This window comes from Miscanthus floridulus, chromosome 8 (genome assembly GCF_019320115.1).
Source record: "Miscanthus floridulus cultivar M001 chromosome 8, ASM1932011v1, whole genome shotgun sequence".
In the NCBI taxonomy this organism is placed as follows: domain Eukaryota; kingdom Viridiplantae; phylum Streptophyta; class Magnoliopsida; order Poales; family Poaceae; genus Miscanthus; species Miscanthus floridulus.
In genome coordinates, this window is record NC_089587.1 from 38,201,493 (window position 1) to 38,271,207 (window position 69,715).

At 48.0% G+C, this 69,715-nt stretch overlaps 6 protein-coding genes across 7 annotated transcripts; 2 read left to right on the forward strand and 4 right to left on the reverse strand.

Moving 5' to 3' along the window:
* The first annotated feature begins 6,515 nt into the window (after positions 1-6,515).
* LOC136476196 (polyadenylate-binding protein-interacting protein 8-like) lies at positions 6,516-11,059 on the forward strand. The gene is made up of 10 exons (XM_066473942.1): positions 6,516-7,234; positions 7,916-8,026; positions 8,107-8,151; positions 8,346-8,418; positions 8,502-8,614; positions 8,730-8,789; positions 9,153-9,200; positions 9,287-9,355; positions 10,441-10,502; positions 10,600-11,059. The coding sequence occupies exons 1-10, from the start codon at positions 6,797-6,799 to the stop codon at positions 10,655-10,657; spliced, it is 1,077 nt and encodes a 358-aa protein (XP_066330039.1). The 5' UTR covers positions 6,516-6,796; the 3' UTR covers positions 10,658-11,059.
* A 1,328-nt stretch (positions 11,060-12,387) lies between these two features.
* Positions 12,388-16,612, forward strand: LOC136471673 (meiotic recombination protein DMC1 homolog B-like). Its single transcript, XM_066469416.1, is given in 16 exon segments — positions 12,388-12,496; positions 12,594-12,712; positions 13,432-13,523; positions 13,690-13,726; positions 13,729-13,760; positions 13,859-13,897; positions 14,104-14,161; positions 14,240-14,285; positions 14,859-14,904; positions 15,063-15,124; positions 15,225-15,291; positions 15,390-15,482; positions 15,563-15,631; positions 15,685-15,763; positions 15,855-16,021; positions 16,238-16,612. Coding segments are annotated over 15 exon segments (1,032 nt in total). The 5' UTR covers positions 12,388-12,496; positions 12,594-12,612; the 3' UTR covers positions 16,283-16,612.
* Positions 16,613-18,281: 1,669 nt separating this feature from the next.
* LOC136468893 (uncharacterized) lies at positions 18,282-18,710 on the reverse strand. The gene has a single exon (XM_066467298.1). The coding sequence runs from the start codon at positions 18,708-18,710 to the stop codon at positions 18,282-18,284; it is 429 nt and encodes a 142-aa protein (XP_066323395.1).
* Positions 18,711-19,811: 1,101 nt separating this feature from the next.
* Positions 19,812-26,920, reverse strand: LOC136476197 (phosphoenolpyruvate carboxylase 1). Its single transcript, XM_066473943.1, has 10 exons — positions 26,633-26,920; positions 26,156-26,547; positions 25,937-26,021; positions 24,213-24,435; positions 23,832-23,935; positions 23,655-23,742; positions 22,486-22,640; positions 21,402-22,400; positions 20,527-20,913; positions 19,812-20,347 (listed from the first exon to the last, which is right to left on the reverse strand). The coding sequence occupies exons 1-10, from the start codon at positions 26,786-26,788 to the stop codon at positions 20,054-20,056; spliced, it is 2,883 nt and encodes a 960-aa protein (XP_066330040.1). The 5' UTR covers positions 26,789-26,920; the 3' UTR covers positions 19,812-20,053.
* A 24,856-nt stretch (positions 26,921-51,776) lies between these two features.
* LOC136471674 (peroxisome biogenesis protein 7-like) lies at positions 51,777-55,227 on the reverse strand. Of its 2 annotated transcripts, none has more exons than XM_066469418.1 (2): positions 54,117-55,227; positions 51,777-52,197 (listed from the first exon to the last, which is right to left on the reverse strand). In XM_066469418.1, exon 1 carries the CDS (start codon positions 55,095-55,097, stop codon positions 54,138-54,140), a length of 960 nt encoding a protein of 319 aa, XP_066325515.1. In that variant the 5' UTR covers positions 55,098-55,227; the 3' UTR covers positions 51,777-52,197; positions 54,117-54,137. The 2 variants fall into 2 exon arrangements, with proteins under 2 accessions (XP_066325515.1, XP_066325514.1); XM_066469417.1 differs by lacking the exon at positions 51,777-52,197 and adding an exon at positions 52,340-52,795.
* A 5,902-nt stretch (positions 55,228-61,129) lies between these two features.
* On the reverse strand, positions 61,130-62,587 carry LOC136468894 (uncharacterized). The gene has a single exon (XM_066467299.1). It carries the CDS (start codon positions 62,585-62,587, stop codon positions 61,130-61,132), a length of 1,458 nt encoding a protein of 485 aa, XP_066323396.1.
* Between the last annotated feature and the right edge of the window lie 7,128 nt (positions 62,588-69,715).

Sequence of the window (69,715 nt, forward strand, 5' to 3'; positions counted from 1 at the left end):
TGCCCTGCGTGACACGTTTGCCTTCACAGTGGAGTACCGAGCTTTTCACTTGTGTCATGTCTTTTCGTCATTGCACAGATTGAGCTATGAAGTTACCGTCCCCGAAAAAGTACAGTATGACAGTATATATATTGTGTCCAACGTCTTCCCCAAAGTAGAAGTCGTTGTTGCTTCTTGAGAAGTCAACATTTTTTAACTTGAATCAATTATATATAAAAAATATTAATATTTATAATATATAATTAGTATAATTAGATATATCGTTGAATATATTTTCATAATAAACTTATTTGAAGATCTAAATGTTGTATGCATTTTCTATAAAGCTAATTACAGTTGAGAAAGTTTGACCTGCACACATTCCATAACGACCTTCTTTCTGGGACAGAGTGAGTATTAATCTTTTTGCGACCGACTATTTAGGGGCTGTTTGCTCCATACCCTAGGCCAGGCAAGTTTATGTGGTATTTAAATTCAGGGAGTAAAGTTTAGGATGTCACATGGGAGTATTCGGATAATAATAATAAAATAAATTACATAAGTCATCAGTAATTCACGAGACAAATTTATTAAGCCTAATTAATCTATCATTAGCATATGTTTACGGTAGCATCACATTATCAAATCATGAACTAATTAGGCTTAAAAAATTCGTCTCGCAAATTAGTCACAATCTGTGCAATTAGTTATTTTTAATCTATATTTAATACTCTATACATGTGTCAAACATCCGATGTGATAGGAAGTAAACTTTAAAAGATGAATTAAACAAGGCCTAGCCAGTCATGCATACAGACCCAGGTATGAAATCCAACGCCTGGGCCTGATGCAAGTGCCGTGCAACCTTCCCCAGTCATAAAGCAAACAGGTCCATCATCCGGAAACGTTAGTTGCTGCCAAGGAATCGTTAACGCATATACACTTAGAGCTTACCTTCTAGTACCATTTTTTTTAAACAAACCAAACAGTAAAGCCACCGATTATATTAAAAAGAGAAAAAAGAATTTAGACCAGACAATACAACAAAATAACAATAACAAGTGTGACAACCCTAAAGGGACAAACAACAAACAACACCTCCTAGTATCATTGGACATGTTTTCTCTAGTGTTAACATTCAAAATTGTCGAAAGAAGGTGATCCGTTCCTAGCCGGTTTTCAAACTGGCCTCTATGTGTGTTAAAATGCGCAACAAATAAAATATAATTTTTGGAAAGATTTTGCTTCAGCTAGCAGAAATTGGCATGAGCCGGTTTTACAAACCAGTCTAGGATGGTGTTTCAACTTGTTCAAATTGCAAATTAGACTTCTGTCATTGTGTCTCTCTCGTCAAGACGATCGAAATGCATATAGAACATCAAATTTGGAGTGATGGGAAACCCCACTCCTGAAAAAGTTTCGCTCTACAGAAACCGGCACGAGCCGGTTTTGGTACTGGTCCTGGCTGGTTTTTGTTGTCAATATCGGCCCAGACTGGTTTTTGCTGTCCTTTTCAGATTTGAGTTGTTTTATGTGATTTGCACGGGATTTGGACCTCGCACGGGATAAGATCACCCTCTCATTATAAATATAAGGGAATCATTGCTGATTAAGGCATTCAACACACAATCAAACAAAAAACCAATCTACTCTCTATCTCCCTTTCTCATAATCTCTTCTAACCTTCTTGTCGCTCTTCATAGCTTGATCCAATGACCAAGGACGGCGCTCTATACTTGCTGGCCAATCTAGGGCAACCCGCTGACGTTCTTGCTCCGACAAGGTCCCTCTCGGGCGTTCCACGTCTCCTTTGCTAGCCTGCATTAAAACTGGCCATTCTTCGTCATGTAAGCACGATAACTATCCTTTGCTGGTTTGCTCGTAAATCTTGCCACTCTTCACCACAAAAGCTTGTTAGTTATCCGTTGCATTCTTCGATCCATTTACGTCCTGAACATTCTAGATACTTGTGGTGTGTGATCCATCATTTGCGACTTGAACAATTTGTGTCAACATCTAGCTAGGTGATCGTTGGATAGTTACCCAGAAGACTTAGCAGAATCATACGGCAGGGAAGCAAGCAAGTGTGATAGGAGTGAACGAATCGTTTCCACGCGTATGGAACCGTACCATTGGGTTGAATAAAGGTGCTGGGTGTTTGGAAGAATATAATATATTCCAGGCCCAAGTGCTAATCCTCTTTTCCCATTACACTCCTCCTACTTGAGCACGTAGTTCAGCATCGATCTTTCTGCCGCAGATTCTCCACTGGCTGTTGTGTGCTGTGTGCTTGGGTCAGCTCAGTTCAGCTAGCTCCGTCGTGATCGTGGCATTGCTGAGTCAACTGGGGAATAAGCATGCCTCTGCGGCTCTGCCCAACATAACGGCCGGATCCATTCCATATCATCACATAAAGAGCATCGCGTCTTCATGGTTTGTTGCGTCAGTTAGCAGCTTACCGTTCGTGGCTTACCGTCGATCACGCTGCGCTAACTAAGCAGCTGCTGTCCACGTGTAACTCATGACAGCTTTACACCTTATTCCTCTTCTCATGAATACAAATGGAGCTATATTATTCTTGATGCTGCTCCTGCCTGCTACTCGTTTTGTTTCCCCGATCATCAGTCAACTCTGAAATTTTATTTCCACTTTTTGATGCGGCACTTTTCATAATTAATTCTTTTATTAGAAGCTCCCTAATCGTCTGTTGGATCAAGAATAGCTAACTGATTCCGCTGTTTAATTAGATTGTTGACCACGCCTGTTCTACAGACTACGTACAGCAAGCAGTAAAATACGCAGGCCCGTAGGGCAGTGAGATGCAAACCGTTGATAGCTGAAGATCGGGTTTCCAGTATGTTCCTGCCGTGTTCACGTTTTCGTGTCCCACAACAGGCCACAGTCTGCTGAAGATGAAAGCCCTGTCCTTTATACTCCTTAAAATAAAAATAACAGAAAAGACCCTAAGCTTTTGTTGAACGTCTCTGGTTACCCTGCTGTTCCCTTCACTCACGTGCTCAATTGACAACCACGGATTGGCTGCATCCATAAATAAACTTTGTAACATCTCATAGCACAACTCTCTCATGAGTGATTGTCATGTTTAGACGCCAAAGCTAATGGTTTCCATATTAAAGGTCTATTTGTTTGAGCTGTAGAGCCTTTTGTTTTTTAACTTAAAATCTGGCTTTTGGCTTCTAATTGTTGACTTTTTGTTATTGACTTTTGTAATAAACTGTTAGCCTCTTAGCACAACACTTTTTTTTTGAAAAAAAGCAGCTCAGTAGCTAGGCTCCCCCCCCCCCCCCCCCCCCCCCCCCCCAGGTTTTAGCTTGTGGCAGAAGCCAGCAAAAAAATTAACACAAATAGGCCCTAAAGTTGTATATTGGTATCAACATTCAAATTATTGTCAGCTCAATATATGTATACACACACTTTCCAAATTTAACTAGCTTAGGGAGGCCAGATACATAGAACTAGATGGTAGAAATGAAAAGAGCGGTCTCTATTCAGGTGCAACAACACTAGCTCCGACCTTCATAAGTCCATTCAAAATGGCTTTGTTTGTAAGATGATAAACTATACTAGCTTCTATGGGTGTATATTGTATCTTTCTTTTGCCATATTGATATCGCCTCCATTCCCACTCTCATATGGCTGCCACATATGGTGCAATAACCATATGAAAAGAAAAATGAGGTAAGTTAGCCTCACCATGTACTCTATTTATATTGCCGATTGCAAGTGCTTTTCAGCACCAGGAGCTTCTTTTCTTCTTGTCCCCGTTGTTAGTTTTGAATTCTTCAAGTCTAAATGTTGCCACTAAAAACAACTAGGTTTATCGCTACTGTCGTGCCATTGATTGGCATCATTCTTGTTATCGTCGATTACAATTATAATCTTACTAAACAAGAGGTTTATGGATCAGATAAAAAAGAGTAAATTGCACCACGATCCAAATATGGCTCTCGACTCATTTTGTGAGATGTCTCATTCCAATCCACTGTCTGACTTGTTCAGTCATATGGTTCCAAAGTCCCTCTATGATGCGCTCACCGAGTTGCAATGGGGTGGGGGGGGGGGGGGGGGGGGGGGGGGGTTCTCAAGCTCTACAATGCTGCTAGCAACCACGATTGAAGATGCTACAACACACTGGCCGCAGTGGTGTTCTCCTTTACTTTTGGAGTTTGTTGTCGCTAGGTGTTGATTTGGGTAAAGAATGGATTGAGGTGAGTATTTTCTTTATTATATTTTGGATGCAAGGTATTGATTAAGCATTTGGTTGCTAAATTGAACTATTGTTTGCTACCAATGCAAGAGAAGTGGCTATACTTTCTTCTTATTTTAGAGTTTTTAGAGTAAAAGGTAATTATAAGGCTTAAATATTAATATATTTATATTTTAATGTTAATCTGACAACAAGCTATCTCACCGATGTTGAGTAAAATGGTGTTAGTTTAAATGACCATTATGCTATCATGGTACTTAAGAGTGCAATCTGACTTAAAATCCTTATTTTCAACAAAAGTACAAAAGAAGAATTGATAAGATACAATAAACACAAGAGTTTAAGCTTAAGAGTAATAAAATCTGTAGCAGCTAACAAGATCAGAAATTTAAAATCAAAATATGAATTCACGATTTTATAAGATTATATCTCCTAAGATTGTAGCGTGTACGGGAGTATCAATTGATATACTAGATTGCTAGATTACTGGTTTACTCAAATACAAACAAATTGATATTTGCACAGAAGAGTTGAAATAATTTCACCCAAAAGGTGCAAAAATTGTACCAAATATTAGTGCTCCCAAATGAGTGCAAGTCTTGTTTGGCTCACGGCGCATGAGGAAATGTGAAATTTCATTGAAGGTTAATTTAATTTGTTGCACGGTGTTCTGGGATCGGTTGTATGGGCTATGCTCATGTTTGAACCTGTTGTTTGTAGTTTTTAATATGACACCGTTAGCTATTGAAGTTAATTATATGGGGCTTGCTAAAATTAGGTGCCTGAATTTTAGTTTCCTTTCAGACGATAGTTATTGCATATATTTTATAATAAAATTATAGTTTTAGTTCGTTGCAATTTATGTAGCCATTTGGGTCTGTGGATAAAAAATCCGTTAGACAAAACTACAAACCGGATAAAATTTGATCTATGTTGGTACAAAGATAATTAACAATAAACAATTATTTTTATCGTCAGACAAGGACAAAATTTTGATATGCTATGATACGAATACAAATAACAAATCATAAAATTAACAATTTACTTGTACTAATTTGTTATAGAAGAGTGTTGTCTAAAATCATTTTAAAATTCACGCACATGAAATATAGGAGAAGTAATTATATATATATATATATATATATATATATATATATATATATATATATATATATATATATATATATATATATATATATATATATATATATATATATATGTGTGTGTGTGTGTGTGTGTGTGTGTGTGTGTGTGTGTGTGTGTGTGTGTGTGTGTGTGTAAAAAGTAAGCCTACTTCAACTAGTGGATGGAAGGTATCATCGTGTATCCAATCTCTCACGTATTTTGAGTTGTCTTCGACTCAAATTTAGATGCCTATTTCTTCTATGAAAAAACGTTTGGTTCGTCTTAGGTCAGTGTCTTTTCTTATTATATATTTTTTTCATTAACACACGGTTTCATATATAATTTGCAATCTACGGTTGAGTGGACTAAAAATTAAAACTTGTATCTTACTTATGTGGCTTTTGATATTTTTCTAGGATTAATCAAATAAAATAAATCCAATTTGTCAAAATCGTAAGAATAAAGTGTCAACACACCTAGACACGAAAAAATCTCTATAATTAATTCATCAAATTCTTCTCCTAATAATTAGGTCCAGTAGGATGGGTAGACGGAAACAAAATTAAAACAAAATTAATACAAAATTCAAGATCCCACTCTTCAGGGAGCATGTGCAACAAATGATATTGACGTATACATTTTGTTTTTCGATAAGTTGTGGAACATAGAAAATAGTATCAACATTTATATCTCTAAATAGAATTATGGTATATTAAATAGTCAATCTAATGATACTTATTTTACATCATAAATATTAGTATACTTTTGTATATATACGATTAAATTTTAAAACATTTAACTTCTCGAAAAATGAGATGTATATGGTTTATTTTGAGACAGAGTAAGTATTTTCCATGAACAAACAAATATCCAGAATAATTATAAGACCTGGTTTTTTCTATACAAAATGCAACGAAGAAGGATGTAGATTCTGAGAAGATGCAGGAGGCATGCAGCCGCAGGCAGGCAGGCAGGCAGTCAAAGACTGTTACCGCTGTAATGCAAATGCCGCCGCAGAATTTCTGAGATCAATCAAATGGATATCGCCGGCTAAATTTAGACACAGGAGATCCGGGAGAGGCGTGGACAGTGGACTGCTGCGTGCGCCAAGAGACCAAGCGGTGGCCATGGGGGGATGGGGATGGGAACAAAAGGCAGGGCCCCGTGACGTGCCTCTCCTCACTCCACGCCTCTGACCGAGCTCCTGCCCTTCCGATTCTCTCTCGCCAACTACCCTCTCAAAACGGCTTCACTCTCCAGTTTTAATTTCCCATCGTTTCTCTTGTCCCGTATCTGCACTTCTCCTTCCTCCTCTTCACTCCACCCTCCCCTCTTGAAGTATCACTATCACCAACAACACCAACAAGGCTAACGCACACCAACCCAAGAACAAGAAAGAAAAAGAAAACAATTGATTCTGTTTTGATCTCTCTTCGATCGAGGTAAGTGCGCGAGGAGGCAATAATGGTGGCGGTGCAGGCTGCGGCGGCGACGGCGGAGGCGCCGATCCGTGTCGAGGCCAAGGTCGCGGCGGCGCCGGAGGCGGAGGCCGAGGTGGAGGTGGAGGTGAAGGGCGATGCTGCCGCCGCGGCGGGAGAGACGGAGGACTACAAGAGCGACCTGAGGAAGCTGGAGGAGCTCATGTCCAAGCTCAACCCTCGCGCGCAGGAGTTCGTGCCGTCGTCGCGCCGCACGGCTCCGGTCGCCGTGCCGGCAGCGGCAGCCAAGCCGGCGGTGGGAGGAGGGGTGCTCTCCGCCGACGCGCCTGTGTTCGTGTCCGCCGCCGAGTACTACGGCGCTGCCGGCGGGCGCCTGGAGATAGGCCGCGGCGGCGGGGGCAGGGGCTCTAGCAGCGACGGATCCAGCAACGGCGGCGGTGGCGGACACCCACTGAATCGCCGGGTCGGTGAGCTGTGAATTCTGCGTTTTTTTTTATTTACGGTTCTGTTCTACGCGTCTCGATTTGGGAGGTTTTGGTGTTTCTTTGACCTTTCCTTTCCTGTGATCTCTGGAGGATTTGGTGATTTGCGTATCCCGATCGTCTGAATTGATGGGGGTGTCGGGACACGTTGATCACTGTCTTCTTCGTAGGATTTCGTTTTTGTCGCCTTTCCCTTCTTGTTTTATCTTTTGAAAATCAAGTCTTAAACCCTGAGGCAGGGTTTATAATTTTGTTCTGTTATTAAAGAAGATTTTCTTCTGAATCATTTGCAGAATCATCATATTGCAGTATTATGATATAAAAAGAACCTCCCCCACCTAAAGATGACAACTTGATCTTGTTCTTTTTTTAAGAAATGATTTGATGGGTGCTAAACTGCTAACCAGATAGTATTGATGAATGATCGGTGCTAGTGGTACGACAATTGCCAAGAACTTGATACGTGGATCGATGTGATAGTGATGGGCTACTGTGCTTGATGTCAACAATTCATTTTCGCGGGCCTCCCTTTACCCTTTGAGAATTTCAGAACAAAATGGTGTGATTCTGTGTTCATTTATTGATTCTGGTTTTTGTCTAAAAAAATTATTGATTCTGGTGGTAGGACGACAAATTGACTTTGCCCTCCTGATTGATATCAGAGAAGGAACAGCTTCAACCAGGGGAGGCGGAGGGTGGGAGGCCGGCCCAGACGGGCTGATAGAGAGGACAGTGTGCGGCGGACAGTCTACGTCTCTGACATTGATCAGCATGTGAGCTAACTAAACGCAGTGTCTTTTTGCATTGCCATTTCTGTGTCAATGCTGTTATATTTCTTCTTGTTGCTTTACAGGTGACTGAGCAGAAGCTCGCTGAAGTGTTTTCTAACTGCGGGCAAGTAAGTTCTGTGATTCTTTTGTGGAAAAAAACATGGTGGTAGAATTTCCTCTTAATTATGTGATGGCGGATGACAGCATTTGGGTGACCTTTGTCACCTTTCATTTCTTTGAGAAGTGAAATAGATGATTTAGCTGCTCTGTCTTGGTAATAATATAGCGTATGTGTAACATTATGTCTACTATTAACCTGTAGGTGGTAGATTGTCGTATCTGTGGTGACCCCCATTCTATCCTGCGCTTTGCGTTCATTGAGTTTGCTGATGATGGTAGCATCCTTGAGACATTATCTTTTCATTTACTGTATTGGTAACAATAAAACAGTGATGGTGAAGTTTTCCTTTCTCTGCAGCTGGTGCAAGAGCAGCACTAACACTTGGGGGAACCATGCTTGGCTACTATCCTGTTAGAGTTTTGCCTTCTAAAACAGCAATTTTACCCGTCAATCCTAAATTTCTTCCTCGAGTAAGTCAATGATGATGGCAATGCTTTGACATCCGTAGCATTTATAGAAAGAGAAGTATGGAAGCAATTCTCATAAAAGTTTTGCTAACATTATTATAATGATTTATTTTTACAGACTGAAGACGAAAAAGAAATGGTATCGAGGACTGTATATTGTACTAACATAGACAAGAAGGTATATAAGTCTTTTTTTGGTTAGTTGTGTGATTGCAAACTTAGATTCGGATTACACATAAGATGTTTGTTATTACATTCAGAGTTCAACATTGTATTTAACAGTGGTTCTGTAATCTTTTAAAACTGAATTGCGCAACTTCTAGCTGTTGTTTTAGATTGTAATGGGTGATTCCAAATCAAGGCCTGATTTGCTTTAGATTAGTTGCTTCATTAACAAGCTTTCCCTCGTGGGATTTGTGTACTATTCTGAAATGATTGGTAAATGCTTAAATTTGATACATATGATTAATAGTGAAGATAAAAATGTCTTGAAAAGTTAAAATTTTGCAGCTTATGCGTTCTGAACTCTACTTATGTGCAGGTTACAGAGGATGATGTAAAGGGTTTCTTCCAGCAAGCGTGCGGAAAGGTATGCTATAAAATTGTGTATAAGGTGTCTTTTCTAGAATATTTATATTATTTTTTTAAATGGTTGCCATTTAACACTTTGTTTAGGTTTCTCGGCTGAGGCTCCTTGGTGACTATGTACACTCCACATGCATTGCTTTTGTTGAGTTTGCTGAAGTAAGTAAAACAAAGTCTTTTACTGATATATTCTGATTGAATTAAGATTTTAGCTAATCTTCGAGTGCGTACATAATAAGGGGCCTAGGAGTGAGAGTTATGTGAATCAAGGGAAACAAGGTCTTTAGTGATGTATTCTGATGCAATTAAGATTTTAGTTAATCTTCAAGTACTACTGGTACAGTACAGCTTGGTTTCTAATAGCAGAACACCTCTCACCCCTTGGGTTGGGTTGGGTGGCTTTCATATATATATATATATATATATATATATATATATATATATATATATATAGTCACAAAGGACTTAGAAAGACACCCTATACCAACAGTTTTATAGCATACGTATCTAACAGTCAATTAGAATTAGACCCCTAGATATATTCGTATCTAACATTCACAAACATTACCAATTGAAAAGGTGCGCTCAAAGGACGAGTTTTCGTAATGGACATATTTGATTATACCAAAGTCGAACAGTAGTTGTATGCATTGTTTGAAATTTTGTTATTTTGTGTTCAGTCCAGGTTGGTGTTCCTTTTAGTTATTATTCATTATATTTCTCTTTGCCTCAATGTTGATCAAGACTTAGTTTATGTTGATTGGAAAAATCCATTCACCGAGACGTGTTAATGTTCCTGAATTAGAACCTTGTTATTGTTGCTCTATCTTAGTTGGAGGGGAACTTGTAATAATTCCAGATGTTGTGACAATACACACCAATTATATTGTTAACTGCTCGAAACAGGACGGTCCTTGGTCCATTTTCTTAAAAAAAAATGCTACTCTATAGAGTAAAATTTTCACTGGCAAAGACTTAAAAATCAGAGTTTTCTGTAGTCCACTAGAACCTTTTTTTATAGGTGAAAGAACTACATTTGTTTCAAGTTACTATCCTTCTTAAAGCATTTAGGTAAAGACATTGATTAGAGAGGTTTCCAGTCCATCCTTTTGTGCTTTTTTCTTTTTTAATTCAGTAAGTATGCCCAAGCAATCCTATTGGTACATAGTCTAAGCCATTTGTAGCCATGATTGGTCTGACTTATGCATCATTTGTACTCTCGTTTTGCATGTTTTTTTTTTCAGGCTGAAAGTGCAATTATGGCCTTAAACTTCAGTGGTATGGTCCTTGGTTTACTCCCTATCAGGTAAAACATTCTGTTAGCAACCCATATTTGTGAATTCATGAAAGAGTATCATGAAATACCGTGATACCTACCGTAAGGAATGTCCTTGATTGCGCAGGGTGAGCCCTTCCAAGACACCAGTCCGTCCGCGGCCTCCCCGCGTGATGTCCAACTGAGCCCGTTCCAAGCCGTCGTCACCCTTGAGGCTGCCACCAATGGCAAATCATCCCAGGCAGAGCTTCTTCTAGCTATGAGCGCCTTAGAACCCTTGCTTCGCGGATCAGTGACGTCGTCGTCGTCCCGAGAGTGTCCCAGTACCTAAGTCAGTCATAGGAAACCAACTTGCTGCTGCTAATGTTCTTGGTCTGTCAGAGACCCATGCACCATTTCCCTTCTTTTTTTCTCATTCCCGCTTATGTTAATTATGTATGGATTCGTCTATAACCGCCTTTCTCGGGCATCGTAGGAAGAATGAAAAACTCTGGCATTTTTTTCTAGCTGTGTGGGAGATTGTACATTTCTTGCTTGTGTTTTTTTTCCACATTTTGGCTGATAGGCATATACGCAGTTTATTTCCCATGACTCCTGTTCGTTGGTCTGCACTCTACGTGGATGTATAAGGCATGTGTTTCTGGTGTTAAACGTGCTGCCGTTGCTTTGGCTCAAAAGATGGTGGGTTTCGGCATGTGTTCCCATGATTGAGCCCAAAGTGTCATTGCCTACGAACTCCTTCAGCGTGACCCTTCCTGGATTTGTTTCCGTTGTCAATCGTGCACTGGAGGTTGACTGCACGGTGGCCGGTGGCAGCGACGGATCCAGAAATGACGACGGCAACCCACTGAGTCAACGGGGCGGTGTTTGTTTCGTCTTCTATTCATTTTTGGGGCAGAGTTTCATCTTTTGCTTATGCCTACCAGTCTAGTAATTCTTTTCTTCAAACACAAAGAATACATGTATCATTATATTAAAGAAAAACAAATAAAATGACTCATACAATACCTGAAAAGAATATGACCAGTACAACAAAAATCATCAAAAGTGAGAAATGAGCAAAGACCAACAAACCAGTAATAGCCATAAGACACTTTCATTCACCCTTTTTCGTTTTGCTCTTTCATCTCTCAGTCTGTCGTCTCTCACCGGCACCCTTCTCGTTATGAGCTTACAAAACCTTTGTCGCCACCACACCACTCGTATCTTGGTCTAGCCACTCAAGCCCATTCACGTATACTCACCTTTCATATTTTTCAAACTCACAATAGGTGCACGTAGTAGTCACCTATTTAAGTTGACTCAATCTGCTGTCAATTTTCTCATATGGGACAAATCCTTTATTGCACTAACAATTAAAATTTATTTGATTTAATAAGGTTAAGCTAAATCCAATTAAATAAATCCAACAAAAATGTCTATTTCATTATTATTGGCACGAACACCACACGAGCATAATAAATTGTACATTTTGTTGTAAGATCTGTGCTATCAATTTTAAATTGAATAAAAACTGTGCAAGACTAAGGAACGTGAGACGAAAAACAAAGCAAAACCAAGCGAGATTTTTTGTTTTTTTTTAATAGAGGGGGTAAAGATACGTGTGTCAACATATGGTATTGCATCATGGCTGGTCGTGTGCGAACGGGCGAAGCAGAAGAAACCACTTGCAAAGTAAAAGCGCAAAGCTCAATGCTCAATGGACTGCTGGCGTGTTGTATCCTCTGGGCCGCAAAGTCGGACCATCCCATGGATGACGGCCACGGCGACGGCGACTTCTCTGGGTGAACTCGGACCCATCAACCCATTCGTAGCCCAGCCCAACAATAAACCGAGCCTGATCCGTTCGAGAGCGAGAAGGTCCAGTTAGCCAGCCTTCAAGTACCCCACAGCGGCACACGAGACACCCACTGGCCACTTCTCTCTCCCCACCAGTCTCTCCTCTCGCCTCCGCTTGCCCCCTCCTCCAAGCCCCACCCCACGAGCGAGCTCGCGGCCACCGCCTCCTCCTCCTCCTGCCGCAGGTACGCGACGACGCTCCTCCCCCTTCCTCTCGCCGCCGCTCGCGTATCCCGCACTCGCTCTTAACTCCTCCTCCGTCTCCCGATCGCGCTACCGCAGGCAGTCGCAGCAGCGACACATGGCGCCGTCCAGGCACGCGGACGAGGGCGGGCAGCTCCAGCTCATGGACGCCGACAGGGTCGAGGACGAGGAGGAGTGCTTCGAGTCCATCGACAAGCGTACGTCGCGCCCTCTCCCCTCCCGTCTCTTCGCCTCCCGCATTACTTGTTGCGCTTCCGCGCGCGCGCCTTACTACCACCCTGATCGATGCTGCATGCAGTCGCCTTCCATGGCGGGGCGGATCACTTCCGCCTTCTGCCGTTTCGCTTTTGGGTTCGGAAATCCCTGTCGGAGTTGGGGCGATTTGTGCTTGGTGTCGGCATTTGTTTGTTTTTGTTGGGTGCCCGGAGTTGGGGTTTTGCGTTCCTTCTAGCTCCCCCTCGAGTGTTTTGGGAATCAACTAGTGTTGCATCGTGGCGTGAGTTCGTGAGGTTCTATTATTCCCCACGTTTGATCGAAATCCTGCTACTAGTTCGTTTTAATCAGTGTGTGCTACCGTTGCTTCTGCGTAGATTAATCTAAATTTGGCTTTAATCTGAGTTCACGAGCTCATTCCGCCAAAACGATGAACATAATCCAGTGGGATTCGAAATTAGCTCGTTCTATCCTTGGACTTTTGTGCGAATACTCTTAGCTTTTTTTCTAGCAAATTATTACGAAGGCCATTTTGGTGCACTCAGGGTTTTAGGCTTGGGCTCAGATAGTCAGATTTTGTTGCGGAACAAGATTCATGTTGTGTTGTATTCCCATTTGTGTCGTCCAACGCTATTAATTTGACTTCTCAGCATATATAATAAATGCGTTCAATAATCTGTGTGTATGCATCTGTTTGGCACAGTGATTTCTCAGGGGATAAATGCAGGAGACGTGAAGAAGCTGCAGGATGCAGGGATTTACACTTGCAATGGCCTAATGATGCATACTAAGAAGGTTCTGAACTTTGCATCCCAATACCCAAATCTTTGTTCTGTCTGTCTGAATATTTGTTGCACAGTGCTTAAATTGATATCTTGTTTGTGGCACTTGCATGCTTGCTTTCATTTGTTCAATATTCTGCACATATTGCTGTTGTTCTAATTTATGGATTGTCTTGCAGAACCTTACAGGAATCAAAGGTTTATCCGAAGCAAAAGTTATAAGATCTGCAAGGCAGCTGAAAAACTTCTGGTCTGATCCTTTAAGTTGGTTTTGCTTACTAAACTTACATGCAATCAGTTATGTACGATATGGTATCTTTAAATTCTATTCTTGTTTGTTTGTCACAGAACCAGGGCTTCATGACAGGAACTGATCTCCTTCTTAAGGTAAGAAAATTACATTTAAGCTACTAATTGGTGTATGGTTTCCCAGTTTGGTGTGTTTGATGAGTGATAACCAATGCTCGACTGCTTGTAATATGTAAACTAACTGACAAAGGTTGATTAGTTATTGGTATGGTTGCGCACTTTTAATTACTTCTCATATGTGTTGTCCTTTAAGGCTGTTTGGTTTATTTTGGCTTATTCTGAAGCGGAAGTCTGTTGTTCAGATTACAACTGGGAGCCAGGCACTTGATGAGCTGCTTGGCGGTAATATATCTGAAATCTGTTGTGTGATCAGTCATGCCATTACATTAGTCTAATATGTGGACATGTTTAAATTTGAAGGAGGGATTGAAACACTTTGCATCACAGAGGCATTCGGGGAGTTCCGGTATGTTGATGTTCTTGTTCCTGTTGTTTCTTTTTCTCTGAAGTTCTGCTGCAGGAGCCATATTATGTGTATAGTTGATATTTATGATATGGGGCCACACTTGTACTAAATGTATTTAGGCCTAGCTCAGTTATGTATTAGTGTATATAGGTTGATGGTACAACCTTTCCAACCCTCTTGTAACACCTTTTTCTGTTGTCTCATCTTCCAGAGTTTCCAATCATGCTTTTGCTTTGCTAACTTAACCACATGAATACAGTTTCTCACCATTTTCTTGATGTGAAGTGATTCGTTAATGACAATGAAATTGAGTTGGGTCTCTTTTTTCCTAAAGGGAACAGTATATGAAACAATTCTTTGTTGTATTCTATTGCTGGGACTGGGAGCAATTTGTCATTGAATGGAACACACAATCACGCATAAACCTCTTACATGCAAATGAAAGAAACCTCTTAAGTATTTACTGAGAATAGTCGCAGTGAATGTTGACTTATGATGCGCTTTTGTAACTATATTTCTGAGTTCAGTTCTAGTTTTTAAGTTTGAAATATATGTCATCTGGTTGTCTTGCAGGTCAGGGAAGACCCAGTTGGCTCATACTCTCTGTGTCTCCACTCAGGTTCATCCCCTGTATCAAATTTTGTAGATAGCACGTAGACCATGGAACTATAGAAGCAATAGAATTTGAGGAAACATAGAAACAACAGAACTAATAGAATTTGAGGAAACATAGAAGCAACAGAACTACTCTCTTATTTCTGATTGATGAAAATGCAGCTTCCAATCCACATGCATGGGGGGAATGGGAAGGTTGCCTACATTGACACTGAGGGAACATTGTATCTTTGGAATTTCATGAGTAATTTGTCAAGCTTATTCTCTCAAGAGTTTATATTTATTCCTATCATCTCCAAATTGATTCCTTAATGAAGTTTTCAGCCGACCTGAACGCATTGTGCCAATTGCTGAGAGATTTGGGATGGATGCCAATGCTGTTCTTGACAATGTATGAATTCCATGCATTTAACATTTCTCGTTTCTTATCCCATTCCATGTCTAAATAGACCAAATTGGTTGTTTACTTTTACGCATGTTCCTGGTTAGATCATATATGCTCGTGCATACACCTATGAGCACCAGTACAACTTGCTCCTGGGCCTTGCTGCCATGATGGCTGAAGAACCTTTCAGGCTTCTGGTAGGCATGAAACTGTAAATTGCATTAGTTTTGATACTCACAGTTGTGCTCATGTGGTATTTCGATCGTCCTGGAAACAGATTGTGGATTCTGTGATTGCACTATTTCGTGTTGATTTCAGTGGAAGGGGTGAACTTGCAGAGCGTCAGGTATTCTCGTCAATTCATTTCGATGGCAGTTGGCACCTCGTAAAAAATTGCAGCAAAAGCTAGCACAGATGCTGTCCCGACTTACCAAGATTGCTGAGGAGTTCAATGTTGCAGTGTACATCACCAACCAAGGTGGGATTTGCTATTTAGCCCTATATATCTATTCCAAGAGTTTACAGATGAATGAATTTCAATTTCTAAGCTTTTCCTTTTTGTGCTCCAGTGATTGCTGATCCAGGTGGTGGTATGTTCATAACTGATCCAAAGAAACCAGCAGGCGGCCATGTGTTGGCGCATGCTGCCACCATCAGATTGATGCTGAGGAAAGGCAAAGGCGAGCAACGTGTCTGCAAGATCTTCGATGCCCCTAACCTTCCTGAAGGAGAAGCTATATACTTTTGCTTCGATGGTCCATGTTTACTGCTTGTGCTAATGATCACCTTACTTTCACAGCTCGCTAAAATTTAGCTAAATTGCCTTGCTTACATAGCAAACTCTAGTGATAGCGAACCTTACCTGCTAATTGCCATGACTGAATGTTTCAGATGATACTCCTACAAATTATCAGTGTGATACATGTAACTTGTTTCCCTTGACCAACAGCACGTTTTCCAGGTTACATCAGGTGGAATCATGGACGCAAAAGACTGATTCGGTTTCCAGCCAGAGTGCTCCTGTCCAAATATCGTTCATGTTTCTTCAGTAAAGTTCATAGCATACATGGGTATACATACCTCGAGAAAAGTTACAGCAGTATAACTCTGTTTTATCTTTGACATAGAAAAAGTAGGCACGACTCTATGTTGCTTAGGCCTTCCATTAGGTTCTTTTTGCCACGGAATTTGAGATGGAACCAGTTGTACATGTTTTCTTGGCTTCCCAAAAGACTTCTAGGCAGACCAGAGACCATCTATTGTTAGTTGTTCATGCATGCCAATCTACATGCTTAATACTCCATGCTTGCCTGAATGGCACCGTGTTTCTTTCTTGTTAGTGGTTCATGCATGCCCATCTACATGCTTAATACTCCATACTTGCCTAAATTGCGCTGTGCTTCTTTCTTGTTAGTTTTGGTTTTACATTGAAGGATAAGTAAAGATATTCTCTCAGATCAACTCTTGGAACAGATGACAAATCTACTGCTGCTAATCTGTGTCTAGGTCGATCCGATTCCGAGCAGAGCAAGTCCAAATACTTCAGCCGGTTTCTCTTTCGTTTGAGAGGGGTTCCTGTCTTGTTGCTCCGGTTCTTCTTTAGCTGAAGCGCTTTCTTTTCTCTTTTGAGTAGTGCTTGTATCAACGTTGTTTTATTTTCTCTCGTCTAATAAAAATCGCTAATAAAAATCGTGGCAAATCTCTTACCGTCCTTTCAAAAAAATATTGCTTTCCAGTTCTGGACTCGCTGCTCCCTCTGACACGGGCATGCTTCCAGCTCCTGCTACCTCTTCTCAAATAAAACTGGGGAAATGACAGGGAAGGAAAAAGTGTGAGCGAGGAAAAAAAAAACATGAGAAAAAGGGAAAATTCAGAGAAAAATACAGAAAAGAAGAAAAATAAAGGGAAATGGCCGGAAAAAAAGGACTGGATGTCCCGACTTTGGTAGGTGGGTTTTCCTTTTTGTTTTTTCCGTCAGTTCTGCCCGTTTTTTTTTTACGTCAGATCGGGCGTTTTTTTTGTCCGTTTTTCCTTTTTTATCCGTGCTACCATTTTTCTGCTTTTTCGTCCTTTTTTCCCAGTTTTTTTTCGATTTTCCTGTTCCCCCTCACGCACCCCATCCTCCGTTTTTTTTTTGTCAGAGGTGGAGAAAATCGTATCGAAGAAGAGAATAATAAAGACAAAATAGAAACAGGAAATTCTAATGTAAAGATAGGGAACTAAACTCATTGCCTTAGCTTTATGATGAAGATTTTATTGTGTTCGTGAGTTTAGTGTAGAAATCATTCTATTCGAGTGTTTGTCGGCGGTTGGGCATACCTAAAAACCAAACAAATTAAACTACTAAAAGATAATCAAGCATTTTTTTTGCCTATATACATGTGTCATACCATCTCCAATAACGATTAAAGTGTGGAGAACAGGGAGAGTTAGGTTTAGGCCCTTTTGGTAGGGCTTCTTTTAGCTCTGGCTCATCTGGAGCAGCTAGAGCTGGTGAAGCCAAAATATTGGCTTTACTGGCTCTTAGTTCATTTAAAGAGGAGAGAAAAATAGCTCCTTGCTACAATGCAAAATATTCTTATAAGCTGGAGTTATTTTGTAGAGAGAATTCCTTATTTGACACCAAACAAATGATCCGTTCCTTTCTTGACCCTCAAAAAATTTTTGTTCCCTATTTGACACCGAGTTCAACTTTCGTTCCTTATACGACACTCCGTTGAGTTTGCCATCTGTGAACCGTTAACTGACATGTGAAAAGACGATTTTGCCCCTGTGGGCCCCACCACCCTTCTCCCTCCTCTCCTCCCTTTCTCCACGGCCCGGCTCCCGGGTGCACTTCTCAATGTACCACGGCACTTCTCAATGGCATTTCATCGAGCAGGTGATGGCACGTGCCAGTCCAGCGCCCAGGTGCAGTGGCGATCTTGGCGCGGCGGCGGAGGCACCACGCACGCGCGAGGCCGGCGTAGCGCGACTCGGCACGGCGGTGGCAGCAGTCACGCGCGCGCAGCCGTCTCTGTGCGGCGGCAGTGACGGCACGCACGTGCTCTACTAGGTGCGGCGGCGGCCACCAGGTCGACCACGATCCACTCGGCGGACGCCATGACGTGCAGCGGCCACATGCTCTGCTGCACCGCCACGCTCACCATAACCTTGCTCGGCGTCCTCCTCGGACTCCTCCCCGTGTCACCACCGTCCGGGGGCGGGGACCCGGAACGGAAGCTCGCTGCGCTGACACTGGAGAGCAGGTCAGGCAGCGTCTTGGGCCTCTGCTTCTGCGGCTGGTGGTGCCGCTGCTCGGTCCCGCGCCCGTGGAACGACGTCGACCGCTGCTGAGCCGCAGCCACCGTCATCGCCTGCCGCTGATGCTTGCCGCCGGAGCTGCTGCTCTTATTCTCGCCGTGCGGCGGCGCCAGAGGAGGCATCGCGCGTGCCGTGACTGCGAGCGCCGGCCGGCTGCAGAGCGGGGCTCTAGACGTCGATTGAGGCGATCGATCCGCTAGTGACGACTACGGACGAGTCACGTTCGGTGGTGGTGGCAAGGCTCGCGGCGGCTGGACGACGAGGCAGTCAATGCTGCACAGGTGAGCTCCGCACTGGAGGACGCCGGATCTCGCACGGAAGCGGGTGCACCAGCAACTTCTTCGGAGGCCATGGTGGTGGTGTGAGCCGCACGTGCGCGGACGCGTGAGCGCTTCGCCGAGCCGGGCTGTGGAGAAGGGGAGGAGAGGAGGGAGAAGGGTGGTGGGGCCCACAGGGGCAAAATCGTCTTTTCACATGGCAGTTAACGGTTCACAGATGCCAAATCCAACGGAGTGTCGTATAAGGAACGAAAGTTGAACTCGGTGTCAAATAGGGAACGGAATTTTTTTAGGGCCAAGAAAGGAACGTGTCATTTGTCTGGTGTCAAATAAGAAATCCTCTCTATTTTGTAAGGAGAAGCCCTCCCAAACAGGGTTTTAGTCATTTCATGCAAGGTAAGCAGAAGAGATGCAAACATAAAAACAATTTGAGTTTTGTTTGTCTGGTCTCCACTTATGAGTACGAAAACAAATGCTTTATATACATCTCAAAATATGAACTATATTTTTCAAAATAAAGTATTATTTTAAATAAAGTACACAAAGAAACGTGTATAAACTTGTCGATATCGAGAATTAGGAGTAATAAAGTTTAGAGACAAGGTTGGTTCACATGAATTTTCTTTTTGCCAAGTTTATTTATATATACTGTAATATTAAAGTGTTTGTTTTTCTGGTTATTCGCTTTCTCCTATGTCCGTATGAATTCTACGCGGTGGAGTCTGAAAGACTGAATTAAACGAATTAAAGTGCATAACGTAATTACTTGTATATATAAATCTCCGAACCACCCGTGCCCGTATGAGTTTGAGCAACGGGCGTCCAAGCACGTTGTGGAGCCTAAAAGTACAGTCATATAGAGACCCATTCCACAATTAATTGAAATATCATAAAATAAAACTCGGAACCGCAAGTCATCCAGATGACTACGCAACAAGCTGTTCGTTTCAATGCAACGGAAGCATATTTGCTAGTTATTAAATAAACAAAAAACATAGTTCCATAATTTATTTTGCATCAGGCTTCAACAGCCAATAAGCTCCCCTTGGCATCTACATCAAGCACGCAAGAGAAAGGCTCTGACATAAAAATTCCTCCAGAACACACTGGCGCCGGCGAACTAGCTTACAGGCTACACATATCGTCCACCATCTCATCTCATGGGAGACGGGTAGGAGGATCTTGGCCTAGCCGGTGTTCTGCATGCCGGCAGCGATGCCCTTCATGGTCAGGATCAGTGTGTCCTCCAGGCCTGGCGCATACTCGCTCTGCTGGTTCAGCTGCACCAGCTCCGCTGGCTGACTCTCGTCGGTGAACTCCTTGGACAGGGGCGGCTGCGGGCTCACCTGGAAGCTCGGGTCACGTATCCGCTTCAGGGTGTAGGCCTGGCACACGTTCAGAGTGGTGATGTAGGACTCACGCAGCCGCAGACGCTGCTTCAGGTAAGGATCGCCTTCAAGGACGTCCTTGTGACCAGCAACCTGCAGCGAAATCGCAACAGTTAAAATCATAATGCAATTAGACTCGTGAAATTTCAGAATTTTAGACAGCCACATAAAACTTGGCACTTTGAGTGCCGCTAATTGGCAACAAAATACAAAAATAGCTGAAATGCAAGCAAAACCAAATCTGTGGAGTGTGAGCTATTAGAGCACTTTACCTGAAGGAGTAGCTCTTTTGTCTCCTCATAGTTCTTCCTCAGTTGCTCACCGAAGGATTGCAAATCATCAGCCACTAGCAATTTGTCATATACAGCTGCAATTCCCGGGTCTCCCTTGGCGAAAACCATCTCAAGCAAATCAAGGGTGACCCTGAAGAATGGCCACTCATTGTACATTTCTTTCAGTACATGGATGTTCCTGATGTCCTTCTGCATGATGTGCTTGATCGCTGCGCCAAATCCAAGCCAAACAGGCAGATGGAACCTTGTTTGTGTCCAAGCAAAGATCCATGGAATTGCACGGAGCGATTCTATTCCCCCACTAGGCTTCCTCTTCGACGGACGGCTGCCAATATTCATCCTACCATATTCAGTCTCAGGCGTAGCCTGAAAGAATATAAGATCGAGTTAGTTCGCATACTCACCCACCGACTTCTAGAACCAGTTTAATAGCAGCCCACTGAATCATCATGCAGTGAGACAGGATGTTTAATAAGTATAAAAAATGTTTAAAGTCCTTATTGGTCAATGCATACAGTTCAGTGCATTCAATTGTATGACACCAATGCCTTGGTAAAAATGATATCCTACCTAGAAACGAGAGCATTTGTCTTAGTTTTTTTTCTCAAATTGGTCTGAGTCCACTTAAGAGTGTTCTAGCAAGTTTCAGTTAAAAAGGATTTGCAGAAAACTACATATGTTCAGATTTTCTAAAGAACCAAATAAGAGGTTTACAAAAGGCAGTATTGCTTTAAGTGCACTCTTTTGAGGGTACAGATTAGGGTCTTTTAGCAGCTTTGAAACAAGTCAACATCATGCTTGAGCAAGTGCAAAGTGTTATGCTTGTAAGAATACTGGATACAGTTAAAACCTACCGATCTGAAGTATTCAACGAAGCGTGGTTCTTGGAAGACAATTGATCGATATTCTTTAGTTGCTACAACAGCCATTTCATCCATCAGAGCACGCCATTCTGGCTTGGGGGAAATTGGAGGATGCATGCCATGCTCAAGAGTAGCTGCAGTGTAGCGTTGCAAAGTTCTAAAACACAAGAGCTCCTCTCCAAAGGAGTGCTCAATAACTTCGCCTTGAACTGTTACACGAAGCGATCCATGTATCGTGTCTGGTGGCTGAGATAATATGGCAAGATGAGTGGGACCACCTCCTCTGCCAACTGTTCCACCTCTTCCATGAAACATTGTCAACTTCACTCCATAATGCTTTGCCACCTTGATGAGCTCTTCTTGTGCTTTATACATTTGCCATGCTGCAGAGAGACGCCCGGCATCTTTGCCAGAGTCTGAATATCCAATCATGACCTCCTGCTTGCCATTAATCCTATTCATGTACCAGTCAATTGAAAAGAGTCGTGCTACAGCTGCTGGAGCTGCTTCAAGGTCTGCAAGTTTCTCAAAGAGAGGAACAACTCTCAGTGGCTGTTTTACATGGCACTCACGCTGCAAAAGCTCCACCGCAAGCACATCAGATGGGGCAGTTGCCATCGAGATGATATACGCGCCAAAGCAATCTGCTGGAAGCTCTGCAAGGACATGAAATGTGCCTAAAACATCAGCAGTCTCTTCAGTCTGAGGAAGATCAGAACCAAACAATGGACGTTTGCCCCTCAGTTCAGACAACAGCCAATCCTGGCGTTTCTCCTCAGACCATTCAGCATAGGAGCCAATTCCAAGATGTTTCGTTATTGAATCAAGGACATCGGTGTGCCGATCAGATTCCTGCCTGATGTCAAGCTTCACAAGGGCAAGCCCAAAAGTTGATACTTGACGCAAGAAATCAAGAAGACTTCCGTCAGCTATAGGTTTGTCACCACAAGCACATAATGATCTATAACAGAGCTCAAGAGGTTCCAGAAACTGCAACATAGAAGGTGGAAATTAGATTACTATAAGTATGATGGCTGCAGTCACTAATATGTATATCACAGAAAAAAGAGCAAACCTGTTCAACGTTAGTAAAAGTTGCCTCCTCTGGAATCTCAGAAATTCCAGATGACAATAGGTGACGAGAACGTTCACGTGTGTAGTACAATTTATCCCTGACATCACCAAGTATGACACGATATGGTTCATTTGGAGGAACTTGCTTCCAGAATTCTGCGAGCAACAAAGCAACAACGCTCAATTAGTAATATAAACCTTTGAACAAATGGAGTAAGCCTCTTTGCAGGGAAAAATGTAATAAATCATCCACTCTACAAGAGAATGTAGGGTGTAGCATCCAAGTAGCTGATTAGGGCTCTGTTTGGTATTGTGGTGGTGGCTCTAATAAGACACTTAGTTCTAATTTTGGATGTTGCTAGTTTGAAAATCTATTTGAATCTGTAACAGTAAAAATCCTGCAGATTAGACTCCAAGCACAGAGCCTCATAACACAACCACCACAAGCACACCCTAAAAGGAGTAACCAAACTGAGGGCACAAATATTGAGATTATACTAGTCAACATAGTGATGCATCCATGTTAGGAGTAGGACATAAAAAATATATTCAAGTCTATTGAAGAACTATAGTACAATAGATTAATGATTCAAATGAAAGAGGTTTGCAGCCTCCAGAACATATTTCGAAGCTTCTCTCACCTAGCTTTGCTACGTAGGATGTATTAAATTGAAATTATTTTCTACAGTCTCAATTTTAGCTGCTTTGACCTAACATATGCAGTCTCTAAAATATCTGATGAGTTCAAGCTTGACTGTGTCCAAACCATATATAAATTATAAATGGCAATTAGCATGCACACTTTTCTCGAATTAGTATGCATACTTTTTGTAGTGCATATGCACTAATGCATATTAAGTGCAAGTAGAGTGTTCGGGGATTCAAAAGGTATACAGAACCAAGATGTGGTTAGCCATTATACATAATCCTACGGTGAACCATAGACAATAAGAATAAAGATACAAAAATGGCATACTTAAAAAGGTTATTATCCGCACAGGCACAGTAATGGCATCCTTCAGAGTTAATTGTTTGTACAGTTTTCAGATCAGAACTCTCATTTAAGTGAATAACTTCACATGGCCAAAGCAGAAAAAAGCAAGAATAATAAGCAAATCAACAGATATGCAGTTTAATCCAAATTCCCTTGTTAGATTACAGCTCTGTTACCTATATAGTGCTTTGCAGCTTTTCTTGAAGAGCGATGTAGTTCATCTGCACGGATCCGAAGTTCATCACTGCATCGCCACATAGAGAGCTAGAATAGAATATTGTGTTTTAGCACCAGGGAACAAACAATGTCGCAGCTCTTAACATGTAAGGGAAGAACTTTTTATATTGCAGTACCTCAAACATTAGATCTTCGATCTGAGAGAAGTACAAGTTAGCAGCCATCATTCTTGCCAACAAGCATACATCCCGTGTAACCTCTGGTGTTACTCTTGGATTTCCTACAAAAACAATACATCATGGAAGTTTTAGCTTTTCTTTCTACAGTTGGTCAGCAAAACAACAAAAAGGTTCTACCCAAAATATTTCGAACTGTAATGTTTTGAGTGCAAAAAGGAATCTTAATAGCCAATATCAACAACTTTCTGTTACACATGCGACCAGAGTCTGGAGCATTTTAGAACTACTCAGACTGTTTCTTTTGTACAAAAACTCTTCAACGGAGTATTGTATTTTTCAGACAAATATATACAGTGGCATATGAAAACAAGAAGTTACCATCACGATCACCACCCATCCAGGAAGAGAATTGAATGAGAGGAGCATTGTAAGGGAGACGTTCATTGATCCCAATATTTTTTAGAGCAGTGTCAATACGGCGCAAGAATTTTGGTACACCCTTCCATATCGTTTCATGGAAGTAACTCATTCCAGCACGCATTTCATCTTGGGGAGTGGGAGGGGTTCTGCGGATTTCATCAGTTCTGAAAGCGGCCTGAATCTGTGAAGGGTGTCAAACAACAAATCAGCAAAACATATGTTTCACCGCAATTGACTGAAAATGAATGCATGACTATAACTTTTTATGTCATCAAACTGCACTGTCGAAAGCATTTTATTCAGCTATTCTGTGAAGAAAGACTATAACATCAGATAATCGAACTGCAGTGTCAACAAAAAAAATCTGCAGTAATATAGAATCAACTGTAGCATAGTAACTACCTTTTTTGTGCACATTTGACAGTTTTTTGTCCTCTCACCTTGTCTGCTTGTCATGCGCAAGCATACAAGAGTTCAACAGAATAACATTTTTAAAGAGAAAAATGATGGTACAACCAAGGTGGAGTTTCATTGGAAGCATCTAATAGGGTCCACAATATAACCTCAAAAACAAGTTACAATAAAAACTAAAAAATAATGTGCTCTTCACCAGATTAATTTCAAAAAGTTTGGTGCCCACTTCTGATAACAGTAATTTGTGTGTGCTTAAGAGTTAGTTTAGTTGAAGGTTAGTTATTTCCAAAAGTTTGACAGCTACTTCTGATAACAATAACCTTGAGGTAACAACAATGACTAGTATAATTTCACACACAGGAAACCTTTGTTGTGCCACAGCACACCCAGAGAACCTTCCAACTTTCTCAGATAATTAGCCTTCTGTCAGTGCTATTATCAACTAATCTCCATTGGCCCATTGGGTATATTTTCTTGGTTCTTTCTCAAGGAAGAAATTGCCCCTATTGTACATACTTTACTGCTTTCTTCCTATCACCTTGTCCTATTCAAGTTATTAGATATCCAATAAACTACTATTAAAAGAATGGTGTATAGACAATAGAGATAGCATTCTAGACAAATGATTTGCTAGGGTCTCTTAGAGCATCTCCAACAGTTCCCCAATAATCTTTACCCAATATACATGTATTGGGGTAGCCCACCCCAATACATCTTTTGTCAATATTAGGGGAGTTGCTGCAGCAGTATCCCAATATATCTCCCCAATACCCATATGGAAGGTGGGTCCCACAGGAGTGTAAGAAAAAATATAGCTGAAAAGTGGTAGTTGGGATGGTCCCCGTGGTATTGGGAGAGTTGTATCTTCCCAGGGAGATGAGGGAAATATTGGTGGCCACCAAAAAAAAAAAAAAAAGGAGAGGTATTGGGGAACTGCTGGAGCCAGAAAAAAACATAGCTGTCCCCAATATAACAGTTTTATGGAGATATGGGGAGCTAACTTGTCTTTCAGGAGTGGGGCAAAGTTCTAATAACAGTAATGTGGAGGTGCCTATGCTCTGGATCCACCGTTGAAAAAACGTGAGCCCCTGGCACCCTCAAGGAAAAAAGGGCCTAGAGATGATAAGCTAAATAATGAGCACCTGTTTTTCAACTAAAAAAGTTAACCGCAAGGTTGTGGTGGACACTTAATCTGCACTAAAACCTCACGAGTGACTTTTTTTATCATAACTTTTTTCAGCTCAAGTGGTGAAGTCGAGATATTTTACCTCCCTCTGAAGTGCCTCATCAAGCTCCTGCTTGTCGTCAGCAGTGATGTCCTTGGCATAGAGCTGCCTCAGGCAGTTACGGATCCTAAATAACAAAATCAAATCAACACCAGGGGAGCATTCAGCATTTGCTTCGACACGCATGAGCCATGAGGAGAACCAAAGGACTTCAATCAAAGCAACCACAGTAACGCTACGACTACGATCGTCCTCACCCACCTGCCGTGCTTCTGGAGAAGAGACCTCCTCACGGACTGCGTGGGGTGGGCGGTGAAGACGAGGTCGACGGTCTGGTTCTTGAGCGCGTCGAAGACCTCCTCCCGCGACTTGCCGAGCTGCGAGACGAGGCGCTTGAGCGTCTCCTCGATGTCCGACTCGGTGGGCGCGGAGGCCTCGTCGGCGAAGTCCCCACGCTTGAGCTTGATCCGGCGGCGCTGCGCGACCTGCACTTCCTCGGCGAGGTTGGCGAGGTTGAGCATGTGCGAGAAGGAACTGGCGACGACGATGGAGTCCCCCGGCGGTAGGCTGGTGAGCTTGCTCCCGAGCTCGCCGAGCCTCGCCTCATCCCGGTCGTTCTCGTACTCAGCCGAGAGCTCGTAGCACTCCTGAACCTGCGCACGCGAAGAGACGCCACCTGATCAGCACAGATCTGGGGGATGAGGAGAAGGAGTGGGTATTGATGCGATCGGGGCGTACGAATTCGCGCAGGTGGGGGCCGTGCAGGTCCTGGAGGATGTCAAGGAAGCGGTCGACGAGGAGGGCGTCGTACTCGACGAGCTTGTCGTCCTCGGAGACCTTCCCGGGGGCCAGCAGCCGCAGCTGCGCGTCGATCGACTGGTGCCTCTCCGGCATCGCGGCGGCAGCGAATCCGAACGGATCAAAATTCCCGCCCGGCGGGACAGACGATTTCCTCCCGCCCGCGAGCCCGCAGCGGGCGGGCGTGAGAAGTGGAGAGTGGTGGCGGCCGCGGCGGCGGCGGAGATTTGGGGGGAGGGGGGGTGCGCGGCGGGGGCGATGGGGGTGGGGAGTTTGGAGTGTGCGTGCCTATTTGTACAGGGGGGACGGGAGCCCGGGGGCGATGGTGATCGTGTGTGGTGGGACCCGTTTGGAGAATTTTATGTTCCTCAACTGTGCGTCTCCCTCATGGTCATGAACTCATGACTCATCATGCCAAGTACAAGTACTTTTGCAGATTGGTCCCTGTGGACTTGGGGATTATTTGTAGTTATATAGGTTTCTAAGACAATAAAAATTTGCGTGTCTATTTTTGGAATTCTCCGTAGTCCATGAACTTTTTTCCTTTGGAATGAGAACTCCTTCAACTTAAACAGAACTTGTGCGACCCTTTTAAAGTAGGGAATATATCTAGCGTAAACCAACCTCTCCGTGCAAACCGTGCAAACCAACTGCAGGGGAGAGGTGGGAGGGGGATTTGCAAAAGTGTAATTACGCCCGCTCCTAATCACACTTTTGCAAAATCCCCCTCCCACCTCTCCCCCACAGTTGGTTTGCACAGTTTGCACGGAGAGGTTAGTTTGCACTTGATACGTTGCCTTTAAAGTAATAAGGGATTTAAAATCTATGAATACATTAGGTTCAAAAAAATCTATGAATATATCTCTATATTGTATTATATTAGACACCATTTAGTCTTGTTTGAAGGTAGTCGGATTCAAATTAATCCACATGTGTTAAGGTGGATTGAAATAAAATTTAATTTAAGTTACACTCTAATTCACTCCGACACAATTAGGTGAATCTGACGACATCCAATCAAGCTAGTTTTTCGGTGTACTTTCCATCCATTGCATCACCCGAATACTTTAATTAGGAATGCTAGAAAATCAGTGCCCATGTGAGGCGTGATGTGTGCATATTGTCTCATGTCAAATCAAAAAAAAAGTCAGCATTGTGACGCAATATACTTGCGGCCCGTTTGGCTGTGAGAATCGGGTTCATTTCTCACATGAATCACTAGGAAAACAGCTCCAAACGGTGTTATGTCTGGATCCAAAACGTTTTAGTACCGTGTTTTCTTCAGCAAAATTAGAAATCGGAACACGGTTGTTTTCACATAGAGTTGTTTCGAATTTCTTGATGCACTTATAAGCTACCGATTTTATTTTTTCAGTTGTAATCTTTTTTATTGCAACAAATTAAAATGGGTTATAATTAAATCATTCTTCGTCCACAAAAGGTTTAGATTTTTTTTGAACCATATTTTTATTTATATGATTTTAAAATATATATATTCTTCATATGAATATGAATCAAAATCCAGCCTACTAACCAAATGATATCACAAAGTAGTTCTGATTCATCACATGAGAAGATAGTCTAGATCCGAAATGTTTCGAAGAGAACCTAGATCCATACTAAATGCACCCTTAATCAATCAGGACATAGGTAAGATCTCCAATATGCCACTTTGATGAATCATATCTATAAAAACATTCTGTTCAAAAAAATATTTATCAAAATATGCTATCTTAAACAATAGTCGCTCCATTCTACATCATACTTGTACATAGTCTTGGAAGAAAACGCTCTGTGTGATACTTGTCGATCGTGACTCCCAAGAATGTAGTTATTGTAATATTCTCACTCCCACCCATAATTAAATGCTCCAATATAAGAGATATGGCTATATAGCTACATTCAATAGGGCTTTGGATGGTCATTTACTCATTTTTCATTTTCTTGAAAATCAGTACTTGCTTCTTTTTGTACATAGTGTGTTATGGATGATTATTATAGACCAGAGGTAATAGAAAAGGGATTATATCTATTATTGATGGTCAAAGCAAAGTGTCGGTGTTTTGGAACCGGGGGTCCCTCAACCAACGAGTGAATTTGTGCTGCGTGCCCCTAATCCCGGATGGTGATGCAAAGAGACACAAGGTTTATACTGGTTCAGGCAATCGAGGCCATATGTCCAGTCTGAGAGATCGATCTTGTATTCCTTGCACCGGAGTGCTCGTAGTAGGGGGTTACAAGCTAGGTGAGAGAGGGAGCTAGCCCCAGGTCTCGGCGAGGGTGGCGCGGGCTGCTTGAGACGTTGTTCCCAAGCAGCGTAGAAGTGTATAGCTCTATCGGTGTGTTCGTCTTTCTGCTTCTTCTTTTTTTAGAAATGGTACCGGCTACCTCCTTTTATAGCCACAAGGAGGAAGCCAGAAGTACATGAGAAGTTTACTATTCGCTGACATGTTCTGCTCCCCGGAGCAGCGCGGCGTCGTGGGAGTTCCCGTCGGTGTCTAGTCGGTATGGTCTCCAGGCCGACGACATGCTGCGCTCCTGTACTTTTGTTGACTTGGTGAAGTGCCGAGGCCTGGTGGCTGCTGTAGTCGGTTGTGCCGAGACCTGCTGCGCTGAGGCCGAGACCCGCTGCGCTGAGGCCTTTGTGGACGGCAATGCGGGGTCTTGGCGGCCATCGTCACAGTTGATTTAGGTGGAACAGTGCGGAACGTGCGTCTACAGGATATGGTACCCTGTATTGTCAGTAAGGGATGGTAAAAAGGCGATTTGACCGTTGTCCCGTCGCTCCTGTCGTGGCGCCCTGCTGATCGTGGCTTACGTAGTGGGTGTAGCTGGGCGCATTGATTGGATGCGACAGCCCGCTAGAGCGACCTTTGAGGCGGAGGCGACGAGGTTGCGGGACGAGCCCAGCCTCGAACGAGGCGGAGCATGGCCAGCTCGCCCGATGCCCTACCGGGAGCCTCGGGCGAGGCGGAACTCGGTCAGTTCGCTGGTCCTGAGGTCACAAGAACCCAGTTCTGACTCCCCACGTCGTGTTCGTCCTTGGTGCAGGAGCTTAGGCGGCACAGTAGCTGGTAGCCCCTGCACAGTCCCGTCGTGGATGGCAGGGTGCTGACGTGCTGGTCATCGTGCGATGACGTCGTAGGGAGCCGTGGCTCTGCAGATGCCGAGGCCGAGCCATCGTGGGGGCTCGGCGGATATGGATCCTTAGGCTGCCGAGCCCCTAAAGCAACTGCCGAGGCCTTGGAGGGAATTATTGGTCCTGGGTACTGATTTCGAGGCCACAGTATCCCAGATATGGCTCCCCATGCTGCGTTGTTCTCGGAGCAGGAGTTGGCAGCACAGTGAGGCATGGGCGTCAACCATGTGCATAGTGGTTGGTATAGTGGCGGGTAACCCTTGCCCAGTCCTGCCTCCTGTCCCGTCGGCCATTCCTCTGTACTGTGTTGAGCATGCGGCCGACGCCAGGGGCAGCAGTTGGCTGAGGTAATGCGACACGACGTTTTGTCAGAGGAACGGGTGAAGGAAGAGGCAGCAGAGTGCTGCCGAGCCTGCCTCGCGCGAGACGGAGGGTCGGCGGCCCGGCCGAGGCCTGCGACGAGAGGGGGTCGGCCGAGGCCTTCGGTGGGGGATTGCCCGAGGTCAGCGGTGAGGGGGCCTCGGGCGAGTCGGAGAATTGGCCGAGGCCAGCGGTGTTTAACTGGTTTCGATCTTTACGAAGTCTAAGCAATCATTTTTTGGGTCTTGCTTAGGGTACCCCTTCTCACGGTATCCGACAGTAGCCCCCGAGCCTTGGGGGGAGTGGAGGCACTCCCCCTGAGGTTTTGACGAGAATTGGCTCTTGATAGTTCCTGTCGGGATGGTGTTTTGTACTCGAGGTTTCGGTGGGTGCGCGCGAGCGCACCCGCCGGGTGTAGCCCCCGAGGCCCTGGAGGAGTGATTTCACTTCTTCAGGGGCTTTTTTCTCTTTCGAGTGAGGCGTTTTCATTATGTTTGCCGGGCCCGTGGGTGCGAGTTCGGATCGCAGGGCCTCGACGATGCTGCGGAAAGAGCCCCTTAGCCTCCGTCTGGAGCGAGAGGGCCGTCAGGGGTTCCCCCGGCTTTTTGTACGACCCTCGTGCTTCCTTTTCGCTCGGAAGGAGGAGTGGAAGATGCCATGCTACCCTCGGTGGGCACGAGCGACGGCATTTCCGGTGAGCTGTTATCGGGTAAGTCCGAGTGGAGGCCCGTACCCCGTTCGCTAGGGGTCGGCTAGCGGTCCAAAGACGCGCTCCAAGAGTACCGGCGGGTTTCTCTAGTGGGTGCCGAGGCCGTTCGCTGGGCCTCGGTGGCTCGGTGCCTCCCTACGGTGGGATCCCATTCGGAAACCTCCCTGCCGGTCTCGGACACGACACAGGGCGCGCCCGTACAGGCTCGCCCGTAGTCGTCCCTGACTCTTTTGCCCTGGGGCAGCTGTCGAAACCCCTGGGGACCCAGCCTTCGAACCCCTGGACCGTAACGGGCTTGGGTCGCTCTGTCTTTATCTTGGGTGCAGGAAGAGCCCCCGAGCCTCTGCACGGAGCGAGAGGGCGGTCAGGGGTCCTCCCGACTTTTTTTGTCCGTCCCCCGCACGTCCTTTTCGCTCAGACGGGGGGGCTGTTTGCCGAGCCCACTCGTGTGCGAGCTTGAGCCGCTGGGTCTCGGCAAAGTTGCAGGAGGAGCCCCCGAGTCTCTCGCACGGAGCGAGAGAGCGGTCAGAGGTCCCCCTGGCTTTTGGTTCGCCCCTCGCGCATGAGGGTCTGTCTGCCGAGCCCCCCTCGGGTGCGAGCCTAGGTCGCGGGGTCTCGGCGTCTTTTGCAGAAGGAGCTCCCTAGCCTCTACACGGAGCAAGAGGACCGTCAGGAGTTCTTCTGGCTTTTTGAACGACCCTCGCGCTTCCTTTTCGCTCGGAAGGAGGGTTTGTTTTGCCGAGCCCCCTCGTGTGCGAGCCTAAGTCGCTGGGCCTCGGCAATGTTTTGCAGGAAGAGTCCCTTAGCCTCTGCGCGGGGCAAGAGGGCCATCAGGGATTCTTCTGACTTTTTATTTGACCCTCGCGCTTCCTTTTCGCTCGGAAGGAGGGGTGGAATGTGCCACGCTACCCTCGGTGGGCGCGAGCGATGGCATTTCCGGTGAGCTGTTATCGGGTAAGTCCGAGTGGAGGCCCGTACCCCGTTTGCTGGGGGTCGGCTAGCGGTCCGGAGACGCGCTCCAAGAGTACCGGAGGGTTTCTCTAGTGGGTGCCGAGGCCGTTCGCTGGGCCTCGGTGGCTCGGTGCCTCCCTACGGTGGGATCCCATTCGGAGACCTCCCTGCCGGTCTCGGACACGACACAGGGCGTCCCAAGCGTTTTGCTTGCTTGGGCCTCGGCCTCGTATAGGCTCGCCCGTAGTCGCCCCTGACTCTGTTGCCCGGGGCGGCTGTCGAAACCCCTAAGGACCCAGCCTTCGAACCCCTGGACCGTAGCGGGCTCGGTGCCCAGTTCCTTTGCTTGAAAGGAATCGGGGGGGTTATTTCTCTCCCTACGGCTAATAACGGCAGGCGCGTCTTTTGAGGCAGCTTTTTCGGGGAGGCGAAACGGCGCCTGCTGCTGCTGCGGTTGGACGCGACGTGGCGTCAGCCGACGGGACGTATCTGCACGTGCGATTTAATGAGGAGGGAGCGGGCGCGTGGGCGGTAAGACCGGATCTGGATAACCGCGCCGGATTTTTTGGGGGAAACTTCCCCGATTTCGTCGCCCGGTGGTTTCGTCTCGTCCCTGCATAAATACGCAATGAGCCTCGCCCTCTCCCTTCTTACCTTTTCCACATTCACTTTTGCTGCCTCCGTGCCGTCGTTGAGAGCATAGAGCGGGGAGAAGGGCGAGAGAGAGAGACTGAAAGAAAGAGGGAGAGAGATTACCGCCGTAGCAGCGTCCTCCGCCGCGCAATGGCTGGTGGTCCCGTCATCCTCCCGGCGGATCCTTGGGAGCGGTCTGATGTCACCGAGGAGAAGCTGCAGTCGCTCGTGGAGGCCGGTCTTCTTCGCCCGATCACCGACCCTGACGAGCCGGAGTGGATTGCTCCGGGGAACGAGTCGGAGCCGAGGCCGCGCGACGGCTACGTGGTGAGCTTCGTCGTCTTCCACGAGCGAGGCCTCGGGTCGCCGGTGGATAACTTCATGCGGGCGCTCCCGCACTACTATGGCGTGGAGCTCCACAATTTCAGCCCCAACTCCATCGCGCAGGCGGCCATCTTCGTCGCCGTCTGTGAGGGGTACTTGGGGATCGCTCCCCACTGGGAGTTGTGGCTCCACTTGTTCCGGGCGACGTTCACCACCAAGCCGGGGGGAACGAGGGGGGCCCGGAAGGTGCAGAGGGCCGGCGGCTGCACCCTTCACGTGCGCCAAGACCGGCAGTCCCTCTACATCCCGGCCCAGCTGTCATCGTCCAACCGTCGTTGGTACGACGGCTGGTTCTACCTCCATAATGACGACGGAGGACTTCCTCCTTATACCGGGCGGGTTGTAGAGAGTCAACCAGAGAAATGGGGATACGGCGTTATCAAGGCTGATCAGCCTAGGCTGGAGCCGCTCTTGCGGGCCTTGGGGAAGCTGCGTGACCGTGGCCTTTCGGCGGCCGTGGTCGTGGCGGCCTTTCACCGCCGGAGGGTGTTGCCGCTGATGGCCCGGCGGCGGCGGCTGTTCGAAATGACCCCGAGCGACCCGATTGCCGGTATCAAGATGTCTGCCTTCGCCCTTACCGACGACGAGACCCTGTGTCGGGTGAGAGAGGCGGTAGACGGGAAGCCGAAGATCGACGATTTGATGCCGTTCCCGATGCGCCCGTCGCGGGGGCACATTTCACTGGTGAGTTGGATGTTGCCGAGGCTTTCGTGGCCTTCTTGTTTTTCGCCTTTTTTGTCTGTCGTCTTACTTCGTCGTTCCCACAGGGGATAAGAGACGTGCGAGGCTCCCCGCCGCCCGTTCCCGAGGACGCCCGGCGGCGATCCATGAACAGGGCGCGCGCCGAGGAGGAGAAGAAGAAGAAAGATGCCAAGGAGGCGAAGCGCACGAAGAAGCTCCTCGCGCGCGAAAAGTTGGACGCCCGTCGCCGGCGTCAGAAGCTCGACGGTCTCCCGTTGGAGCCGTCTCCCTCGTCGTCGGTGTCGGATTCTTCGGGCGACGGCGGCGGGCGCGAGGTGGAGACGGCCTGCCTGGAACACCTCCCCGACATTAGGGAGATGGTGCCCGGGGCGCCGGTAAGGAGCCTGACGCTCCTAGGAGGAGGAGGTGTCCCGGGGCCGGTGGCGTCCCGTCCCGGGGCCGAGGCCGACGCGCCCGAGGCGCGGGTGTCGGAGGAGCGTGCCGTTAGCCCGATGGGTTTGACGGTGGAGGTGGAGCGAGCGACGGTGGGGGCGACCCCATTGTCTCCGCGAAGGGTCGAGGAGGTGCCGGGGTCCGATGAAGGCCAGCTGGCACCGGTGGACACCGAGGCCGCGCTGCTGCCACCACCGCCGCCGTTGCAGAGGAGGCTGGCGGTGTCAAAGCGGCTGCATCCACGTTCGTGGTAAGCGTCTTTTCTGGTGGAGTCCGTAGTACTTCTTGTTTGCCCCTTCGCATGCTGACCTTGGGAGTGTCTTTGCTTCTAGCCAGACGCATCTGGTGGAAGATCCTACCTTGGCGCCCCGTAAGGCGCTCAAGGTGAACGTTAGCTCCTCCGCCCATCAAGCGGCGGAGGCGCAGGCTGGCGTGCAGCGTGGCGCGGCGTCGGGTGGGGTTGTTTCGGAGGAGGCGGCTGCCCAGGAAAAGGGTGCCGAGGCGGCCGCGGAGCAAGTGGAGGAGGAGGAGCCCATGCCCCGCGATGTCGTGGGTCTTGGGGCGAAGGAGGCTGGGGCGTCCTCCATTGCCGAGGCCATTGAGGGTGAGGCCGGAGCCCCCAAGACCTCCGAAGTCAGGGCGGTGGACGCCGAGGCCACCGAGGTAGAGATGGCGGAGGCCAGAGCCCCTGGGTCCGTCGAGGCCGAGGCGATGGAGGTGGAGACGGAGCAAGTTTTGGCGCCGCCCCTAGTTCAGACAATCTCGTCTGAGACCGCGGAGCAACCAGTCCCAGATCCCACCGAGGGGAGTTCGGCCCTTGCCCGGCTACGGCCCAAGCCCCGTGGGTGGAACTTCCCGCGTGTTTTCTGGCGGAACCAGGCTGACCCCGAGGGGGAGCCCGTGTTCGCCCTTGAAGATACCGCAGAGGGGGGCGATGGGATACCCTCGAGCAGTACCGCCAACTGGCAGTGCGGTCGCTGCAGACAGCGATGACTATTATGGGACGGGACTTACCCGGTGTCACCCAGGTACGTACTTTCCTCTCTCATGTCGTGTTGTTTTCTCTCCGAGCCCCCTCGCAGTGTGTGACGTGCGTTTTTTGTTTTGCCTCTTTAGGAGCTCGAGACCCGATCCCTTGGGAAATCGGTATTCCTACGAAGGGAGAGGGATATCTGGGACCAGCTCCGGCGGCAGAAGGGCCTGCTCGCCGATGCCCAGGGGCTTTTGTCAGCACGGAGTGCGGAAGTGGAGGACCTCCGCCTTCGTTGTGCTGACATTCAGGCCGAGTTGGCCACAGCTAAAGAGCAGTCTGCCCCTCTGGTGGCGAAGATCAAGGAACTGAAGGAGGAGCGAGACTCCTTCAGGTCCCGGGCCCAAGAAGCGACGGCCTCTGCGAAGGCCACAGCCGGGCAGCTAGGTGCGGAGCAGAGCGAGCATCAGGCGACGAAAGTCGCCTTGGCAGAGGCTACCAAGGCGGCCGAGGCCTCTCGGGTTGAGGTCTTAGCCTAGAAGAACAAGGCCGAGGGTAAGTTCCGCTAAACCGTGTTCCTTGTTTCATTTGTTCCGGTTCGCGTTTGACTCCTGACCCCTCGTTGCGCCGTAGATCTGGAGAAAGAGGCTTCCCAGGCGGCTGAGGCCTCCGTCGCAGCGCAAGCGGCGCTAGATGTTGAGGTCTGGGAGCACAAGGCGCTGCGCAGCGCTGTCCGTACCGCCTGCGAGGCCCTGGACGTCGAGGAGGTCCAATCAGCCAGCTCCCTTGGGAGCCGCCTGATTGCGTTGAGCGGCCGCGTCCACGAGAGGCTCCGTGGGGCGTTGCACACAGGTGTCAAGCGCGCCCTGGCCGTCGTCTCCTCGCACTACGCCATCAACCTCGAGGCTGTCAGTGACGGCTACGTGTTGCCAGAAGATGACGAGGAGGCTGATGCGGAGGTCGTGAAGCTGTTGGAGGCGGCCGAGGCACCTGGCACAGCGCTGGCCAGTCTATTTGAAGAAGAGGTGGTCCCTCCCGCGCCGGCCGCCGATCCTTGAGCTTTGACCAAGGCCAAAAGGGGCCATGTAACCGGATTGGGTTAGTAGTCATACCATGACGTCTTTGTGGCCGTCGAGGCCTTTAAAGTATTTGCGTATGTGCGTCTTTTAACCGTTTTCTGTTCTACTTTCGAGCCTATGCCCTCTGTCTTGATCTTGGGAACCCGCAAAGAAATCCCTCGGGACCTAAGTCGTCCTTCGGCGAAGGGTGGTGAGGGAGCTGCCATAGCCCAGAGGCGTAGGCCGTTCTCATGACTCGACCGACCCTTTGGCCTCCAAACAAGCTTTTGGTCTTTGGGTTTCTTGTGAGGGTCCCGTCAGAGCGCGAGAGAGTTTGGCGTAGAAATTTTTTGAAAGACCATTAACAAACGGTGTTCGGGACTTAGGGAGGGTTCCCCCTTTTAGCCCCCGAGGGAGGCTCGGCTTTGCAGAGGCAGAGCCGAGTCTCCCTTATAGCGCTATTGTGACATCAAGCCCCTATTGATAGACAAGCTCTCTGCACAGAACTTCCTCGGAGCCTACGCTGTCCTTTGGGTGAAAAGGTGGTGCGGGAGCTGCCATAGCCCGGAGGCGTAGGCCGTTCTCACGGCTCGGCCGGCCTTTTCGCCTTTGAGACGATCGTACAGTCCTTAGGTTCTATACAATCGACTTGTCTATAAGGGGGGGGTTCCTCGAAAGATTATAACAACTAAGAACGCTTCTTTATTGTATTTCGAGAAACAATGTAAACAACGTTTGGAAATTTAAGGGTAGAAACGACGTAGCTGTTCTATGTTCCAAGCGTTGGTGAAGATTTGGCCCTTCTCGTTGGCTAACTTGTAGGTCCCGGGCTTCAGCACTTGAGCGACGATGTACGGCCCTTCCCAGGGTGGGGTCAGCTTGTGGCGGCCCTTGTTGCTCTGCCTCAGTCTCAGCACCAGGTCACCCACCTTTAGGTCTCGGCTTTGGACACGCCGGGCTTGGTAGCATCGTAGGGCTTGCTGGTACCTGGCTGAGTGTAGCAGCGCGATGTCTCGGGCTTCCTCCAGTTGGTCGAGGGCGTCTTCGCGGGCAGTGCGGTTGCTTTGCTCGTTGTACGCCTGTAGCCTCGGGGAACCGTATTCTAAGTCAGTGGGGTGGATGGCCTCGGCTCCATAGACCAGGAAGAACGGTGTGAATCCCGTGGCTCGGCTCGGGGTATTCCTTAGGCTCCAGATGACTGACAGGAGTTCGGCAAGCCATTTCTTGCCAAACTTCTTCAACTGATTGAATATTCTTGGCTTAAGGCCTTGTAGGATCATGCCGTTGGCACGCTCTACTTGGCCATTCGTCCTTGGGTGCCCTACGGCCGACCAGGCCACCCGGATGTGGTGGTCGTCGCAGAACGTTAGGAACTTGTGACCGGTGAATTGTGTCCCATTGTCAGTGATGATGGTGTTAGGAACCCCGAACCTGTGGATGATATCCGTAAAGAACAGCACCGCTTGCTCGGATTTGGTCTGAGCGATCGGACGAGCCTCGATCCATTTGGAGAATTTGTCGATAGCTACCAGCAGATGGGTATAGCCCCCGGGTGCCTTCTACAGAGGCCCAACCATGTCCAGCCCCCACACAGCGAATGGCCATGTGATGGGGATGGTTTGGAGGGCTTGGGCCGGGAGGTGCGTCTGTCGAGCGTAGTACTGGCATCCCTCGCAGGAGCGTACTAGCTTCGTGGCGTCGGCCACCGCCGTTGGCCAATAGAAACCTTGGCAGAAGGCGTTACCCACGAGCGCCCGAGGCGCCGCATGGTGCCCGCAGACTCCCGCGTGCAAGTCCCAAAGTAAGGATTGGCCAGCCTCGGTGGTGATGCATCGTTGGAGAATACCAGATGGGCTGCGCCTATACAACTCGCCGTCGCAGAGGACGTAAGTCTTGGCACGTCGCGCAAGCCGTCGGGCTTCGGTTCTGTTAGCAGGAAGCTCTCCTCAAACAAGGCGATCAAGGAAAGGGACTCGCCAGTCCATTCCTTGGTTGGCCTTGGGAGGCTCTGCGTCAATCGCCATGGCCTCGGGCTCGGCGGGCGGGGTCTCGGCAGCAGAGGGGGCCTCGGGCCCTGCGGTGGGCTCGGCCGATGGGCCCTCTTCCGTCACCGAGGCGTAGTCGACGGATGGCTTGTGGAGGTCTCTGGCGAAGACGTTCGGGGGGACCGGGGTCCGTGCCGACACCATCTTTGCCAGTTCGTCCGCGGCCTCGTTGAACTTTCGTGCAACGTGGTTGAGTTCGAGACCGTCAAACTTGTTCTCCAGGCGACGTACTATCGCGCAGTACGCCTTCATTTTGGGGTCATGGCAGCTTGACTCTTTCATCACCTGATCGACGATGAGTTGCGAATCACCCCGTACGTCGAGATGTCGTACTCCAAGTTCGATGGCGATTTGCAGGCCGTTGACGAGGGCCTCGTATTCGGCGACATTGTTGGAGGCGGCGAAGTGAAGCCAGATCATGTAGCGTATGTGTACTCCAAGGGGCGAGACCAGGAGCAGGCCCACGCCAGCCCCAGTCTTCATCAGAGACCCGTCGAAGTACATGGTCCAGCATTCTGATTGGATCTGAACGGGTGACAGCTGTGTGTCGGTCCATTCGGCTACAAAGTCGGACAGGACCTGTGATTTGATCGCTTTCCGAGGCGCGAAAGACAAGGTTTCCCCCATGAGTTCGACAGCCCACTTGGCTATTCTACCCGAGGCCTCCCGGTTTTGGATTATCTCTCCCAGAGGAAAAGACGACACCACAGTCACCGGGTGGGACTCGAAGTAGTGACGCAGCTTGCGTCGAGCCAAGACTATGGTGTAAACCAGCTTCTAGATGTGGGGGTAACGCGTCTTAGTCTCGAAGAGCACTTCGCTGATGAAGTAAACTGGTCGTTGGACGGGTAGAGCATGTCCCTTCTCCTGCCTCTCGACTACTACGGCCGCGCTGACCACTTGGGTCATCGCAGTGACGTAGAGTAAGAGGTGCTCACCCTCGGTGGGCGGAACCAGGACAGGGGGGTTGGTGAGCAGTGCTTTGAGCCTGGCGAGGGCTTCCTCAGCCTTGGTGGTCCAAGAAAAGCGCTCGGACTTTCTCAAGAGGCGGTACAGGGGCAGGCCTTTTTCGCCGAGGCGCGAGATGAAGCGGCTTAGGGCCGTGAGGCATCCCATGACCCTCTGCATCCCCTTGAGGTCTCGGATCAGGCCCATGTTGGTCACGGCCGAGACCTTCTCCGGGTTGGCCTCGATCCCACGTTCCGAGACTATAAATCCCAAGAGCATGCCTCGGGGAACCCCGAAGACACACTTCTCAGGGTTGAGCTTGATGCCCTTCTTTCTGAGACATGTGAAGGCAACCTCCAAGTCGCCGACGAGATCACCGGCCTTCCTGGACTTGACTACGATGTCATCCACGTAGGCCTCAACGGTTCGTCCGATGTGTTCGCCAAAGACTTGGATCATGCACTGTTGGTAAGTAGCCCCTGCGTTTCTGAGGCCGAACGGCATGGTTATGTAGCAGTACATGCCGAATGGGGTGATGAAAGAAGTCGCGAGCTGGTCGGACTCTTTCATCTTGATCTGGTGGTAACCGGAATACGCATCAAGGAAGGAGAGGGTTTCGCATCCTGCAGTGGAGTCGACGATTTGGTCAATTCGTGGTAGTGGGAACGGGACTTTCGGGCATGCTTTATTTAGACCAGTGTAGTCCACGCACATCCTCCACTTGCCACTTTTCTTCCTGACTAATACAGGGTTAGCCAACCACTCTGGATGGAATACTTCCTTGATGAACCCGGCTGCCATGAGCTTCTGCACTTCTTCGCCGATGGCCCTGCGCTTCTCCTCGTCAAATCGGCGTAGGCGCTGCTTTGTCGGCCTGGAGCCTGCCCGGATATCTAAGGCGTGCTCGGCGACCTCCCTTGGTATGCCCGGCATGTCCGAGGGACTCCACGCGAACATATCGACGTTCGCACGGAGAAAGTCGACAAGCACGGCCTCCTATTTGCTATCGAGGGTGGTGCTGATCTTCAGTCCTCGGCCATCGGGGACGGTGGGATCGACTGGGACGAGCTTGACGGCCTCCGCGGGCTCGAAGGTCCCGGCGCGCCGCTTGGCGTCGGGAACCTCGCTACCAAGCTGGTCGAGATCGGCGATGAGGGTCTCGGCCTCCACGATGGCCTCGGCGTACTCGATGCACTCGATGTCGCAGTCGTATGCATGTTCGTATGTGGACTCAACGGTGATGATGCCGTTGGGGCCTGGCATCTTGAGCTTGAGGTAGGTGTAGTTGGGGATCGCCATGAACTTGGCGTAGCACGGGCGCCCCAAGATGGCGTGGTAAGCCCCCTTGAATTCAACCACCTCGAAGGTGAGGACCTCCTTACGGTAGTTGGAGGGAGTGCCAAAGCAAACGGATAAGTCGATGCGCCCAAGGGGTCATGTGCGCTTTCCTGGCACGACGCCGTGGAAGGGCGCGGAGCCGCCTCGAAGCCGTGATTGGTCGAGCTCCAGGAGCTCCAGAGTGTTGACGTAGAGGATGTTGAGGCCGCTGCCTCCGTCCATGAGCACTTTGGTGAGCCGGGTGTTGCCGACGATCGGGTCGACGACAAGCGGGTACTGCCCGGGGTTTGGAACATAATCGGGGTGGTCATCCCGATCAAAGGTGATTGCTTCCCGAGACCAATCGAGGTACCGGGGGGTGGCCACCCTGACCGAGAAGACCTCCCGGCGTTCCCTCTTTCGCTGGCGCGCCGTGAGGCATGCCGAGGGTCCACCAAAGATCATGAAGGCGTTGCGTACCTCGGGAAACCCATCATCTTTATCGCCGTCCCTTTCGCCGGTGCCCCTTTTCCTGGCCTCATCGTCGTCAGGGAGCCCAAGCCTGGCGTAGTAACGCCGGAGCATGGTGCACTCCTCGAGGGCATGCTTCACCGGACCTTGATGGTAAGGGCAGGGCTTCTTCAGCATGTCGTCAAATAGCCCAGGGCCACGGGGGCCTCGGGGATTCCTGCGATCTGTTGTGGCGACATGGACAGCCTCGAGGACCTCCTGCTTCCCTGGGCGACCCTTCTTCTTTCTCTTGGGGACGCGGGTGGGTGAGGCCTCGGGGGCCTCGTCCTTCTGCTTCCCCTTGGCATCGTTGTTGGGGAAGATGGCCCCCACCGCCTCTTCGCCCGAGGCGAAGTTGGTGGCGATGTCGAGGAGCACGGCGGCAGAGCGCAGGACGTTGCGTCCTAACTCTCGGACCAAGTCCCGACAAGTGGTGCCGGAGAGGAAAGCCTGGACGATCTCTGAGTCGCCGACGCTGGGTAGCTCGGTGCACTGTTTGGAGAAGCGCCGGATGAAGTCTCGGAGAGACTCGTCCGGCTTCTGGCGGCAGCTCTTAAGATCCCAGGAATTCCCAGGGCGCATGTAAGTGCCCTGGAAGTTCCCGACGAAGATCCTAACCAAGTCGCGCCAGTCGTGGATTTGCGAGGGAGGGAGATGCTCAAGCCAGGCTCGCGCCGAGTCCGACAAGAGCAAAGGGAGATTGCGGATGATGAGCAGATCATCGTCCACGCCACCTAGTTGGCAGGCCAAGCGGTAATCGGCAAGCCAGAGTTCCGGGTTGGTCTCGCCGCTGTACTTCGCGAGGTTGGCCGGCTGTCGGAACCGGGCGGGGAAAGGAGCAACGCGGATGGCCCTGCTGAAGACCCGAGGTCCTGGCGGCTCAGGGGAAGGACTGCGGTCCTCACCGCTGTCGTAGCGACCGCCTCGGTGTGGGTGGTAGCCTCGGGCGGCTCCGTCGTCGTGGCGCCGTCGCCTGCCAACTACTTCGTGGTCGCCCTGTGCCTCGCGTTGGTCCCTAGGTCGATCGCGCACCGAGGGGGCCCTGTTGACCGTCGGCGCGCGAGTGGCCTTGGGACGGACCGAGGCATCTTGGCCCCGGCGAGGTTGCGCTGTGGGTTGCTCCGAAGTGCCTCCGCGCCGGCGGGAGGCGGAACTTTCGGCCTGCTGCACCGCTGCGGTTTCGAGGAGGTCTCAGAGCTCTCCGCGGACCCGTCGCCCCTCGGTGGTGGAGGGCTCGGGCATCGCTTGGACCAGCATCGCAGCCGCTGCGACATTCTGGCTAGCGCGATTAAAGATTGGGGGTGGCTCTCCCCCCTCGTTGTCGTTGATGCGGTGATGGACGTCGCGGGCCCTCCCTCGGGCTCCTCCGCCCTCACCGCGCCCTTGCTGCTCCTGCTCGAGAGTGTCCCGAAGCTGTTGCAGAAGGAGTCGGTCTTGTTCGACCTTGGCTTGAAGCTCGTGGAGCTGCTCCAGGTCTGGGCGTCGATGCCCCCCGCGGATGGGATTCTCGTTCCGTGCTATCGGGGCTTCGAGACGCGGAGGTGTGGCATCACCCGCCCCTGCCCGGGGCGGGGAATGGTTGCCTGTCCTCTCTTCCTCTTCGCCCGCCCTTGGCATCCCGAGTCCGACGTGGAAGCACTCACGGGATGGATCGTAAGTCCCTTCGTCGTCAGAGTCGGAATAGCCGAGGCAGTAGTCGCTTGCGGCTAAGAATTGGCGCAAAGCCCCAGGGTTGTGGAGTTCGGAGAAATCCACCCTGGGCCATGCCTCGTCCTCGTCTGAGGGGTCGGAGTGGGTGCTCAGGTCGAGAGCGAAGCGCTGGCGGCGTTCCGAGGAGTGCTCGTGAGCGGCAGCGTAAGCGTAGGCATAAGAGGCTGCGGCATTTCTCAACCCAAAGGGGTATGGGGACGGTGCCGTCTCCATATTCTGCCCCATCGGGGTCGGCTCTTCAGGGTGTGGTGGAGCGGAGCTAGATGACTGGGCATCGGCGCGAGCCACCGGCGATTTTCCTTCGTCCATGCTCAGGCCAGACAGGTCCCCAGCCAGGGACCCCGTACCAACAGCTGGTCGTAGGATATCGGCGGGGAGTGGCGTGCCGCCCTAGGTTCGCGTAGCGTCAGGGTGGCATTGCTCGCGTCGTGCCTGGCGAGTGTGGCGAGAGCGGCCGCCCGGGCGCCGCCTGCGCCTGGGCTGTCGGGGCGTGACTTCATCGTCGGACGGTGGGGCTCGAGGAGTGAGGAGCACCATGTCGTACTCATGCCCTAGAGACATGAACTCCAAGCTCTCGAACCAAACCACGGTGCCAAGACGCAATGGTCGTATGGGGTCTGCCATCCGGAACTTGCTGGGATGACGAAGCTGACACGCAGAGGTCCCTACCTGGTGCGCCAACTGTCGGTGTTTTGGAACCGGGGGTCCCTCAACTAACGAGTGAATTTGTGCTGCGTGCCCCTAATCCCGGATGGTGATGCAAAGAGACACAAGGTTTATACTGGTTCAAGCAATCGAGGCCCTACGTCCAGTCTGAGAGATCGATCTTGTATTCCTTGCACCGGAGTGCTCGTAGTAGGGGGTTACAAGCTAGGTGAGAGAGGGAGCTAGCCCCAGGTCTCGGCGAGGGTGGCGCGGGCTGCTTGAGACGTTGTTCCCAAGCAGCGTAGAAGTGTGTAGCTCTATCGGTGTGTTCGTCTTTCTGCTTCTTCTTTTTTTAGAAATGGTACCGGCTACCTCCTTTTATAGCCACAAGGAGGAAGCCAGAAGTACATGAGAAGTTTACTATTTGCTGACATGTTCTGCTCCCCGGAGCAGCGCGGCGTCGTGGGAGTTCCCATCGGTGTCTAGTCGGTATGGTCTCCAGGCCGACGACATGCTGCGCTCCTGTACTTTTGTTGACTTGGTGAAGTGCCGAGGCCTGGTGGCTGCTGTAGTCGGTTGTGCCGAGACCTGCTGCGCTGAGGCCGAGACCCGCTGCGCTGAGGCCTTTGCGGACGGCAATGCGGGGTCTTGGCGGCCATCGTCACAGTTGATTTAGGTGGAACAGTGCGGAACGTGCGTCTACAGGATATGGTACCCTGTATTGTCAGTAAGGGATGGTAAAAAGGTGATTTGACCGTTGTCCCGTCGCTCCTGTCGCGGCGCCCTGCCGATCGTGGCTTACGTAGTGGGTGCAGCTGGGCGCATTGATTGGATGCGACAGCCCGCTAGAGCGACCTTTGAGGCGGAGGCGACGAGGTTGCGGGACGAGCCCAGCCTCGAACGAGGCGGAGCATGGCTAGCTCGCCCGAGGCCCTACCGGGAGCCTCGGGCGAGGCGGAACTCGGTCAGTTCGCTGGTCCCGAGGTCACAGGAACCCAGTTCTGACTCCCCACGTCGTGTTCGTCCTTGGTGCAGGAGCTTAGGCGGCACAGTAGCTGGTAGCCCCTGCACAGTCCCGTCGTGGATGGCAGGGTGCTGACGTGCTGGTCATCGTGCGATGACGTCGTAGGGAGCCGTGGCTCTACAGATGCCGAGGCCGAGCCATCGTGGGGGCTCGACGGACATGGATCCTTAGGCTGCCGAGCCCCTAAAGCAACTGCCGAGGCCTTGGAGGGAATTATTGGTCCTGGGTACTAATTCCGAGGCCACAGTATCCCAGACATGGCTCCCCATGCTGCGTTGTTCTCGGAGCAGGAGTTGGCAGCACAGTGAGGCATGGGCGTCAACCATGTGCATAGTGGTTGGCATAGTGGCGGGTAACCCCTGCCCAGTCCTGCCTCCTGTCCCGTCGGCCATTCCTCTGTACTGTGTTGAGCATGCGGCCGACGCCAGGGGCAGCAGTTGGCTGAGGTAATGCGACACGACGTTTTGTCAGAGGGACGGGTGAAGGAAGAGGCAGCAGAGTGCTGCCGAGCCTGCCTCGCGCGAGACGGAGGGTCGGCGGCCCGGCCGAGGCCTGCGACGAGAGGGGGTCGGCCGAGGCCTTCGGTGGAGGATCGCCCGAGGTCAGCGGTGAGGGGGCCTCGGGCGAGTCAGAGAATTGGCCGAGGCCAGCGGTGTTTAACTGGTTTCGATCTTTACGAAGTCTAAGCAATCGTTTTTTGGGTCTTGCTTAGGGTACCCCTTCTCACAGTATCCGACACAAAGAAAAAGGCTTGGCCAATAACCACCGTCCAACTTTTGCGTGATGTTCTCTTTATGTAATTTCAAGGAAAGTCATGCAAAAGTCATGACTGTGTTGAGAAATTAAAGGAAAAATGAATATTACGACATGCTTGGTCAATTTCATCTTCTCGTTCTCCTGGTTTGATGACTTCATAAATCAAGATAAAGTCATGAAAATGTCATTTGATGATGAGATAGAGAAAAATGGTCATGGGTTATACTTGGACATTTTGCTTTTCTCTTCTCTTGATTTGCATAACTTTATTTGCTTTAAAATTTGAGGAGCTAATAGTATAATAGAATGAGTGGTTGACTAGTGGTGTATGGACAACTTTAAATCGTTTCTCAAAGAACTTTGCTAATGGAGTTACGGAACTCTCGCCCATGAATTTATTATCAAGAATACTTTAATTTATGCAGGTAAGAGTTAATCAGAGGCTCACGCATCATAATTAGCAACAAAATTATAAGTTTTTTTTTGTCTATGTGGTAATGTAGTCATCGTACTATCGGTTTCTTGTTTGAAACTAAATGATTGTTGCCCTGGCAAAATAATTAGATATTTGTTTTTCTCATTGCCGCCACTGGTATGTATAAATATGATTCATTATATGATGATTACATTGAATTCTTTGCTCCGTTGTCGTGAGCTTACAATTATTCCTACGTTAGTCAATGCCTTGTTCGCTTGACTGATAAGTCATGGCTGAAAGTACCGTTGACTGATTTGTTGTGAGAGAAAAATACTATTCGTTGCTTAAAAAGTATAGCTTATAAGCCCAGCGAACATGGCGCAAGTTGGGACTGGATTTTGTCTAAGAAACTTTTGCTTTAGATAAAGTAAATACTATCTAAGAAAAATGATGGAACGAATAGCTAGCTACGGTAATTTGGAATGGAGTCTATAGTCTTGCACTGCGTGGAAGGTCGAACGAGAAACTTGAATTTCCTTGCTCCTTGATGAATGAATTTCTTTTGGCACGGCCTCTGATTGCCGCCTCTGGTGGACCATACCATCGTGTCAAGCTGACGCCAATTGTCACGCCCAGCCAATTATTTGGTCTCCGTGACATGGAGGAATAAGAAAAGGCTTTCTGAAAAGGACCCTAAAGAAACAAATATTATCTAGTACTCTATTTGTGACACCTCATCAAAGTCCAAGCACGCACTAGCGGTATTATTTTGGTCGGCGGTTGAAGCTGGCACCGTCCAAAGAGTGTTGTTTTTGTACCCTACCCAGCATTTGATTAAATAAGGTTTCTCATCCATCATTCAAACTAAACAAATTGAAGCCCAACCAATGCTTCCTCTCGGTCTTCACAAGAGAGGAACTAGGCTGTGAATGTGATGAATTTCATGAAAAGATTTTAGAATTTGATGAGGAGGGGTTTTATGCAAAGTGGCGTGCTGTGCGGGCGGGATCTTGGGGGCATCTTGATCGGATCTACCGCTCCCGCAGGCCGCAGGCCGCACGGTGCGAGTAGCCGCCGCCGGCGTTGCCTGGGAGGCCTCTCTGTACGTTCTGTTCTGTCACGACTCACGAGCCCATCCACTGGTCAACTATTGCGAGCTCTGTAGCCTCCAGGTCCAGGACACATGGGTCACATGCACCGCATCTGCTCAGCGGTGTTGGATACCGTGACTAAAATTGGATACTAATAAAAAAATAAATTACATAATTCGTCAGTACTATGTGAGACGAATTTATTAAGCCTAGTTAATCCATGATTAGCATATATTTACTGTAGCAACACATTGTTGAATCATGGACTAATTAGACTTAAAAGATCCGTCTCACAAATTAGTCGCAAACTATGCAATTAGTTTCATAATTAATCTATATTTAATACTCCATACATGTGTTCAAACATCTGATGGAACAGCGAAAGAAATTTAGGAGGAAAACCAAACAACCCCTAAAAAAAGAAGAACGGATCCGGATTCGAAATTAAATGAGTACGGACTACGTACATGATCGAGGCAGAAATATGGACGAAATCGATGCTTTTCCAATTTGGCCAGGCTTCACTTGGAAACGAACTGACCCTCATCAAAGATGGCAAATTTCTAAATTATAGTACTACTAGATTGAAGCATTAGACGTGTGATTGAGGGCTCAAACTGCTGCGTCCAAATATCCCTAGACCCTAGTGTTGTTGGCCTCTGGGCCAATCCGTCGGTAATACTCCAATTAGAAGCCTGACTGATGCATGCTCCTTGACAATATATAAAATCTCAAAAAAAAATCTCGAATACATAAAAGATTTACGCATCATTATAATTAAGATACAAAAGTTACTATATACACGACGCGCTTTTGACGAACGTCCTAGAAGGTCTATAGGCCGGAGGCTATATGGTCCCATTGCACAAATTCAATAGTACTACTAGATTGAAGCATTAGACGTGTGATTGAGGGAGAGTATATAGAAGTCTATAGGGACAGTATATTCAGTAGTCAGCTACAAAATAAGTTATTCTGTAGCCACCTTCATTTACGATAATTTTATATACTAATTTACGATAATGTCAATACATATTTACGATAGTTGGGTTACTATAACACACGGCGATATTTACCGTAACGTTATAATAAACCACATAGTAAGGAGTTACTATAATCTCGTAAATTAACATAGTAATTATCGTAACTCAAAGTGGCTACAGAATAAATTATTCTATAGCCAGCTACAGAGTAGTATATATATATATACATACACAAAAGTTTCGATCAAGTCTCAATCTCATCAGACATCAGGGACACATTATCTATCGTGACGCTTTTGTCTAGTAGCGCTAAAATTGTTTAATCAGGCAGGAGATGACAATTGACAAACATTGGCCAAATTACATCGGTGTCACCATTAGCATTAGCATAGTATAAATTAAATAATAATAAAGGTATATAACGCGAGGTGGTGGAAAGATCCCTTTTGGCCTTCCTATTTATTAGAGATGTAATCGGCGAAGTTGATTGACCCGCCAACTTAGACCAACCTGATTACTCCCCTCCGTCTCGAAACGATTGGACCCACATCTAAAAAATTAAATAATTTCAAATTGAACTATATACTATATATATATATATATATATATATATATATATATATATATATATATATATAATGATTCTGTACATAACAATTATCACTAAATCAATGGTGGTATATATTTCACAAAAATATAATGCATTTAAAGATATAAATATTGATGCTATTTTTTTTTATAAATGTAGTTAAATTTAGAATTATTTGATTTTTTAGAAAACAAGATTTTTATTTTTATGTTTTATTATAAAATGGAGGTACGATTAGTAGTATATACCACCCTCTTTGTTCTAAATTATAGGTCTTTTGACTTTGCCTTTTTTAGGTACATTGATTTTACTATTTATTTAGACATACTGTTATATCTAGGTACATAGTAAAACGTGTGAATAAAAAAAGTTAGAAGTCAAATCGACTTATAATCTACTCTCCTCCGTTCTAAATTATAAGTTATTATTCTAATAATCTTGAAGAGTCAAAGCATCTCAAGTTGACCAAAATTATAGAGGAAAACACAAATATTTATAACATCAAATAGGTATACTATGAAAATATAACCAATGAAGAATCTAATGATACGTAGTTGGTATCATAGATGTTATTATCTTACTATATAAATTTGATCAAACCTAAAAAAATGATTACAAGATTCTTAGAATTTTGACTTATAATTTGGGATGGAGGGAGCAGAACGGATGGAGTATATTAGACATCAGCGCACGGCATAGGCCTTGACCTTGTGTTCTCCGGTCCCGTTCGTTTGGAGCCGCCAATTTCCCTCCATGATGATGGTTGAAAGCACGTACTGGGCGTGCGTGCGTTGAAGAGACCACCATTTTCCAAAGCCGGTTTGGGCAAGAGAAGAAGAAAAAAAAAGGTAAACGAATGCAATGCCCACGTCGCTTTCAATGCCCCCCCGGTCGCTCGGACGGACATGCAAGGCACACAGATGGAGACAGCCTTGTGCTGTGTCTCTTCTCCTTTCTTTCTCTTCGGGACTCATCACATAAATTAATTCGGCCGCGGAGGAGAAATGGAAAATGGAGAGGTGAGCTGGAATTCAGGCTGTCGTTGCGAGGAGGCGTGCTTCTCCGCGTCACGGCCTTCGTTTCCCTGTCATCTCCTCACAAGAAAGCAGCCCAAGTGGTTAACTGAACAGGACAGGTGATGCCTCTCCCACCATCTTTACGCCTCATACTAGCTTTCTTATTGTCTCCATCATATGCCTTCCATGGCACTTTCTAGCTAGGTACAGTGGTTTTGGGCAAGAAGAGGAATAGTCGGTGCCCCTCTCATGATTAGACATCATTTGGATACATAGAGCTAATAGTTAGCTTCCAATAATCTAATTAATTATTAGCTAAATATCTAGCTAACGACTATCGTTGCCAAACCAGCTAATAGATGTTAATAGTTAGCTAGCTAATATTAGCTATGAGATAAGTAGCTAACTATTAGCGGCTAATGGATTCAAACATGGTCTTAGCTCGCTGGAATTTTTACGTATAAAACCTATTTATGTCCAATGCAGCTAAATGTTAGCGGCTACCTAGAAAAAGCTAACTAATAACTTTTTACTAGCTAAATAATCCATTTTGAGCTTTTAATTTGGGCTGTTCAGATCTGCTAGAACTAATTTTGGCAGCTAATAGCTCCTTAGATCTAAATAGTCCCACAATCATTCTCTCTCTCTCTCTCTCTCATCAGTTGTTAGCAAAAGTTCTGAATAGTGCGATGGAGTGCATACAATACAATACAACACTGTACTGCAGTACACACAGTATAGCAACAAATAAATCTCTACAGATTACTAGTAAGCGGTGTCCATGAAAGATGCAGAAAAGGAATGGACAGCAGGGAGTTGTGGTGACCGAATTTCCTTTCCGGTTTGATGGTTCAAGACTTCAAGGATTCCTCAGAAAACAAAGTGATGGCTGTTGTACAGGCCTCCATATACAAAGAAGCTGGCCTGCGTCGGTTCGGCTGGCCAGAAAAACGGCTGAGGGTGCTGCTGCTGCTGATTTGTTGCGAGAGAAAAAACACTGTTATTTTGCTGAAACGGTACGGCTGCAAGCGAACAGGGCCTGATTAATGAAAGTGCGACGTACCGAACAAAGCACAGCGCATGTGGGCACAATATATGGGGATCAGATTCAGCCATGGCCACTCCTGGAGTCCTGGTACGCTTGATTGGGCCATGCCACACAACCTTTGCATTTTCTGCAGCCATCACAATGCGCTTTCGACTTTCGAGGGCAAAAGCATGCAAAAGGGAGCGAAAGCGGCACTATGTAGTAGGAGTACAAGCTTCTTCATAGGTTCCGTTTCCATACAGCAGTTAATACTGCGACATCTTTTCTCCGTCTTCTTGCAATGCCAATCTCCGTCTTCCTGCAGCTGACAAGGATGAACAGTAAGGGGAAAACCCATTGGCCAGAGATTGAAGATACAAATGACGACAAACACTCGAGTGACAAGTACTAGAGTAGTAGACGTAAATCAGGACAGCTACTTCCCATTACCCGCTCCTCCGATTTGGGTTTATACATTAAATGGATTATTTATATATATGATGAATCTAGACATTTAATATATGTATGTACCATATTTGAAATCTGAATATTTAACATTCGCAAAAAGAAATCTGAATATTTAAAGTTAGATTTCTAATATGTATGTAATGTGTGTATCAATACCCGACACGTCTAACACTATCTGTATCTGATTCTGAATCTAGAAAAAAAAACACAGCTATCTGTTTAGATTCCAAAAATTTTTACGCAGTACCCATCACATCGAATCTTGTGGCACATGCATGGAGTACTAAATGTAGACGAAAAAAAACTAATTACACAGTTGGGTGAGAAACCGCGAGACGAAACTTTCGAACCTAATTAGTCCATAATTAGACACTAATTGCCAAATACAAACGAAAGTGCTACAGTAGCCAAAACCCAAAAAAATTGGATCTAAACGCGCCCTTAATATCTGTTCCGGTTTCTTTGTTACAAGGAACTCGTGTGATATGTATATATGCGGTAATGCAGTGGTGACAGTGGAAGGCGGTAAAAAAGAAGTACCTTGTACATGTAAACGCTAGGTACAAATGAGGTCCTTCACATGAGCAGTGTGAGTAGCCAGAAAGGCAGGAACCTTATACTCCATATAATCAGTTCAAGATCTCATGATCATGAGTGAGACGATAAGAAAGCGTAACAATTAGCTACCAGGGCTGGGATCTAGAGTCCTCTTCCGCCAGGCCCATAGACAAGTACACGTTGTGGAGTATTGGACCTTGCTGAGCCGGGCCGCGTTCGGCTGGGCTGGCCGGCGCTCCCAAAAATCACTGTTCACATGAACAGTGATTTCAAATTTCTATCACAACAATAACAACATTTTGACTTATTTTTCAGTGCTGCCGAACAGCCTTAGATCGCTAGACAAGGAGCCAATGTAACTGATGCACTTATTGTGCAGCTCTGGGCGCTCTTGCAAGAAAGAAAAAAAGGCGCATTATGCATGTGCAACCAGACGGCCGGACGGCGTCCAAAAAAAACACAAAAACGTAGAGTTCTGTTTTGCGTCTTCAGTGCTGAAGCCGATCGCGAATCTCATTGAGCGGAAAAGGGGAAAGTCGTCGGCATGGCAGGTGCAGATGTAGCACTGAAGCAGGAGTGCAGGACGAGAAGTGCTTGTACACATTCAGGTAAGCACCGCATGCAAATGCCTTCGCATTTGTCCAGATTTATATCCACAATAGTTTTTTAGACGAAAACAGAGCATGCAAGATGCAACAATATTGCATTCTTTTTTGGACGAAAAGAGTAGTATGCAACAACCCTCTGTTGCTTCTGAAATAAAAAATAAGGTTCCTCTGTTGCGTCGCCGAAGGTACCAGTATTCCGGGGCTTATCTGATGCTGTTTCATCTTCGGCTGAATAAAACCAGCAGACGCTGTCGGCCTGATCTGATGCTGCTTCATCTTGGCCGCCGCCGCCGCAGCAGCAGAGCAATAGGAACACTCCCCTTCATCCCAAATTCACCTGGCTGGCGCAGAAAAGGTGTCTCTTCAAAGCCATGCCTGCGAGTACTATTTTGCATGGACCAATGCACGGATTGACGGGTACCAGCACAAGAATAGCATTCCAGTGCGAGCCAAACTGTCAATGCAGAACTAATATAAATAAATAAAAAAAATCAAGAGAGCCTGATCTGCTTTATGATTCATGCCCACAAATGCCGCTAATGCTCAACACATTTTACTTCGTCAGAAAGGGCTAATACAATACACGACACATTTTATGTTTGGACCATAAAACATCATATGCCATTTTTGACAAAAGCCAAATCTCTGTCAGGTGTAGAAACACTGCAGCTGTGCACTTGCTGTCCCCATGGTATGTTCAATAGGCGACCAGTTTTTGTTTAGAATTGAGAAACACAAGAATTCAACAATACTAATCTCTACGGAATTTCACAGGAAACATGATTCCTCCAGATATAGAGAAGTTTTGCATTTCAAGTACAACCTTAGTTCCATGAGATTGGACTGACTTCTTAAGTAAGAAGCTTAAGTATGACTGCTAGGTTTTCATATTGTTGTGCGGAAACTGTTTGGCGCCATGTCATCTTCTCTCGCCAAAAGGTCTTCGTCTGTTGACAATATCATCTTTCCCCCAAAGCACTTCTCCAGTTTCCCTTTCTCATGCCTTTCAAAGTTTATTAGCCCTTTTTCTAATGTATTCGACATGCCATGGCCTGGAATTCATGGCAACGTCAGCTATCTATATTTGGGTTAAACCAGTAAAGCTCAAACTTGTAACGAGTTGGTACCACAGAGAATGCTTCCTTAACTCCATGAATGTTCACCCACAATTATAACAGCAGCACAGTAACTAGTTACACTACAATTGTTTGCTCAAATCACTAAGGGCTTGTTTGGCACGGCTCCTCCCGAGGGGCTCCTCCGGAGGAGCCGGAGCCGTTTTGGAGGAGCCACAAATTGTGGCTCCTCCAAAACGGCTCCGGCTCCTCTGTTTTTTACTGAAAAACGGCTCCTCCAAGAAAACGTTTGGCAGGGCTCCTCTGGAGGAGCCGGAGCCGGAGCCGGAGAGGAGCCCTGCCAAACAAGCCCTAAATAATAATGAGTTGCGTGTGGCTGCTCCAGTGGCAAAATAAATGATATATTTTTAATGTGCCTACATATATTATGCTACACCATGGCACCAAGATTATTTTCTGGGAGAACAGATGGCTCATCAGGTAAACCCCTGATGTCATAGCACCATAGATCTACTGCTTAGTGGACCGAAAAAGAAGACGATCTATAAAGCAGTACTCCCTCTGTTCCAAATTATAAGACGTTTTAACTTTGGCATGGAGGGAGCACATGATACCACTGGGCACAAAACCGAGATCGACATAGTAGACAGGTAAGGTAACTTCATTCATCTATGGACCCCATTACAGAATGTCCAACTATATCAAAACACACCGGACCTCAATTCATGCGAACAGTTGTCAATGGTCAACAAACCTCTAAGGTATCCAAATCACTCGAACTAATAATAGTTCCAAGGAAAAATTGATGTGGATGACCGACAGTGAAGAGAAATGCAATCTTCTTGCTCTGCTGTTGTTTTGTAACAAAATCTTAACAGGTGGCGTCCTTCAAAAGAGGAGCATTCCACCAGCTTTTACAAGATTAGCTAGAAACCCTCTTGTTATTGGTAGGTTCTCTGCATTTGTAAATTGGAACTGATTATTATGTTATTGGACTAAAAGGGCAAGTTATCGTGGCCTATGGTTCCCATCAGGTGTTAAGAGCTTGTGAACCATTTCCTTCTTACTATTATAAGAGAGGCCAGAGCTCGGAGCTCCTGCCAGGTTTACTTCCACTTCCACACACACACACAAAATGAGAAAGGCAGTAAGAAGCTATGTCAATTTGGCAACAATTTTTGACATTATTCCAACTTTTTCAACTCATTTGAGGTGGAGATAGTAACTGAACATGTAGGAGTATGTATTCGTATCACCACCGCCCAATGCAAAGCTGAAAACAAACAGTACAAATCACCTGGTCTATTGCATCTGCGTGCTACATGGCTCTTGGATCGGTCCCAAATGGCCAGATGTAGACCATCTCGTCCCATCCGGTGCTGGCGAGTAAGCCGTCGACGAGGACGCTCATGTCGATGCCCGCGACGAACTCGGTGTGATGGTTGTACCTGGCGAGCAGAGCATCCTCTTTGCGGTAGTCCCACATGCAGACGGTCATATCGTAGGAGCAGGACATGAGCATGCCCTGGCAGTGCGGCGAGAAACGGACCCGCTTGACGGCGTAGCCGTGTCCGGCGAGCTGCGCGACGGGCGCCCGCGGCGCGCGCACGTCCCAGACGCGGATGGACTTGTCGACGGAGGCGGTGGCGAGGATGGAGGGGTCGTACTTGTCCCAGTCGAGCGAGAGCACCTCGTGGTCGTGCGCGGGCAGGATGAGCGTGGGCGCGGGGTCCCGGACGTCCCAGACGCGCGCGGTCCTGTCCCCGGAGGCGGAGGCGAAGACGTCAGGGTGGCGCGCGGACCAGGCGGCGGCGTAGACGCAGTACTCGTGGCCCCGGAAGGTGCGGACGGAGGCCGGGCGGTCGGGGGACCAGAGCTTGAGCGTGTCGTCCCAGGAGGCGGAGATGAAAGCGTCCCGGCGGACGGGGTTCCAGTCGAGGCCGTGCACCTCCCGCGCGTGCTCGCGGAGGAGGCGCACGGGGTTCTGCGCCGGCGGGAGCGCGGCGTCGAAGAGGCGCACGGAGCCGTCCCCGGAGGCGGCGGCGCAGAGGGAGTCGTGGGACTCGGACCACGCGCAGTCGAAGAGCGCGTCGGAGGTCGGGAAGGAAAAGACCGGCGCCGGGGCGGCCCCGGGCCCCGCGGCGGCGAGGTCGAGGACGATGAGGTGGCCGTTGCCCACGAGGCCGAAGTGCTGCGACGTAGCGGCGAGGAGGCGGTTCTCGTGGAACGGGCTGAAGCGCACGGCGAAGCCCGGCGCCGGGGCCTTGAACGCCGGCATGGCGGCGGTGGGTGGATCGGCCGGCGGATCGGGAAGGGGACTCGGGTAAGACTTGGACTTCAATTTTATTTTTCCTTTTTAATTTCTTGTTTGATCGATGATAATGGGCTGTGCGCCTGTGCCGTCCTGGTCCTGCCAGGCCGCCGGCTGGCATAGCGCGCAGAAATCCGGATCTAAGTGGCGTCATCAACAATGAAACCTTCCTGTTATAAATTGTACTACCGCAATGCGCTGCTGGCCGGCTGCATTTTACTCACTCTGTAAAAAAAAAAAAAAAACCAACCCAACTTTTTTTTTTGGGGAAAAATCAAATCAACTCAACTTTTAGGATGGAGAGAGTACTCATGTTAAACACATGTTTGGTACAGCTTTGATAAAAAACCTCAGGCGCATGTTTGGTACCGCGTGTGCTTTGGTCAAAACAACTTCAACAGTAACTTTTTCAAAGAAGCGACCCTGTTGTGTTCTAGTTTGTCTAGTTATAAAACGTTTGGTATAATAACTTGTCTAGGTTGTTCAAAAAAGAAAATATCTATAATACCTTTTTTTTCTTTTTTTTCTCATTATTTCTCTTCTCTCCTCGGCTTGTCCCTTCTTCTCACCACCGTATTGGTCTCTTCTTCCTCCTCACTTCCCCATCTCTCAGCTCCACCATCACCCATCCACCTCACTCCAATCGCGACATGCGCCCAACAAGCTCGTCCACGCGTGGCACGGCAACTCGGCGGCAGGGCGCTCGCGTGGCTCGACGCCCGCATGTGCGCCCCGGACGACCCACCCCTACACTTCGACGAGCGCACCGCCTCCGCCCCTTCCACCCTGCCATCGACCCTACCCACTGCCGGCCTTGCCTCCCCACGAGGGCAAAGTTGACCATGACTGTGATGGGCCCACTCGTGACAAAGCTAGGAGAAGCTTGGTTTTTTAAGCTCCTCTCTCTTCTTGTTTGTCTCAGTAGAAATCGTGGAGCTTGTTCCCTAGAGCGGAGTTGTGTGGGGATGTTTGGTTGTCGAAGATGTAAAACAACTCCTCAACTCGTGCCAAATAACCCCTAACCGTCACTTTGTCAGGGCTGTTGTTGTCCTTCCTACTTGACCGCATCAAGATAATAGGAAAATCATTTTAGGATTGTGATCTAGTTTGGATTTTGGAACATTGTTACAAGTTAGAAACGACCATACAATGTATTCCCTCCATTTTGTATTCTGTAATATAAGAAATCCAAACGATTTTCATATAAAATAAGGCTAGCAAAAGACGACCATACTCACTGATTAGCATGGAAGGAGTAGTTCCATTATTCCTTACTCCTTAGTAGATGACGAGAATAGTTTGTAAGAAAAGGAGCATGTTGTTAACAAAAATAGAGGAGGAAGGGGGTTGGGTAACTCAAAATACCTTATATTTTGGTATAAATTTTAAACATTAGATTTCTTATATTATAGGATGGAGAGATAATCATGGTCATTTTTGTGCAAATGGTGCAAGGTGATCATCTATCTAGAGCACTTAATGGAAGATATTTGAATACATATTACCCGAGAGTGTGGAAAAAAGCATAAAAGGGAAAAATGACTAGTATAGCCCTTAGAACAAACAATCTACTATTGTTAATTATCACCCTTAGATGTTTTATGGTTATAGTGTGTTTTTAGATTCGCAAGTTTTACCTTAAAAGCTTAGAGCATATACTGGTGATCAATTTGGACTGAAGATGGCAATATTAGACGGTCCGATCTGCCAAACCAGCTAGCTATGTTTTCCATTGTATCGGGGCTGACAATAGGGAAACTAGCCAGGCCGATTTTAGAAACACATGTAGATTCTAGAGTTGTAAACGTTTCTAATGGATAAGACCACCCACCCTATATATTATTGAAATACGAGGGGGTATGTGAATTGAGAGTATCGAAACGATTAAAAACAAACTAATCTACTCTCTCCATTCTAAATTGTAAGTCGTTCTGTTTTTTTAATACATAGCTTTCACTGTTTATTTAGACATAATATATATCTAGATATGTTACAAAAGCTACGTGCCAAGAAAAAATCCAGAACGATTTATAATTTAGAATAAAGGGGTACTTTTATATACATCTTAAACTCTAATCTCTTTGAACACGATACCTTATTGTCCTGCACTTATCTCGACGTGATTTGTAGATGTTCTAAGTGGCATTGTCAATCTAAAATACCTCTAGGCGCGTCGCTCCAACGGATATTTTCGAGAGGCTAAGTAGGTCTTCGTGACGTTCCTTGCTAAAACCGGCTAAGTCGGTTTTCACGGGCTGCCAATAGTTGTCGCTTTTCGCGACCCGAGCTCTCCAGCTATTTAGTGTGTGACAAGTACAGCTTCAACGGGACAATGACAACAACCTTGGATGCCGATTAGGCCTGTGCTCCGGTAGGTTTAGATGGATTATTGGTCCACATGTGAATAGATGAGTTAGCTGGGTTTAGGATGGGTGGGGACTGTGGATTAAGTGTGTCTGACGCAGAGCGTGACGCTCAACCAGAAAAAGCAAAATTCTCCCGTCCACTCTACTAGATTGCTTGGTTCATTTCTCCCTTGGCTTTGGTATCATTTAGTTCCACTTTATTTTGCCAAATTTTTCAAGATTTCTCGTCACATCAAATCTTTGGACGCGTGCATGAAGCATTAAATATAAATAAAAAATATAACTAATTACATAGTTTAGACGAAATTTACGAGACGAATCTTTTAAGCCTAATTAGACTATGATTGGACACTAATTGCCAAATAACAATGAAAGTGCTACAGTACTATTTCGCCAAAAAATTCGCCAACTAAACACTGCCTTTCTTGTAGTGCAGCTGTAAAGGACAGGAGGAAGGGCGGTGACACGGCACGTCGGTGCCAGCGCTGTTGCAGACGTGCAGTGCGACTCATACGTGCACCAGATTACACGTGGGCTGGATGCCAACACATGAAGCTACGGCGGGTTTACGCCGAGAAGCGTGCTGGCGGCGACGCTGAGCTTTGTTGGGATCGCCGGTGAACTATCACGCCGGCGAACCTTGGAAGACGCACTCGGAAACACTCGATGGAACACACGATGTTTGGTGCTGTCAAACTGACTGCTTTTTCTTGTATACATGCACTGAATAAATAGCGATTACATGCATAAGTGGGAGGTGATCTCCCCTAAACGCGCGGCACCATCCCACGACCCGCCATTGCCGCGCGCAACTCCTAGATGCTGGCTAAACATAGCTACAAGCTAAAAAAACTGAATGCATGGACTAGTTACAGACTCCGACTCAGACTGCTAAGGATCGGTGTTGGCTGGACTATACAACATTTCTCCCCCTTAGTTCATGCCCTCTCCACCGATCGTCACGACGCCGATTAGTTCACGCAATTCCAAGAACCGCACTCGCCCTAGCGCTTTGGTTAGGATGTCCGCCAGTTGTTCTTCTGTTGAAACATGCCCCAGGACAATCCTGTTCTCGTCGATGCATTCACGGATGTAATGGAATCTTGTGTCAATGTGCTTACTCCGATCATGATGCACGGGATTCTTGCTAAGAGCTATAGCAGACTGATTGTCCACTTTAAGCTCCGGTGCTCCAGGCTCGACGCCGGTCATGTCCTTGACAAGCCGGGCAAGCCAAACACCCTGACAAGCCGCCGTCGCCGCAGCAATGTACTCATCCTCGCATGAGGATAGAGCCACTACCTTTTGTTTCGACGATTGCCAGGTGATGATGTTCCCGCCGAGGAAGAAGATGATGCCGGTGGTGCTCTTCCGGGTGTCGATGTCCCCGGCCATGTCAGCGTCGCTGAAGCCTCTCAACCGTGCTCGTCCTTCTTCCCTATGTGTGTAGTAGAGACCTTGATGGCGTGTCCTCGCCACATAGCGGAGGACTCGCTTCACCGCCACCAGGTGTTCTTCATGCGGCGTCTCCATGAACCGGCTCAGATAGCCCACAGCATAGGCCAGATCAAGCAGTGTGTGAACAAGGTATCTCAGCCCACCTATGATGCGCTGGTACGCCATGGCATCCACTGTGGGAGTGGTGCTCGTTCTGCTCAGCTTCAGACGGGGCTCCATTGGCAGCGAGTTTGGATTGCAAGCACCCAACCCGCTACGTTCCAGAAGCTTCCCTGCATAGGCAGATTGACAAAGGGTGATCCCAGCCTTGGTTTGTGTCACCTCAATGCCCAAGTAGTATGAGAGCAACCCAAGGTCACTCATGGAGAAGAGCCGCATCATGTCTTGCTTGACCTCGTTGATCGCGTCGTTGCTGGCACCGGTGATTATGAGATCGTCGACGTAGATACCGATCACCAGCCGCGATGCGCCATTTGAGCGAGTGTAGATGTCGTGCTCCGAGCTGCTCCTCTGGAAACCAAGCGAGATCATTGAAGCGTCGAGCTTAGCATTCCAGGCCCTCGGTGCCTGACGTAGACCGTACAACGCCTTCCGGAGGCGCAGCACCTTGCCGTCGTCGTTGCCGATGATGAAGCCCGGCGGATGTGAGACGTACACCTCCTCTCTTAGGTCACCGTTAAGGAAGGCGCTCTTCATGTCCATATGATGGACTTTCCATCCTTCATGAGCTGCAAGAGCAAGCAATGTACGGATCGACTCCATCCGCGCTACCGGGGCGAAGACCTCGTCGAAATCCACCCCGGCGCGCTGGACATAGCCCTTCACCACCAAGCGAGCCTTGTGGCGGATGATGTTGCCAAGTTCATCACGTTTTACCTTGAAGACCCACTTGAGCCCGATAGCACGGTGCCCAGCAGGTAAGGAGGCGAGCTCCTAGGTGGCGTTCTCCTCGATGGAGCGCAGCTCGTCACGCATCGCTTGGCGCCAGCACGCCGCGCGCTCGGCTTCTCCAAAAGAGGTGGGCTCATCGGCGGTGGTGAACATCAGCTCCTCACTCAGCACTCTGGCAGCTAGGCTAGGCGGAGATGATGACCCGATGATGGTGTCGATGGCGCGGAACCTTAGAGGAGCCTTGTCGTCATGGTCCGCGTCCAGCATGTCGTGCTCATCGGCCGGTGGTGTGGCGAAGTGTGTTGGTGACGTAGGAGCAGGTGAGCCCTGAGGCATGGCTACTGCTGGTCCAGGCGACGGTGACGCAGCTAGAATCGGTGATGTCGATGGAGCTGAGCCAGGCATCGTCTCGGTGATGTACTCGACAGTGAAAGGCTCGTCATCGCCAAGGTGCACATCTGGGCTTGTCGTCTAGTCCCAACGCGTCGCCTCATCGAAGACGACGTCGTGCGAGATCACCACGCGCTTGGTCGTGGGGTCGTAGCATCTGTACGCCTTGGATCCACTCTCGTAGCCGACGAAGATCATGGGTGTGCTCCGGTCATCCAGCTTCTGCAGCCCCGGTCTTGTCGTCTTGACATGCGCGACGCAACCAAAGGTACGCAGGTACTGAACTGCCGGACGCTCCCCAAACCAGGCCTCGAACGGGGTCTTGCCATCGAGCACCCGCGTAGGAGCCCAGTTGAGGATGTGCACTGCGGTGTGCACGGCCTCGCCCCAGAAGAAGCTTAGGAGCCCCTTTGCCTTTAGGATGGAGCGCGCCATGCCAACGATCGTCTGGTTTCGACGCTCCACCACCCCATTCTGTTGAGGTGAGTACGGGGTAGTGAGTTGCCGTTGAACACCATGGTGCGCGCAGTGTTCACTGAACTCGACAGAGGTGAACTCCCCCCCACGATCGGTCTGGAACAGCTTGAGCTTTCTCCCCGACTCCACTTCCATGGTGGCTTGGAAGTTCTTGATAGCCGTTGCCGCCTGATCCTTGCTTGACAGGAGATGGAGCCACATATAGCGACTCATGTCATCAACGAGCAAGAGGAAATATCTGTTACTGCTTGGAGTTGGTGGAGATGCTGGTCCGCACAGGTCTCCATGGACAAGGTCCAGAGCATGGCCCGCGCGCCACTTCGCCTCACTGGGGAAAGGGCTCCTCCGTTGCTTGCCGGCGAGACAACTGTCACACACCTGATCAATGTGATCTAGGTGCGGCAGTCCACGGACCATCTACTTGCTGGCGAGGGAGCGGAGCGACTTGAAGCTGATGTGGCCGAACCGCTCATGCCACCGCCAGGCTGCCTCCGAGCTGCGCGCCGCGAGGCACACAGGTTGCCCGATCACCAGCTCGAGGATGTACAGGCGGGTGCCACCACGCGGCACCTTGGTGAGCAGTTGTCGTGCCTTGTCGTAGATCCTCAGCGCGTCGTCGTAGAGCTCGATGCGGTACCTGGCCTCCTCCATCTGTCTGAGGCTCACAATGTTCGCCACGAGACGGGGAATGTAGTACACTCTGGTAAGGGTACGGTGCTCGCCATTCCTGAGGACGAAGATGATGGTGCCGCGTCCCTCGATCTCCACCACTGAATCGTCGCCGAAATGAACCATTCCGGTCACGTTGGTGTCAAGATGCGCGAACGCCGAGCGCGAGCCAGTCATATGGTTGGTCGCCCTGGTGTCGAGCACCCACCGACGGGCGTCCTTGTCGATGCGGGGCCCAAGCTCAGCAAAGACCTCCGCTTCGTGGATCTCGACGCGAGTAAACAACTGAGCCGAGAAAGTCGACGGCGCAGCGATGGTCGAGGTAGCAGTTGTCGTGGCCATCATCAGCGCCTGCTGCTCCTCACCTTCCGCTACGTGTGCCTTCTGCTCCTGCTTAGGTTTGCGGCAGTCCTTGGCGTAGTGGCCCTTGATGCCGCAATTGGCGCACTTGTTAGGGTTCCTCTCCTGAGGCTTCCCTGAACCGTCCTGCCCCTTGCTATCGCGTCCACCGCTGGAACCGCCACCGTGGCCACGGCGCATCTTGCCGTGCTTGCCGCTGCTGGAGCCGTCGCCGAATTCACGTAGCTTAAGCCGCGCCATCCACTCCTCCTCAGTGAGGAGCAGACGACCTTGCTTGTCGACGTTGGACGACGCGCCCGTAGAGGCTGGCTTCTTCTTGCGCTGCTCAATGGCGCGTAGTCGACCGACTACTTCCTCCACCGAGAGCTCATTGACGTCGAGGAGCGTCTCGATGGAGTAAGCAATCTGCTCAAGGTGATCAGGAACCACCTGGAGCATCTTCTTCACGATCTGGGCGTCGGTGATGTCGTGGCCCAAGGTGCGAATGCTGTTGGCGAGAGACATGACACGGAGCGAGAATTCGTCCACGGACTCACCCTCATTGAAGCTAATTTTGCCGAACTGTCGGAGCAGGTGCTGGGTGTTGGCCTCCCGCACTCGAAGCACACCGACACGGACGGTCTTCACCGCCGCCCACGCCGATCGCGCCGTCCTCTTGCGGGCTAGGGAACCCAGCATTTCAGAGGGCACAGATCGCAGGATGGCGGCCATGGCGAGGCGATCCTCGCGGTACTCGATGAGCACCTCCTCCCCTTCCTCCGGCTCGACAGCGTGCCACAAGCCCGCCGCCTGTAGATAGACCTTCATGAGGAGCGCCCACTCCTGGTAGTTGGAGCACGTGAGCATGGGGTACTACATGGCGTCGTTGGCCTCCTTGATGACGCGCTCGATGATGACCTCGACACGACCTCGACACCCACGGCGCGGGTCTGGCGACTGAGAAACTTGACGGCGCGGAGGGGGCAATGGCGACCGACCGTCGGAAGCGGGGGCGGACATCCTTCCTGGACTCTAACCTAGCTCTGGTACCAATTGTTGGGATCGCCGGTGAACTATCACGCCGGCGAACCTTGAAAGACGCACTCGGAAACACTCGATGGAACACACGATGTTTGGTGCTGTCAAACTGACTGCTTTTTCTTGTATACATGCACTGAATAAATAGCGATTACATGCATAAGTGGGAGGTGATCTCCCCTAAACGCGTGGCACACAGCGCACTACAGTTCATGCCATCCCACGACCCGCCATTGCCGCGCGCAACTCCTAGATGTTGGCTAAACATAGCTACAAGCTAAAAAAACTGAATGCATGGACTAGTTACGGACTCCGACTCAGACTGCTAAGGATCGGTGTTGGCTGGACTATACAACAAGCTTCTACTACTCCTGGTGGCGCAGAGGTCGGCGGCGGTAGTGTTTGTCCGCGGCGACGAGGACTTGGCCGAGACGTGCAACAATGGTCCCAATCTGCAACTGGAGTGTGATTTTGAAGCATATCGACTAAGAACGCTCCTTGCTGATTCACGGTGATATGTGTGAAAGTGGGATGATCTATGAAACCTAGAGCTCTAACTCAATCTAATCTAACCAAGTACACAATCAGATCCAACTCAAATAAAGTTTTCAGCGGCACTCGTATTTATTTTAAGAGCCCTTTTACAGTACTTGAAATTGCCTCGCGTTGCCTCCTATTGCCTCCATAAAATATTAATTATCATCATAAAGGGTATGTTGGTCATTTCACATGCCTATCACTACTCGTCGCGCCCCCTTCCTGATCCGTGCCCGACGCCGTCGTCCCGACTCCTCGCACGCGTTCACCAAAGTCGCCACCGCCGCCGCCGCCCTCGCACAGTACCGCGCCGGCCTGCCATCGCCCGCACTGCCCTGCTCTCTCCCTCCCTCTAGCCACCACTGGAGCCTCGTCGCGACGGTGGCCCAGCCGCGCCGCTGCCCCCGCCCCCAGCGTGAGGGCCGCGGTGGTCGCCTCCGTCGCCACCTTCGTCGAGTCCGCCGGATTCCCGCGCGCCCTCACCGCCCTCCAGTCCGAGGCCATCCTCGAGGTACCAACTCCCCTGTAATCCGATCACATGATGAAACCTCGAATCAATTTGGTTTGTGTTCATTCTGATTCCATTCACTACTCTTTCATATGGAGAAATCGAGCATATTTCCTTTGTGTACTAGAAAACCTGGGGCGCGACGTTATTTACTTCTCTTCTGTAGCTCAAATAGTCTGGTGATAGAGGTGGATTGATTTTTGTTCATCTTTTATCCTATTGTTATGTGTTGGTTTTGTGCAAATTTCATGGACCTGGTTAGCAGACCTTTTAACAGAATCGATTGGTTGGGGGTGGTATGATGTGTTCATGTGGACACATGTATGTAATTTACTAGGTAGATGTTGTCTACATTATGGTTTTATCAACTCCAGATGCTGCTTTGCTTTGAGCTAGCATTGCCTCCCCTGAACTCTTTGGGGGTTGATATTAATCTGAAAGCTCTCGAGTTTTTGATAGATACATATACCTTAGATCAAAAAAGAAAATGATTCTTGAATCTTTATCTTTTAGGGGATTACTTGTTAGTCAGGTCTGGTGCTAATGTCTATTTTAATACATCTATCTGATGACGGAAAATGTTAATGTTTATGTGATTTTGTTATTTCTGGTTTTATCTGAGGACAGAAAATGTGTTGACTACCAGTCATTTCCAGGATTAAGGAAACAGCTATTACTTTGGCGGTTACCAGCCCGGCAGCCCCCAAGAAAACTTGTTTACTTGGTGGTTACAACATTTCCTTGTCCGTATGGCAAACTAGATGTGGCCCTATTTTCCTTGGCAGCCAAGGAAATCTATTTCCTTTGCCCTCTATTCTTGGCAGTTTCCCACCATAATAAAGCTATTTCCTTGGTGGTTTACAGCCCTCAAGGCCATTCAGTTTCCTGGTAGTCTGTGTTCATTCCAATTGAACCATCTGAGTAGGAATAGCCGAGCTCATTAATTAGTAAATGTATAATTCTGAAATTCCTGAAATTTCGGGGTTGTGGTTTACTTTATCTGAACCCTGGTTTTAGGTTCACGAATGTATGGGCTATGCAATAAGTGAACTAGGGTACCTTTCTATTTTAGGTTAAACCAGTGTGCTTTAACTGATTATGCAGACAAAATGAGATTTTCTTTATTTTCTTACTAAATAATACGTTTCATACTTTTTCTCATTAAGGGAACTTGTCAAGCAGAGAATATGGAGCACACTAGCTGAATGCCAAAACAAATTACTGTATGATTATGTCATACAGCCACCATTTCACTCAACCAACATCAAGTGTTAAACTCGAGTGTGGAGCAAAACATATACTGATGTCGTACTCGGCTACTGAAACGCAAAACTCATATCACATGTCCATGTATACTAACTCATGTTATCCATAACTACTAAAATGGCATGGTTGGTTTGTTTTTGTTTTCTTCCTTTCTTTTCTTTGCTACAAGTGATCCATCCTGAGTTGAGATTCATCTTATTCTACGTAATTCAAAGGACAGCCAGTAGCTCGTGAACAGTACCCATCAGATTAGATTAGATTGTTTGGTTTGTTAGAAAAGGGATAAGTTTGCATACACCCATGGTCTTTGGAAAGATTTTGTGACTTTTCTACAAGTTTAAGTGTTTAACTGATTAACTGTATTACAGTTGCGCAAGTAAAAAAATCAGGTTGCAATAAAATGCACACTCCTAACTAGTCAGATTATGTGCCTTGTATTATTTTTGGATATAATAGGTCACTGCTCATGCACCTTGGCTGGTTTCTGTTACACCTTGGTGGAGCTTGTTTCTATTACACCTTGGCTGGTTCCAAGTTTCTAAATGCATATAAACATAGGCTGCTGTTTTAGAACATGGCAGGCTGCTAAAATTTGAAACTTCAAGTGCAAAGTGAATTTCAATAATGAAAACCTGTGCATCCTAATGAAAGCTTCATTTTTAGGAGGAAATGTCGGATGATGATTCTTTGCTGGAGTACAGTGAAATTGTTATGAAGATGTTTGGCAGTGAGGATGACGGATTTGAGTTTTATAACAACTACGCTTATGAGAAATGATTTAGTGTGAGAAAGGAATACTGCGAGTGGGACAACGGCCACAATGAGAGGACCCTTCGGAAGTTTGTTTGCAGCTATGAAGGTTTCCGTGCAGAGAAGGAGGTGAGGAGGGAGATCAAGAAGCGGAGGCCGCGGAATATCACTCGTTGTGGATGCCGTGCTCAACTTGTGATTGCACAGGATCCAAACACAGAGCAGTGGTATGTGAAGGATTTCATCGACGAGCACAACCATCCGATGATGAAACCAGACTTGCTTGCTTTCTGCGTTCACATAGAAGAATCAGCGATGATCAGAAAGCAGAGATTGTGCAGCTGCAGATTTCTAGGATCCGCAAACACCAGATAATGGATATTATGGTTAGGCGGTACGGTGGGTATGATAAGGTTGGATTTACATCAAGGGACCTTTACAATTTCTGCCATTGCAACAAGGCGGAGACACTTTCTGGTGGTGATGCTCGAACAATCATCAGTTACATGACAGAATCGAAACGTAGAGATCCTGATTTCTTTTTTCAGTACAAGACTGATGAGAGAGGGCACCTGACGGGACTGCTCTGGTGTGACTATCAATGTTAGATGGATTATAGAGCGTTTGGTGATGTCGTCGTGTTTGATGGCACGTACAAAACGAATCGATACAACCTGACCCTTGTTCCTTTTGTTGGGGTGAATCATCATAAAAGCATGGTTCTTTTTGCCTGCGGAATACTTTCTCACGAGGATACTAAGTCGTATGTGTGGCTGCTTAGGTCATTCTGTGATGCAATGATTCAGAAGCATCCGGTTTCTATGATCACCGATGGAGACCGTGCTATGCAGAAAGCAATCAGTATTGTGTGGCCGAATTCATCGCATAGGCTATGCGTATGGCATATTGAAGTGTGCATTGCGCGTAATCTTCACACCCAGGATCTGAAGGATAAGGTTAGGGGTTTTCTTTATGATCGTTGCTCCATAGAAAAGACTAAGAGGAAATGGATAGCATTCTTGGCAAAGGAGAAAGTTACAGATAAGGACTCGTGGCTGTACCAGATGTATGAGATGAGAGAAATCTGGTGTGCGGCGTATCATGCTGGTAAGTGCTACTTAGGACTGAGGAGCAACCAGCGTAGTGAGAGCCTACACTCTAGGATTCAGTTTAATCTTGATCGGAAAATGACACTGTTAGAGCTGATACAGCACGTTGACCACTGTCTTTCAAAGTTGCGCAGTAATGAAGCGTATCTGAACTTTCAAGCAAGTTCTAAGCCATGCTTACAACCAGATGCTTCAACTATTGAGAAAGAGGCTGCGAATTTGTTCACACCAAGTGTTTATTTTGCTGATGTGCAGTACAGCATAAAAGCAGCCGACAAGTGTTATTGGATTGAGACTGTAGATGGCTATGATATTGTTGAGTATATTGTTGAAAGGGTTGATAAAGGAGACAAACAATACTATGTGAAATTGGTGTTGCAATATGATGAACAATCATGCATAGAGCACAAACAATACAAAGAGCAGTATATGGAAGCTACCATTGGGCTGCTCATTGCCATCATTCTGGGCAAGCAGAGGAGCACGGTTCTCAACCCGAGCAGGGGCCTGTGGTGGACGAGCAGCTGCACCTCCCGCCCGCTGAAGCCATCTTACAAAAGGTGTAATAGCTCCGGTTTGATATCTATAGGATACAGAACCACGAGGTTATCTAGCAGCACCATATATAGGCTATACAAGTAATGAAGAGTAAACTGTGAAATAGCATTAAGTATATTGGAGATGATTTGAGCAAAGTACTCACAAGTAAATCAATGAGGCAAACAGTATGAGAAGAAACAACCTTTGTTTCGAGCCTTCCTGGCTAAAGAGAAACACCACTGCGGCTAGTTTGATGATCAAGGCCAAGTCAAGCTGAAAAGCAAAGTGAAACCTCCTCACAACAACTTGTCTTTGATGTCCATTTTGCTTCCTAGCATCCTGTACATTCTCTTCACCAGCAGGACCACCGACGCTTTCCCTTCAAGCACAAAAGAGCAGATATAGCCAAGCAATTGGACAGTTCAAAACTTCATAATGCTTTGAACTGGTCCCAAGTATCCCCACTCCCCAATGACCAAACCAGAATAAAATGGAATGCCATAGCCCATAGTAGCAAACTGCATTTGGCTTCATCATTCTTGCAACAAAAGTTGTTTCTTTTTTAAACTGATCAAAATTTGTAACCAAGTTTTACATGTTAGCTGTAGTTCCATTCTATCTTCCAGCATGGCAGCAACAAAAACAACACTTGGGCAACATTCAAGTAAAAGTTAAAGGTGTTTGTGTTGTGGTATTCTCAATCAAACTAGTCATTACTAACTAGTCAGTTATAGCAAAAGTCCCTGCTGTCATAATGATGGAAATTGTATTATTATTTCAGGACTGAAGTCTATAAGATAAAAGTTCCAGAGTGATCCAACCCTTCACATTCTTGAAACTAATTTTAGCCATTAGGAAAAAGATCAGACAACCCAAGGGGTCAATATGGAATGGCATAAATTTACATTCGGTCTGAGCTGAATATCTACATTGAATGTTGAGCACAAAGTATGAGCAGCAAATTCCAAATCAAAGCAAGTGTTTTTTCACTATATAAATTACCTTTGATGAAATTGTAGGAAGCATAGCGTTCCTCTCTCGCACTAATGTGTTGAATGACATGTCAATCCTGCCCAATGTTACAAATGCTCCAACCAAGCCACCAGAAATTCTGCAAACTATGAAAGTCAAAGTTGAACCGGCTGACAGAACTATAGTTGTATCAATAGCTCTTCATACTTCTTTTCACAAAACTCAAAATTACACATGATGGCTGTGTCAAACTAAAAACCTAAGTCCAAGAACATTTAATTCAAGCTCATATCTGCAAATGAGTTTTGTCAATAAATAATTCACTAACTAAAGAGAGCATACTTGACAGTTTCTAACCTAGTATACGAAAACCATCAATCCTGTAAGACCATACCCCTTTTGCCAATTGGAAACAAGTACTGTATGCTATGATGAACACACAATTGCAAGTGATTTGTATGAACTACTCTAGTAGTTACGATATTCTCTGAACTAAGAATCAAAAGACATGAACTTGCAGCAGCGAGAAACCAACCTGGGTAACGCCTACGCCGGGTAAAGTGCGCGAGAAGCGCGCAATGAGGTCAGCCGTGAGGGGCGCGCCGCCGTAGTTCACCGCCAAGAGCGTGGCCACGTGGGCGGCAGCGCTCGCGTCCGCTTCCTCGGCGGTGAGCACGATGGCCAGCAGCGCCGGCGGCGCCAGCGCGAGGCGCGTGACGCCGAACCTGCCCATCGCAGATAGCACCGCGGCGGTGTCGAACCTGCCCCTGGTCGTGTGCAGCACGCCAGCACTAGTGTCGGTGTCGGCGCCGGCGCTTCCTCCTCCTCATGGCGCGCTTGGATCTAGGTTTCATGGCCCCCATCCTCACCTGCCTCCTCTTGCTCCACCATGGACGAACGCCGAGGGCGGCGCCCGAGCGGAGTACGGCGAGGAGGAGGGCGACGCCCGAGCGGATGACGGCGAGGAGGAACGAGGGGTAGGGGTGGCCCGTTGCCCAGCGCCCGGCCTCCTCCCATCGGCGGCGGCGGCGGTGGAACAAGTAAACGACATATTCATTTAACTAACTATACTAATTGTATTATCCATCCTAACTATATTACTCAAAACATTATTTTTGCATTTATAGAGTTACCGTTTTACCCTTTATCAAAAAAAAAAACTACGAGAATGAAATTACCGCCCAGTACTAATCCCCACATTTGCGGAGGCAATGGAAGGCGATTTTTGCGCATATGGCCCACCAATCATAGACACAGCAATCGCCTCCCGTTGCC

Excerpts from the sequence above, each read along its gene's own strand:
- LOC136468893 (XM_066467298.1), bottom strand. The coding sequence starts at position 18,710 with ATGCCTCCTCTGGCGCCGCCGCACGGCGAGAATAAGAGCAGCAGCTCC.
- LOC136476196 (XM_066473942.1), top strand. The coding sequence starts at position 6,797 with ATGGTGGCGGTGCAGGCTGCGGCGGCGACGGCGGAGGCGCCGATCCGT. Across the intron at positions 8,790-9,152 it reads GTACTAACATAGACAAGAAG|GTTACAGAGGATGATGTAAA; the intron begins GTATATAAGTCT and ends ACTTATGTGCAG. Across the intron at positions 10,503-10,599 it reads CTTGGTTTACTCCCTATCAG|GGTGAGCCCTTCCAAGACAC; the intron begins GTAAAACATTCT and ends TTGATTGCGCAG.
- LOC136468894 (XM_066467299.1), bottom strand. The coding sequence starts at position 62,587 with ATGCTCACGTGCTCCAACTACCAGGAGTGGGCGCTCCTCATGAAGGTC.
- LOC136476197 (XM_066473943.1), bottom strand. The coding sequence starts at position 26,788 with ATGCCGGAGAGGCACCAGTCGATCGACGCGCAGCTGCGGCTGCTGGCC. Across the intron at positions 26,022-26,155 it reads CTTCTCCAGAAGCACGGCAG|GATCCGTAACTGCCTGAGGC; the intron begins GTGGGTGAGGAC and ends TTTGTTATTTAG. Across the intron at positions 20,348-20,526 it reads CAAAAGAGCTACTCCTTCAG|GTTGCTGGTCACAAGGACGT; the intron begins GTAAAGTGCTCT and ends ATTTCGCTGCAG.
- LOC136471674 (XM_066469418.1), bottom strand. The coding sequence starts at position 55,097 with ATGCCGGCGTTCAAGGCCCCGGCGCCGGGCTTCGCCGTGCGCTTCAGC.